The sequence below is a fragment of the Hibiscus syriacus genome, unplaced genomic scaffold (assembly GCF_006381635.1).
Source record: "Hibiscus syriacus cultivar Baekdansim isolate YM2019G1 unplaced genomic scaffold, ASM638163v2 tig00112888_pilon, whole genome shotgun sequence".
In the NCBI taxonomy this organism is placed as follows: Eukaryota; Viridiplantae; Streptophyta; class Magnoliopsida; order Malvales; family Malvaceae; genus Hibiscus; species Hibiscus syriacus.
Genome location: NW_024063415.1, coordinates 1,062,838 through 1,134,926, shown reverse-complemented (window position 1 = coordinate 1,134,926; position 72,089 = coordinate 1,062,838). Strand labels below are relative to the sequence as shown.

Genomic DNA, 72,089 nt, shown 5'->3' with positions numbered 1-72,089 from the left:
ATTGAAGTAGTAAAATTTTTTAATTCATTCGATATTCAAATAACTACAAGATTAAAACTTCATTTATTGCTCATAACCTTAGAAAATGACGTAAGTAAAATGATGTAAGTTCAATTAACAAAATATTTATTGAGAAAATAAAGAAAGAATAAAAACACGATAAAAAAGGACAAAACTACTGCCAAAAGGCTTCACGGTGCGTGAAAGAATTTTTTTATTCGCACCAGGATGTCTCATGACGCGTTAAAGTTCAATACCGCTGGTCAAACAAATTCTGAACCTTGCTCTTCATTTCCCCAAAAATCTCAATGATGTGCCTCGAACTTCATATGTCGCTAACATTACATCTTTAGCTCTCAATTCTTTTCTAAGTACATATGGGTCACTTTAATTTCTCAAAAGATTCCGTGAGTTACTCCTAGGATCTGTGAATAATTCATGTTGAGATGCAATGTATATCATGCAATGTACGATGTATAGATGCAAAGATGTACATGCAAATGCAAATATGCAAAAATGAGAATGTCAAATGCAAAATGTAAATGCAACAAAGGAATTGATCCCAAATTAACCATCATAAAACAACTTTCAAATAACACACAATGTCTCAATATACTGAGGCAGATGGAAACTACAAATCACATCACACTTCTCGACTTCTTCAATTGTGGTCGAATATGTAAGGAAAAATTATTCTTTTATCCTTGGCTTGATGAAAAATTCCAACGCTTCGACTTCTTTTCCCAAAATGCATTTGTTGAGCGACCATATGCAACTGACATCATCCACTGTCTCATGTTGGTTATCGTTGTTGCTTGATGACTTCAAACATATTATTTCTTTTCGGCTAGTTCTATCAACATCGTCGTAGCACCCTTGAAAAACTTGTTTTACTGCATCATTTGAGCTTCATGTATTCCAGCTTGATGTACCTCTTCAGCAGTTTCCTGGAGCAACCATTGATGCATTTTTGTATTTCTATTATACCTCTTCGAGTGACATTATCATATTGAAAGCCTTCTAATACGACTATTAACTCGGGAATCAATACCTTCTATAACATGATATGTATTAAACATGTGTTAATTCCAAGGTAATTATCCTAGAACAACTTTCAAAGAACTCACAACGTCCCAACATGTCAAAGCGGATAAAAATATCTACCCTTTCGTGTGACATTGTTGTTTTAAAAGTCTTCTAATTTTGGTAAACAACTCGGGTATTAATAGTATGTTTATGCACAAAATAAATCAACATTGCAAGGAAAAGATGTTAGCAAAATTAATAATCAAAGAGAGGAAATGTATGTTAGTGAAATATGAAAAGATTAAATTCACTTAGTAAATGAACCATAAAATACAGTGATAAAACACATAGAGGAAATTAAAACCCTAACCGTATAATTTCTAGTTCACATGTAATTACTCAAAAATAATCTATCGAAAAAATTTAAAAAAATGAATGTTAGAGTTCATTTCTCCTTTGTGTACACTTATTTGGGTACCTATGGATAAAGTTTCAGCATGGTCTTAGATCGGGTGGGTTTTTACAATTTACTATATGCAGAGTTTTGGTTTTAGGAGTAAAGGTACTCGAATTGTCCTTTTCGGTACCCCCTTGGGCGAGCCAGACCCTCAATCCTCACCCATTATAGGCTTAAGCGGATCGAGTTCAATTCAAGAGGACACATTTCCCTATGTCTGACACAGAGAATAAATCATCACGAAGACATAGGGTATATGAACCCCAAAAGCTACTTGCTAGGTCTGACACAGAGAATAAATTCTCACGAAGATGTCCCTTTCACTCTCACTTAAAGGGGAAAGATCCCGAGTATACAACTTATTTTATACAATGCAAGTGTCGTGTGTGAGGAGAAATTCTCAAACCTTTGACAAACAATCACATAACAAAATAAACGAACTAAAGCGAATCCAAGACTAATATCTAAAAATCAATCAAATACACATTAGTATACAAGGATACAAAATAAAATAACAATTAAAAGGAATTAAAGGAATCGTAAATTAAATAAAACCGTATTTTCAATTTTCAATTAAAAAGATAATATAGAATCGATTTAGGGCTTGATCCAGTAAGTCCCTAGCGGAGTCGCCAAGCTGTCGACACCGTTTTTTTTGCCCGGGGAGGAAAAAACTTAGTACGACTTGGGGGTTTTCTTTTGAAAAAGGTTTTGAAATGTGAGGAGTCACCATCGACCTTTTGAGTTAGGTAGGTCGAATACCTAAAAATTTTATTTTAAAAGAGTTTTTAAGAAAACATTATTTTAAAAGATAAAAAAGTCTACGTGTAACCAGAGATTCATTCTTTTTGAAATAAAAAAAGTTTGGGGATAGATTACGTGTGGGGAAGGATAAGCATCCCCACAACGCCCAAAATTGGTACCCCATCGATTTTAAATTGTCTCTAATAGTGGAAATATAAGAATTCAAATATAAATTTAAATTATGATCCCCTTATTCCAAATTCAACCATGCAATTTTTATTGAACGAAAAATTCTAAGGAGAAATAGAAAATAATCCAATATTTCCAATTGAAGAGAAAATAATCCCTAAAATACTTTAAGACGAATATTTCTCTTTCCAACTGAAATAAAAGGAATATAATAATTTTTCCTAAGAATTCAAGATTAAAATAATTTTATTCGACCTAAAAAAGAAATTTATCCAATTTATCCCAATTATATATGATTAGAAAAGATAAGGCATATTAAATTATTTAAAAATATTAAGACTTAATCCCTAATAAAAGCAGGCGAATTGTCTCGATAAGTTTAAATAAGCGAATATTTCCTTTTCCTTTCAAACTTAATTAATTTTAAATGTAATTAATTTTAAATGCAATAAATTTTTTAGGTTTTTCTAGTGGGGTATTTATTTATTTTAAAACATCGGAAAAGGACATCTAGTTAATTTAAGACATTTCTTTCTTAATATTTTAAAATAAATAAATACTACCCTTAATCCAATTATGCAATCGGTTAAGTTATTCTTATGAGGCTTGCAGGCGAAATTGATTAGGACTAAAATGAACAAATATGAAAATAACATGCAAAAATTAAAATAAAATAAAATAAAATAGGACTAAAGCACAAGCAATAAAACCATCATGCCAATATTGAAACAAAAATAAAATATACAAGTGACTAAAATAAACATTTTAAATATAATATGCTAAAATTACAAGAAATGAAAAATAAATAAAACATGGGGCTAAATTAAAATAAATTGAAACTATATAGCCGAATTAAAATAAATAAAAAACACATTTGTGTTCGAAATAGAAACATACAAAAATACAGGGGTTATTTCATAAATATTCTAATTTTTCTAAACTAAAATAATACATTCAAAAATAAATAAAAATTACAAAATTAGTCCCTAAGCATTTTAAAAAAAATTAAACAACCACTACACATGATCAAACTCTAAAAACAAGGTAAACATGCAAGGCCATTCGGAAAATAACCCTAAAAATACATAACAGGCATAAAAATGGTAAAAATAACAAAATCAGTCCCTAAGGGGACTAACATACAAAAACAAAACTAAACTAGGGGGACCAAATAAAAATTAAACCAAAAATTATAAAGCACAAACATAAATGGTGAAATTATGAAACGTGTCCCTACATGTGACTATTTTGCAAAAACACGCCTAAAGTTGTGGGACCTAAGAGTATTTCCCCTAAAACTTTTCCTATAAATACCAACATTTTCCTTTTTTTTATTTTTTTCATTTTAATTAGTTAAAAAAATTTAGAGAGAGAGGGTCTCCCCTCTCTCTAGAAACCTGTCGTTCTTCGGTGGCTTACCCAGTCGTTCACCGTGTCATCCGCAGTCGGTGGCCGATGGCCACCAAATTACTCGGGAGGTTCTGTAACATCCCAAACTACGGGTTAGTGACTAAATTGTAAAATTTTAGAATTTGTTGATTAAAGTGGAAAAGTTGAATAGTTCAATGATTTATTTGGAAATATTTCCTGAAAGTTTTAGTACTTATCAAATGAATTAAAGGGCAAAATGGTCATTTGATATGAAATATATTTTCCCCCTTTATATGAATGATTCACGTGGGGAGGGAAGAGAGTTATATTCTTCCTCTTACTTTCTTCTTCTCCAACGTGCCCAAGCTAGAGCAAAAGTGATTTTCTATTTTGTTAATTATTTGTTGATTTAAAGGTTGGGTTTTGATCATTAGATGATAACTAAGCTTAAGGAAAGCTTAAGTTATCTTAAAATCAAAAGATAAAGGAGTTAGAGAAGATTAAAGATTTGGTGAGTGAAATCTTGAAATAGAGTTGATAAGTTGAATTTGAAGTTAAATTTGACTTGTCATCAGCTTAATTAAGAAGTATTAAGTGTTAGAATTGGATTTGAAACATGTTGAAAATTGGGTATGATTCTTGAAGTTCATAAAGAGGAGAAGATTTTGAGGTTTAAGATGTGATAAATGAGTAGAAATTAGTTTAAGTATGTATATTTGAGTTAAGAATATGAAAGGGAATGAAGAATTGAAGTTGAAATAGTGAATTTTCGTGCATGAACAGTGATTTCTGGGCAAAATTTACAGATTATACAGAAGGTACAGATACCCTATGGGGGTATCGATACCCCCTAAAGGAAAAAGTGAATAAGGGTCTATTAAATTCGTTTAGGCTATTAGTATCAAATTACAAGGTGTAGATATTTGATAATTACCTTAAAATATATGGTTATGTAGACATTGAACGTGAACAAGTTCTGGAACAATCACAGAATTAGGATAGAATCAAAGCAAGGCTAAGGTGAGTGCATACTAGTTGTAAATGATGTGTATGGAAATAAGACTCGCGATGAGTCCAATTCCAATATTTGATTGCATAAATATTTGAATGTTAGTATGTGTTTGAGATGACTATTATGTATGCATGAATACATGAATAGATTCATAGATGTTATATGTTATTTGGTGTGATAAGAATATGAATAGTTATATAATAACAATGTATAAATTATATGAATTTAAATCTAAGTGGTTAAATGAAAAATGAGAATAGAATATAAGTTAAGAGATATTGACATAAATGAGTATACAAATGTGTCAAATAAGTTATATAGGAGAGTTGATATTTTTAAGTGGAAATGTGATATAAACTTGTTAGATTTCTATGTGATATGAGTTAGAAATAAAGACCCAGAAAATTATATGTGAATATTTTAGAAATTAAGTAATGATCATTTATGAGAATATATGTCTATGTGATAAGCTATGTAAAATTGAACTAATGGAAAATATGAAATTAGTGTATAAGAAATGTGATATAGTGATCATGTAAAAATAGGATAAAAACTATATGTCATTAATGCGTAGAATATATGAACTTATAATACAAGCTATTTGGTATTGACATAAGTGATTATAGGAATGTGTAAGATAAGACACGTGAATTAAATATAATTGATTATGTAAAACTGTGAGATAAGTATAGGGCATTGATATACGGACTAGATGAAAGTATATACATGAATATAGGTACAAGTTTATATGTTATTTTATGTGCTATATGAAGTATATATGAACATATGTGAATAAGATATGATATACATGTTTATATGAATCCATGAGAAATGATATATGTACATGATATAAACCTATCTGATACATGTTATATGAAATTATACAGATGTTTACACATACATGTGATATGTGACAAAAGAAAGGTATATGTGATCACAAGAGAAATGACATGAGTACATGAACATATGAAACATAAGAATAATGCCCATGGTATATAATACGAGAGCTATATATATAGTTGGCATGCCAAGAGTCGAGGGTCTACGCGGTCCTTCGGGATAAATTTCATATGCCACTCAGTGGGACTTATACGAGCTGTGGTGACAGTAATAGTGCACAACCTTAATGTACTCAAATACCTTGAGTTCTCAATAATGTATATGGGCTAATAAAAAGACGATGATAAATACAATATATGAGATGTATATGCTTGTGGTGATATGAAATGTATTATATGGATTACATGATGTTATGTGTATTATATGATATACAGAAATGATAAGTACAAAATCATATGCTAAATAGAGATTATGATAATGATGATATATGTACAGGTATGGATTTTGTTATGTGAAATGTTATATGATTTATATTATATGTTTTATATGCATCACTAAGTCAACGACTTAGCGTGTAACTGTTTCACACGTAGGTTCCGAGAAGAGGAAGATTGATAAAAGTTATGCAAGACAGGTCAATTTCTCATTTCCAAAGATCATATCAGAAAATAAATGTATCGTATGTATTTTGTAATAAGGATATTAGTTGTCATGTATATAAAGATTTGACTCCAATATGTTATAAATCAGTCTTGTAAAATCATATGATTGAGTTTTGTAATGTTTTAAATGTGTATATGTAAATGGTAATTTTATACGGATGAAAACTTAGGTTTTTATGAAATTATACGTATTTGCAAGGTATCGGTTCCCTGTCAGCAGTCTGGAAAATTTTTAACATTCGAAACTGTTCATGGCATTGTTCATGGTACTGTTCATAAATATGTTTTTGCCTCAAAAATTTATATCGAACATAATTTAATAGTATATTATCGTATTTTCTTAAAATAAGTTCAAACATTCTGTTATTTGGTAAGAATAATATTTTAAAAAGTCAATGTGACATCTCGAACTTGTATTTGGGTTGGGTACGGGTTGGGGTGTTACAGGTTTGTCTCGGTCTCCCCGTCTCCGATCTAATTGGCCCCAAACTCCACGAAGTCTAGCCAAAATCGTTCGGCTTTCCTCTCCCTGATCTGCCATCGTCCGTCGTAGGATCGTTGCCATTTTCAAATATGTTGATCACCGTCCTCTTCTCCACATCTTCACCGTTCGGATGGTCGAGATGAGACCCTGGTCACCGACGAAACTCCGGCCAAATGCACGGCGAGTCTTTCCTTTTTTTTGTCTGTTTTTATTGATGATTTTTATTGTGTTTTGTTGCGTAAGAAATAAAAGGAAAATAGATTTTCCAAACTGTTTTTTTCTGGTTTTTATTGCTGATAAAAAATCCCCCTTTTGTGTTACATTTCAATCGGGTTTTATAACCCATTATAGTAGGTATTAACAAAATAAAATACTTCTGACATTGCTTTGAATTTGGTTTTCGTGTTGTGGGGGATTGGCTGCCATAGCAGTTGACATGCGTGGCAGCAGCAGTCGGTGGTGCAGAGGTATGATGGGGGTTGCTGCTTCACGTGGGTTGGTAGTGCCGTATGGCAGGAAGGTTGGTGATATCAGGCACATTGCAGCAGCAGGGTATGGTGCTGCTAGTAATTTCACGTGGACATGGCAAGCAGTTGGTGGCCAATCGGGTCGGGTCAGATCTGGGTCTGATGCTGGGTCGGGTCTTGTATTTGTGTTGTGCTGCTGGGTCACTGATTGAGCTTGTAGTGGGCTACTGGGTTGACTTGTTTTAATGGGCTTCGGGTAGTTAGGCTTCGTTTTGTGACGTTTGGGCCTGCACAATGTAAAAAAATTATAAGTAAAAATAATAATAATAACTATTATAATAATATATTAAAAAAGGACAAAAAACGAGTGTCTATACTAAGTAAACATAACAAAAAGCATCTTATAATTAGATGGCTATTTACATAATTTACTCAAAAATATCATATGGAAATTTTGTACTTTAATATTTTTAAATAATAACGATTATTTATTGAATAAATAAAAGAAAGAATACAACAAAAATTTCTGATCTCAAGAGAAAATAATTTATAAAATCTAAAATAAACTAATTATACTGATCAATCATTTTATTCTAAAATTATTAAGGATTATAAATTAATTGTTTAAAATATTATATAAGAATATTATTGATTTAAGAACTATGCTTTTTTGGTAAATAATATTTTAAATAATTATTGATTTATGGTTCAACAAAAGAATTAAATGCCACGAATCTCAACAGAAAAATATTGTGAAATTATTTTTCATGATTATCGACCATATTAGAAGTTGTTTTAGGTTGTCTCAAGATCTAATTTTCATGGATAAGGAGCTATTATCTCATATATTAAATACTAATTAATAAACGATTTGAGAATTTGAACTAATCTAATGCTTAAAATGTTACTTAAAATATTTTTTGATTAAACTATGGTGATTATTTTAAATATTAACTATTAAGTTTAGTTTAACTAAGAACTCATTGAGTGATCTCGGTCGTTAGAGGAAGTGTTGTCTTCTTCAGAAATCTCAAATTCGAACAGTTAAGTCTACAAAGTATGTATATATTATTAATAACTAAAAAAGATTCTAAACAGATACTACAGTATAATTACTTAAACCTTTTAATAAAAAAAGTTTAATTTGAGTTAAAAGCGAATCATTATAAATCATACATTCTCATGTCTCAACTTACTTTCTACATTCCATTTCATTTTATTATTTTTTTTTGTATTAAAAACCAATATTGCTAATTTAATGAGTACGCCTAATAACTTCATAAATAAAAAATATATTAAAATAACAACATTTTAATAAAATTTGAAATTACTAATAACTAATATACCTATTAATAAGAAGTTATGAATTTCTTAATAAGATATTTAATCAATTGAATCTATAGAAACTAGAATTTAATACCCTCGTAGGTAAAAAATAATTGTTTTAAATAATGATTATAATTAAAAAAACAAAAATTATAAAAAGTAGTTTTCAAATTGAATGATTTTTAATATATAGCTATTATTTAAAATTAAAATTAAATAACTCTATCTATATTTTACGTTTTTATTTGTTTTTATATCACAGGCAAATTGTATGCAAAAAAATAAAAATAAAAAATACTCCATACACTAATTTTAAGAAAATGAACATTGTAGCACAAAATGTTTAGGCTAATAAATCAAGGAGTTGATTTAGTTTCCGAATGATTTTCTTAAAATTTGAGGAAAAAGAAAAAAAAATATTAAAAATAAATTGATTCAAAGATCAGTGGGAAAAGTCTTTAAATTAAAATATGAACCAAATTGTATGAAGGGTCAAACTTAAAAATTTTCAAAAGTAATTTAATCGTTGTTTCAAAGTTATATTTTCCCTAAAGCTTTGAACCAACCCACAACACCAACGCATTTTTCCTCCTAAAAACTAACACCAAAATCACACTCAATTTTCTAGAAAACAAATATAAAATCTCATCTTTCCCTTCTTTTTCAAGCTCTTTTTTGTCTTCCAAATGATTCTAACCATGTTGGAGCTTTCGGGGGTTGTAGGTTGTGACCACTTTTTTAAACCTCTTCAAACCCTTATTCCCTCCCTCAGGGTCCAGACCCTGAAAATTTTGAATCACAATAAATTTTAAATTTTTCTTTATATTTTCTATTGATAATTTATTTTTGCTCTTAAAATATTAAAAAATCTTGTATTTATCCATGTTCCCTGCAACTTGTGCTCCATTAGATACATCCTCAAAAAAGATAAAAGAATAAAAACTAAAAGAATAAAAACTCTCCACCTGTGAAAAGGTAGCACCAGTCACTCCATCATCTCTATATGTGAAAACACACAGCACATGAAACATTCAATCCTTGTACAGTTGCAAAATTAGGTTTCAAAAAGCATCTATATCCTGAGGATATTGGAGGAATATCACAGGCAATGCATGAGTAAACACAGCTACCAAATACCAAACAAATTCTCAGAAAAGCAAGAAAATGTACAAGGCTTGCTTCATGTATAAGCCCTAATTCATATCCGAACACAATCCCCAATATTGCAAAGGCACATAATTAACTCTCAAACCAGTGCTAAAAGGAACCAGAGGACCCCGAGTTCAAACTAGACTAAAACTCACTTCTTCCATAACTTGTAATGCATATCCCAAAAGAACTCATCACAATAAAATTGGTTGTTATCTAAAAGGGTTCAATAAATTGGTCAAAACTCAGAAGGGTAACTTAAATTTTAGCCAACATTCTTCAAAATTATTGTCCCATTCGGAAGATTAATAGCGAAACATTAAACGCATTGTTATTACATATGTGCATGAAATGGCGAATGAAACTATAATGACAAGACAATTAGATTCACCGTCGTTGATCTTGCTCTTGACAAGATAATTAGTCATAATTGCATGAAATGACAAGTTCTTTATCATTATATAGGGTAAGGGAATTTTGGATTTGGCTGTTTTTTTTTTTTTTAATAAAACGGGGATGAAGAAGTTGTGGATTTCCTTGATTTAGAAAAAAAATGGCTAATGCCCATATTATTTTTTAGCAATTTCCAGTTATGAAGGACAAAGAACAGCAAGCTCAAATGTATTCTAAGCTAGGACCGTAAATGAGACGAGACACGTCATAAGTCCTTCGAGTTTGTCTCATTCAAAGTTCGGTCAACACTCAATTCGAATAGACTCGACTCAAGCTCAAACTCGTCTCGAGTTCTTAACGAACCGAAACGAGTTACTTGATACTCAACTCGAAAAAATCGAAAGCAACTCAAAAAAATAATATATTCAATTTTAAAATTTTAAAATTAAATTATTAATAATATTATATTTATATGACATTTTTTATATAGAAAATGCAACGTAAGGTTTTTATGTAGTTCAGGTTCGAGCTCGAGTTCGAGCTTTAATTGAGTTAGGTCCGAGAATGTTTCAAGTTAAAATTTTTACGAGCTTGAGTTGAGCTTCAATTTTTTATTGAGATCGAGCTGAATTTGACAAGTATAAGATCATGAACTTTTGAATTGAACTCAACATTCGAGTCAAACTCAACAATACTCAAATTCGACTCGACTCGTTTACGACCCTATTATATTATAAGGGTCTAGAAATAGCCAATCCTAAACTAGCAAATGCAAGTAACATAATAGCAATGAACAATAAGCAGAAGAGGAAACAGAGAAATGACAACAAAATGCATCCCAAAATAATAATTCCAATTTGGTTTAAACGAAAATCTTCCATTTGACTGTTCAAATCTCAACTCAGAATCTACACAAAACCCAAGAAATGAAAACAATTTAGAAGGATGGTTACTCACCAGGAAGAATTTCAATCATTGAAAATGACGGAATCAGCAATATGAATCAAGGGTCTCAAACAATCAGGCGAGAATTTTCGAGCAAACAAGTAAGAACTTGAGTAATTCGATTTCCTTAACTCATAAATCAACTTGGGCGTTACTTCTTTCGGCTTATACATATATGGGTGCCCTTTTACAGTTCCCGTCCAATTAACCCGAGTCAATGAATAGCCAGTCACTCCTTTTGGATCTTGCATTGATAACAAAGTCGGGAAATAATGCTCGTCAGGGTAACACTCGTCGGCTCGAAAACATGGCAACATAAATTTACTCCAAAGAGTCCTGTCTTTTAACACAAACAACGTGTCTTTCCGAGTCAACACAAAAAACTGAGATCCAGCTCGGAACTCCTCAAAAGGCACTTCCGGCATCATCACGAAGCGCCCACGCGCTACGCACCGTTTACAAAGCCTCGGTTCCTTAGAAATGATCTCAATATAAGATTTGTGCTTGAGGACACCGTACTCAGTCAAACCGGACGAGTCGGGATCATATTTAGAGGTTAGATCGAAGTTTTTGGAGGTTAAAAGGGAGCGGCAGATGTAATTGAAGGAATGGAGAGGGATGCAATACAGTGAGACGACGGCGAAGTAATCATTGGCGGGATCGTCGAGTATTGCGTTTGCAAGGAGGCGTCGTGTGGCGGAGATAAGCGTCGCCGAAGCCCGGAAAGTGCGTTTGGCGTTTGGGATGAAGCGGTCGACGAAAACGATTCCCGGCGGGATCGAGTTACGTTGACGGTGGGGTCGGCGTGGACGTAGATGTTGTAAAGCGAATTATTAGCGTGTCGAAAGAAACGATCCCAAAGGGGGAGGAGATTGAGGTCGGTGTTGGTCAAGAAAAGGAAAGCGATTTTAGTGGAGGAGGAGAAGGAGAGGTGGGAGGAGGAGGAGGAAGGCGCGGTGGAAGAGACGGAGGTCGTCGAGTTCATCGGAGACGGAAGTGAGGGGCAGAGGCTGAGGATTTAAAGTTGGGCCGAAGAGGAAGAAGAGGATTGGGATGGACAACGGGAGAGAAAAGGAGAGAATTGAAGGCTTTGAAAACATTGAAGAAACTTGGATTTAAGCTTTAAAGAAGATATCGCTGAAGTTGCAATTTAGACATTAAAGGGATTTGAGAACTCTTTTTTTCGAATGATAAATTAACCAAAAATGTTACTTTTTCATATTTTTTTATTTATATTTTTTATCACATTTCCGGTTATAAGCTCTAAACCTTCGTAATATAATTTTTCAATTATAACTAAAAATATTATAAATTTATAACTTCTAAATAATATTTTAAGTTGAAAACTTTATTAATTTAACTTTAAATTAAGTTATCGCATTGCAGAACTATATTACATTTGTATTATTAATTTATTAAATTTAATTTATTAAATTTAATTAATGGATTGTTACATGTTGTAACCCCTCAGATCGATGCGGATAACCCGATATGATCTGGAGTGTCACATTAGGGTCACCGGAGCGACCCACCGTAGAAATAATGAAAAATTTAAAACTTTTCTTAAAACATGTAAAATCATAAAATGATTTATTATTTTTCAGAAATAAAACGGGTTTATCAGACTCTGATATAAAAACAAAATACAATCTACATGCCCCTAATCACATGTACCATACTCTGCAAACAACGTCGGAAGAGCTCCCTTATTGAATTCGATAGATGCACTGGTACAATTCTTTTATCTTGCAATGGTGAGTAATAGAGTGAGATTCGGAAAGCTCGATAATACAGAACTACCAGATGATGCTACATGACATGCAGATAAATGGGAAGCCATAATTTCCTTATTGAATCAAACGTATATCAATTGCGGAATAATCTGGGGTTCCATTAGTGGTTCATCGAGTAGAAGCCATAAATGTCAGTTCATAAGAAACCTTTCATACAGTCACGTTTTCATGAGGTCGAATAGGATGTCTAGTGTGTTCCATCAGTACGATAAAATCATAATAGGTACACTAATCAAATGATAGTTCAGTAAAATCCCATAAATCATACTGTAGTGGAGCTTTTTAAACTCGTATTTTAAAACCATCTTACAAAGAGTTAACCTAAGGGAACATCTTAGGGCCTGAGAGCCTACCCAAGAAAGTTCGGGGCCACGGGGCCTACCTAAGAATACATCTCAGGGCCGCAGAGCCTACCTAAGAGTCACATTAGGTCCATAAAATTTTCCAGCTTGATCAGAGCTGTACTTTTCAAATCTGTATCTCCAAGATATAATTTATACCGTGATACAAATCCATAAGCCATCACCATTAAGTCGGTGCATCCATAAAACAGTAACCATAAATTTCAATGTACCTCATGTTAAAACAATAAAATAATTTATTAAAATATAAGGAACACACTAGAGAAATCCCAATGTTTATCAGAGACATTTTGTAGTCATCAGTATTGATAACAGAAAACTTTTGAAATTTGATCATATTCCCGGAACGAGGTCCTATTGAAGAGAATCAATTACTAATCGATCTAAACACATATTTAAGGTTAATACTTTAGAATCCCACTATGTTTTCATGTGCATCCAGAATAACCGGAGTGATTTGAGTCAAAAAAAAAGAAACGAATATTCAGGGCAATTACCATCCATGACAATCGATCGTATTATCGAACAACTTGAGCTGAACAACTTTCAGAACTGATGTCTGTTGGTTGGTCAATTCATTGTCGTTCCTGGTATTCACTCTATAATACCAACAATTCTTTTCCATAAATCATCTTCATAATCATCGCTAAATATACCTTAATGAATCGAACAAGCATCCTTATAATCTTTATTTTCTTTCCACATTACAACAATATCAAGAATTGATGACGTATTTGATTCTTAGTTCATAACCATAGGGACCATACATCATACAAGTTTATTGTATTTCCAGACTCATCCAATTACTTACTAAATTCTCTGTCATTAAGGTTCCTTGGTTCATTTAGCAATTAATGCTATCCCGGTTACTTCAGAGTTTTCCAGAGTAATTCAGACACTTCTGAGTTTCGGATACATGTTGTACTTCCGTTCATTTCACTTTGGTCATATACTAAAATCATTTTAGTATTCGTGATTGATTTATCTCACGAATATCCACTTCTTAATATCGAATGCGCTCTAGCGTTGAGCTGAGCTGAGTACTTCCATAATTATTATCAATCCAAACTTGAGGAGATAAACTATCATTCAAGTGGTATCTATGCCATTCAAGTACTAATATAACACTAGCATTGTTTGACGTGCCTAAATTGTGTTTCATAACATTAAAGAGCAGTACAACATCCATGTTTATTTGAATTTCTTAATTAATCCAAGACATTTACTTAGTATAGACCATAAGGTCATTTTGGTGCTCAATGTTTTTCTATTCATTTCAAATCTTGAATATATCTATTCATTTCTGAACTTGGTGATATTCTTGAGTCATTCCATTACAAGGGTACTTTGGTCATTTTACAGATCTAGTGTATTTCAATCATTTCTTTCCATTTGATCTTATCATTTAATTCAAACGTATAATCTTTTCCAGTCCTTTCAAATAATTCTGACAAAATAGCACCATTGATAATTTATTCTTTAGGTATTTACTCATAACTCGGAGATTTCCAGGTTAAAAGTCTTTTCAGACATTACTAATGAATTACTCTGAATTTTCCATACAAAAGTAGGATCTCAACCATTAAATCAGTAATTTATCGGTTTAAGAACAAATTCTCATGTTACTTTCTCATTCAGAGTTAACTTGGACTATTTTTACATCTCAAGGGCATTTTTGTAATTTCTTAACCACATAATTTAAGTATTAACTCTTAACGAAAATAATTATACTTTAGATATCAATGGTTAATTGATTTCCCGAACATTATTTGATCTCGAAATGATTCTTTAACATACTTTTAGTATTTTGCATAAACCTTATTGGGGTAAAACCCGATTATCCAAATTTTCCAAGCAAACTAGCATTTCTTATGCACGTCTGTAGTTTTCTCAGATCAATATATCCTTTCAAAGGTATTAGTCAGTTTTCAGGGACAATTCTTGTCATCTTACAATATAAGGGTATTTTCGTAATTTTACCTTACCGGAATATTCTCATAATTTTCCATTCAAGTACCTTTGATGAAATAATTTATATGTTACAGATCCAAGCTGATTCCTTTATCACTAAACACATAACATGAAATTTTAATTATAACAATCCATCAATTTCTTATAAAAGTCATCTGAACCATAATCAGTTACCGAATTTTTATCTTATTCGGATTAAGTGTAGAAATTAATTAACTATACATATGAGACCATTATTATCTTATTCATGCATTTACCAATATTCACATGTTCCATAAAGCATAAAGAGGTAGTAAAGTATTACTTCGATTTCCGTACCATACTGATCGACCATATAAATTCCATTAGAACACCTTTGATCTTTAATTCAACTTCCAATATTTCCTAGAATCCATATCAACTGAAATTACATAAAAAAACGGAGCTTAATTCTGAAAAACAGATCGAATCAGGTGGTAAATCAGTCAAAAACAGCTTACTGAGTTCGAGTTTGGCGAAACAGGCCCCAAAAACGAATTCGGGACGTCAAAAACATAAAATATGACCTTTCAAAAATTTTGAATTTTTGGTCAAAATCTAAGTCAACGGGTTTGACTGGCAATTTCAAGGCCGTCAGGTCCGAATTTCGAAAAATGGAGTGCGGAATCGGACTCAAAACGTTGAAAAACATCAAGACATATATACTCGGTCAAAGTCAAAGGTCGTTTAATGCCCAATCAACGCTGGTCAAAGTTCTGGTCAACAGTGGTCAACGACGGTCAACGGTCAATGCAGGTAACCGGTCAACAGTCGATCGTTTTACACAAATATCACCCTAACATAAATTAATTACAAAATTAACCACCTTCTACAAATATTTACGAAACTAACACCCGAATTTTATACAAATAGCACCCAAATAGAAATTAATTACAAAATTGACACCTAGACGATGCCCACTCTCGGGGGGTGGCACGTGGCGCATGTGAACAATGATACGGTGTCGGAAAATTCTTGGAAAATTCCTTAAAATTATTTTAAGCGATTTTGAGGCACATACAAAGCTCAGTTCACAATTTTGAACGGTGGAGAGCTCGATTTCAACAAATTTGAAACTTTGACCGCTTCACCTCCTCACGCATCGCCGCTGAAAAAAATAAGGAGGACACCGGCAGACTCGGAATGGCACAAGGAACACGGTGGTGCGGGAGGTGTCGAAAACGGATGGTCGGATCGTCGTGAATCGTCGAAAAACCAACGGAAATCAAATTATAACCGACGATACTTCCAACTGAAATTAACAACGAACGACGACGATTTACGACAAAAGGCTTGAGGGAGTTTTGTTCATCGATCGACAACGAACACGATGGTGGTTTTGGTTCGTCAATCGGAGGTCAGACGGCGAGTAAATCGTAGTTCAAAGTGAGTTGACTAGAGGAGAGAAACTGATGTTTTTCTGTAGAAAAACATACGGGAATGGGGTTATAATTCATCCCAAAAAATGGTCAAATCATGAGTTTAGCCACTGAATTTCCTGCATTTCTTAAAACGGTCTGCCAACTTTGAAATTTTACAATTTAATCCACCGTTTCTTTCAAAATACCAATTAAATTCACCACTTTATAATTTTTAAAATTTAGCCCCTAAATTTGGGTGTTACACATGTAAATGCCAAGAAATTGTAATCTACAACTACAGTTTCTTCTAAGCTTAGTTTTTACATTTTTTTGTGTAGAGCAAGAAAATGTAGATAGGGAATGGAAGTGGAAAGTTAAGACTTCAACCTATATTATGCACCCCATGGCCATGGGAATTGATGTATGCTATCCTATAGAAGCCATTGCTTGCCCTCTTTGTATCAGAATTTCTTCACAAACAAATTTGCTCATGCAAATAACAAAACAATGGAGCTGTTGTAGAGATGGATCGAAGAGAGTGGATGAGGACAATCGTCTCCCTTAAAAATTTAAAATTACTATATATTTTAATTTTCGTCTCTAAAATTTTATGAGTTGTCTTTGTTCCCTTTAGTTATCCTGCAATCAAATACTTGAGATGTCTAAATTCAGAAAGGAAGTGTGAATAATGATGAGTGAGTGAGTGGCCCTTAATCAGTTTTGAAGTTTGAGATAACTTTCTAAAACCGGTAAATAAACTTTCAAAATCTGCTAACTGTTGTTTTATCAGTTTTAGTAGTAGTTTTCTAAATAATTATTATCGACACCCATTTTCATCCGAATATTTTAAAGTTAAATTTATTTTTTAAAAGAAAAAAAAATTATTTCGACAATTGTTAACACTTCATTTACATTGTCTTGCAAGCAAAAATGATTTCATTTTTTGCTCTCAAGTGTGAACAAATTCACCCAATATTTGGCAGTGTCATCTACACTTTGGGACTTGTTATAGATTTTAGTAGGGTTAAATAGTATTTCTACAGTAAAGAAGAAAATAAACAACGGCATCGGTATATCACATTGCTTGTCAACCACAGAAATCATCCAATTTTGCATTTTCTTTTATTTCTATAATTTAATCAGGTCATTATGAAGTAAGTAATTTTTCAAAAATCTTTTTAATAGTTTGGGTGTGCAAATCCTACCTCAAATCAGTTATTATGAAGCTTACAAGGTGTTTTTGATTTTTTTCCATCTCACTTGCTCCATATTTATACTGACAAGGAATAACTTTTCAGGACAAATTATAACAATCTTATCTACACAAAATTATTTTAGCCTTTTAACACATACATTTTGCAAATATAACTGCTCAAACATTGAATTTTAAAGAATAATAATATTCTATTTTATTATTGAGATCGCTCAATAGGTTTATGAAGATTGATTTTTCATTAACTTGTTCGTGTAACACCCTAAATTTCGGGTTAATAGTTTCGAGTTTACGTGAGAGACATATGGACCTCATGGAATTCGTAATTGAATTCATTGGGCCAAATATGAGCTTAATTGGGTTGGAATTGAGACCAAGAAGTTATAGAAAGGATTTTTGCATAGAAGGTAAAATATGAGGGACCTAAAGCATAATTAGACCGTTAAAGGAAAAGAGATTATATCTTAAGACTTTTATTTGTGGGTTGGACGTGGGTTCTCTAATCTTTTCTTCTCTTCATTCCTTCTAATTCCTTTCTTCATCTTTCATTCTCCATTCCCCCTTTTAAGTTCCATGGCTCAAAGGTAAGATATTTAAACATCTTTTATGCTCTTTTTAGACTTATAATCTGTCTTTAAGTCTTCTAGCAACTCTATTTGGCGATTCAATAACTTGTTTTCATGTTTTGGCTAGAGGAAGTGGGTGGTGAGCATCCTAGGTCAAATGAGAAGGTGAGAGAGAAGTGTGGTTGTTTCATATTATCTAGCTAAGGTAGTGTATTGCTAATCCTTTATGGTGTTAAGGCTTTTATAATCATAATGTTTTGTTGAGATTTGAGTATTTAAGCATTTGAGGGTTTATGCTTGATTTCATGATTAAAAGATATTTTTGGTGTATGGCATGTATTTTCATGATACTTTGTGACCCTAAGTGGCTTCATTAATGATACATGCACCACAAGACTCGCATCAAAGGAAGATGGACTAATGCTTCCAATTAATCCACACGACCAATCCTTGGAAAATAAGACCATAATAGTTGCAGACTTGCAACGACTTTTTGAATGGGATCTATGTGTTATTTGGTTGATATGTCTTTTGGAGATACAAATGGTTATCTCTTAGCTTCCCAACGGTACTTGAAACGAGTCAATCCAATGTCGAAAACTCAAGATACATTCATTTCAGTGAAGATAACGCATGTAGAAATTTATACACAAGATTAATACGAGATTTTGTAAATATTACGAATTATCAATATTTTTATTAATTATTTGTAATATAATTTAATATAGGATGATGCATTATCTTTTAGGATTAGATTTATTATTATTTTATTTAGGAATTAAGATAGAGTTAAAATATTATCTTTAGTTTATTATTATTTTATTAGGAATTAGGATAATATTTTTTTATTTTAATCATTACTCATGTTACAATGAGGACTCCTCACCTTACATAAAGGATGCTCCTCCCATTATAGTAATCACATCTTTTCTTGAATATAATACAACAAGAGTTCATTTTTGCAAGTGTTGATTATCTTGTGCCTTTGAAACACTCTTTATCATCAAGTTCTTAGTAACTAAGATCTTCACACTCTGGTTTTCATTTTCATTGCGATTAGGAGGGCTGGTTAGAGTTGATTATCAAATTTGCCTAGTCAATTATGATTAGGAGAGTTCGTAGGACACATATCCATCGACTATCATCATCACAATCATGATATTCATAATCTAAACAACACTCAAACCCATCACCATCCACAAACCAAGTTTTCGTTAGATTCATTTATCTTTTCACAATTCCTTTTACATATATTTAATCTATAGTTTATTACATTTCTAATGAGTATTTGTTTGCTTGATTTCGTATCAGGAATAATTTTATCAAAAACCCTAATTTCGCTAAGTTATTCATATCTTAATACACATCTTTAATCTATAGTTTTATTATCTTTATTTTATCCTTATTATCTTCACCTTTCTTCTCTTGTTCAATTTTCCAGAAAACCTAAACTCTCTTAAACCCTAATTATCACCAACATTATCCTCTCTTCTTTTCTCGTTTTTTGATCGAGTCTAGAGCACCCTTGGTTTGACTCTTCAACAACGAGTAATGTTCATCACTCTGCTTCCATCCCCTATCAATTTGTATCATATTTAGATCGATTCTTGGAGAGAATTAAACATTTCCGCTTGTTCTTGCACGCATCAACTGTCGAGGTATCCACCAGAGCTAGTTCGCAATCATTAATCATTTTCAGGTCCTTTTTACATTATTTTAATTTTGTTTTAATTCCTTCTTGTTAGTTTACTTTTTTATCAAAAAGAAAAGAAGAAAATAATGAAAAAGAAAGGGAAAAACAAAAAATCTAGAAAATGCAAACAATATAAATTTGGAGCTAAATTTTTACAGGTACATTCTTCATCCCAAGAGCAATCTCCAGTCTAAAATTCAGGTCAATCGAACATCAACAGACCCTTCAAACCCATTGTTCATATTTGTTCGGCTAAGGTTCCTTGCTGAAAAGATTTCTAGAAAATTCTATTGAAAGAATTTTGATCTAAAAATTTACAAGTTTCTTCCTCATACCAAGGGAGACTTCCAATAAAAAATCAGGTCATTTGGACACAACCAACCCCCTCAAACGAAGTAATCAAGAAAAACATATAGTTTTCAGACTCATCGTTTAACATGTTATATCAAATACTACTAAATGTATTTTGATCTAAAAAATTACAGACTGTAACTACATTAAAAGAAAAACATCCAAAAATTTTTTAGATTTTTTTTGACATCGACAACCCCCTAAAAAAGTTGCTCAAGTTAACCCTGTATTTTTTGGGTTTGATTTTCAACTTTTTTTTTATTCTTATTCCTTTAGGTTCTTTTGTTTTTCCCTTTTTTTCATTTACATCATCTAACACATTATTGTTATTCTGTTAGTAGGATTAAAAGAGTTTGCATACTTCTTATTCCTTTCATTCTTGTTCAATTGGAGTCGTAACCTTTGTTTGACTTCTTAGAGCCTTTTAAGTTATTTTTTTGTCTTTGTTAGAGATTGAACTCCGACACGAAAATTGTGAGACTCCTTGGTAAGAGAGTTTTAAAGAGTACAAGATCAACTAAATTGTCTCTCAATGTATTACTTCCTTGGAGTGAATTGTGAGGTTTCTTGTTTATTTGATTCTTTTTCCACTTTACATTGTTCTTTTTTAGTGATGTGACTTTTCAAGATGATAAAAGAATATGAATTTTCTGAGGCAATACAAGGCCTCAGGGCTGTTATTAATCGATAAATTGAAGTGCTTAATGCCATTCAACAACAACAAATGGTTGCACAAACAAATCAAATAGATGATCTGAATATCAAAATACGACAACAAGAAAATCACCATACTGACATTCAACCAAAAAAGCTCACAAAACATAATGCAGTCAAGACGTGGAAAACTTAGGCTTCTAAGGCTAAAACTCTTCGCTAAACCAAAGTCCACAATCCCGCAATTTAAAAAGAGAATATGATATAGACGGTTACGCTGATTGGGAAAGCAAAGTCGACCTTATGTTTTCATACCATGATTATCCTCTAGAAAAATAGGTACTGCTCATAACCATGGAATTTTTAGATTATGCATTCACATGGTGGATGCAAATGAGAAACGATATTCATGATAGAAGAATCCATGCAATCACCTCATGGGGAGAAATTTGAGTAGCCTTGAGAAATCATTTTCTTCCAAAAAAAAAATACACCCGTTAAGCTAAACAAATACTTTGAAGACTACGACAAGGAGATACAATCCTTACTAAATCGTGCAAACATCAATGAAGAAGAAGATAAAGTGGCCAAATTCATCACCGGTTTGAATAAAAACATCGTTGATCTTCTTGACTCACATGAGTATAAAGGCATTGAAAACACATTAACGAAAGTAATCATAATAAACGAACAACTTCAAAGTTTCAATTTAGAGACAATTACCAAGGTACTTCAAATCCTTCCACTTATTCGTCTACTCCACCTTTGGCCACGAATAATGAATCAGATATTGATAGTGACGAATAAGATGTTAAAGGTATTGTAATGAAAGATATCGATATTCAACAAAACATCTTTCAGTTCCTTACGTCAGTTAAAAAACAAATGCACTTGAAAGTCAAGTAATGACATTTTCTCAGGAAGGTGGGAAAACAAAAAAAAAATGATGAAAAAGAGGTCAAACCAAAAAAGGTCACTAGTCACAAAAGTAACAAAAAATTCACAGGTGGTAAGTGAACCTAATTTTGAGAAGAAAAAAGTGACTCAAAATCTATGTTTGAGCACAAAATAATTGCAAGAGAATTTTCTTCACAAAAAGTCTCGCATCCTTGTTCGCTTTAGGGAGTCAATTGTTTTGATTTCTAACATTAGTAGTGTTTGCCTAGTGTGTTTATTTCTTTTTTACAAGATTTTCGAGAACAGTTAAGTGATCTACCTAGCGGGTTACTCAGAAAGAGGGAAACAACACCAAACTAATTTAATTCAAGGTTATTTCATACCTCATCAAACAAACAATCACGAAAAAACCAAAGAGTTAAGTGTATTGCAAAAAGGATACACCCAAAAAATCCTTAGTCATTTTGTCATCTCAGTGTTGAATCACAATTTGAACAACTTCATAGGTAAGTATATTATTATTTATTTTGATGATATTCTTATCTACTCATTTTTTTTGACAAGGTTCAAACACTTGAAGTTTGACAACACAACAGGTCCCACTTTTTCAACAATCAAGATGGTGATTGGTATTGTTTCTTTATGTCACCAGAAAATTGGAAGTTCACTCCACTATACATTTTGGTTAATAGGATAGTGCTTTAAATTTTTTTATGTAGTTATTATCTTTCTTCACGTTGCTTCATTGAGTTTGATGTTGAATATACCAATCTAATTTCTCTTTTTTCTTGTTTATCTCACAATCAATCCTTGTTTTCTTCCATCCAATCAAGTTTGGAGTCACATTTACATATGGCAATTTGCTTGCACTTGGAAGGTTTGTACCTAAGTTTATATATTTATTTGTCAAGCTCCTAATTTGTTTGTAAAACTATAACATGTCATTATTCATTTTTGTGTTTCTGTAAGTGCATTTAATCACATGTTTAATTATTTGAGCATTTGTGTATGCGTGAGAGCCTTGTTCCAACATTATATTGATTTTAAGGTGATATTTTATTATTATTATTTGAGTGAAGGATATTAACACTTACTTTTTAGTAAATTTGAATTGGACTCATTCTGAGCTTCTTGATCATGGGTTATTGTATGTAATGAAGTTTTGCTAGTTCAGTGTTGAGCCAGACAATAACTCTCTAATGTTTAGTAACATTTTCTCATTTAATAATTAAATTTGATATATTAGAAACTTTATTCATGGTTTAAGTTATTATTTTTGTTTATGTAATATTTATGTAAAAAATGTTATTCTTATTCATAAACCTCTATTTTGAGATATTATGTTGTTTCTAAACTTCAAGTGGTTGATTTTTTTTGTTGCTTGGTTGTACCTAAGCTTTTATGCAATCTTTTGGTGTTTGTAGCCCCTTATCATAGTTGCTCTATTTCTTTTATAATTTTTCTTTGTGGATATTGTGTTTATTTCATATGCTAAGTTAGAGTCTTTTGTATGGCAACATAATGTTCCTCATTGACCCAAAAAGGTATATGTCAATGATGCTTGATTCTATTTGTATATATGTAACAACTATATATATTGCAAGTATGATTATTGCTTTGTTTTGTGCCTTCTATGTAAGTTACTATTAGCCTTTTATTTTCCACTTCTATAATTTTGCATATCTTTTTCTTTTACTTTCTTTTTAGCTTATTATGGAATGTAATAGGTTAAGTGATAACCTTGGCACTCCCTTCTTATTAAACAGGTTCGTAACAAGCTGTTGACACTTTTGGCCATCATATTAGAATGTGGCGCACTGATTTGGTATGTCAAACTCATTTCACTATATATTCTTTTTAAATGCTACCCTATTGCAAATGAATTATGGTTCTCCAGGGAATTAAATAATTGGTATCCATCATGAATATCATTTGAAACAAATGAGTAAGCAACATATACCGAAGTAATCATATTAGGCGTAATACGTCCAAACATTTTCAGTTAAACACATATCAAGTAACTAAGATTGAAGAATCATTGTAGAGGATGTACCAACAAGAAGTATAATGAACCAATCAGATTATGTAATAGATGAATCGTGTACTACGAGAACGTCAGTGAGCCGAAGACGTATAAGTTGTTTCTTTAGTTTAAGGGTCAACATAAGGGAATTGTGATAAGAATGACTAGTGTTGTTACCAAGTAGCAAACCCGAGTTGAACATCATGCTAGTAACAGAAAGTGAATAGTAGAAACAATAATTGTTGTAAATCATAAAACACATAGAGACCTTATCAGAGACATAAATGTCTAAAATGCCCTTCAGTGTTAAATTACCATAATAGAGTAGCTTAATAGATTAACAAATGTAATAGGCTAATAAACCTTTGCATGACGTTCTAGATGAAAAAACGAACGAGATAACAACTAGTGAAGGGACGACCTCAATTTAGTGAGTTAAGTTATGCTAGTATGTATCTAGGCTACCTTAGTTGCCTAGCTACACACTAGTGGGGCATTGTTAGTAGTGTTTGGCCTTTGGGCCCTCAATCATGCATGTTTAGTTGTATCAGTGCAGTACAATCGGTAACCTTAAAGTTCGACTCTATGTTGTGTGAGCATGAGCCAATGCTTCAGTGGAGCTGGAGTTTTACCGATGATATGTGATATCGGGTTCCCCCTCCATAATATACCTGATGCTACGTGAGACTAGGAGATCATTCAAAAGCTTAGTGGGAATTTTACTTATACTATGTGATATCGGGATTCCCTCAGTTATCTAGTATTTGATGCTATGTGAGACCAGATACTAGCAGTGTGTCATGTGTAGCATTTAGAGAATGCACAACAATTACAACCATTTTGGTTAAAGACTCAATAGAGGTGTACTCATGGTGAGGCCCTTAGCAAAGGATTAATGGAAGCACTTGGTTATGATCATGCATATACCTACTACTTGGTACCATGTTTTTAGCATGATTTTGTTTATAAGACTCATAATGTTGCTCTAGATTAGTGATTATACTGCTCGGCTTTGTAAGCTCAACATTCGAATGTTTTTTGTTTGCAGGTTGTTAGCTTGAGCCATTCATGAAGCAACATCGCAGTAGGACTTCCAACATCTTTTTCCAAAGTATTGTATTGTAGCTTTAGTGGGCATGTGCATTCATAGAACTTTACTTATGTTTTTGGATTATCAAACTTTGAGTCGTATTATTTGATTTAAACTACGTGTCACAGAGCTCCGAATTATAAAAGTGTTTTAATCATTGTCATGTATTCCTATTTTGGTTCCATTCAATATATTTTTAAATGGAAATGAAACAACATTTTGAAAAATTAAGGATTGCCATGACAGCCCAATGTGACACTTTATGCCCAATCGGACTTAGGGTGTTACATTTTTAATAGTAATTTAAATTCTAACAACTCCCTTAATGCTTAAGACTCCGGACAAACTTTTTATATTTTATTTAAATTATTCTTTATTTTGTTGAAAAAATTATATTAATAATATTATTTTCACGATTAATTCATGCTAAATATAACTAAAATAAAATGGTTTGAAGTTTTGATTAAATCTTTATTGTAAAGATTAGTGGTACAAAACAAAAAAAATATTAGTATTGACTAAAGCATAACAAAATAAAATAAATAAAATGATTTATTATACAATGTAATTTATTATCTTAAAAATATATTCATTTAGATTGGTTACAAATCAATTGAAATTCTGGATTTAAGTTTATATGAACACAAGTTAATATAATTATTTTAATATTGAATGAATTAGAGAAAAAAAGAGGATTTTTTTTTGTATAAAGGTTGAATGGTGGTGATGATGGGAATGAAAATGGGGTAATATGATTAAATTGATGGAATGTTAAAAAGTTATTTTTTACAAACAAAATATTAAAATAAAATAAAAGGTAAATTATATGTTTGTATCTCAATTATCACTCTATATTGTTTTGGTCATTCAATTATTTTTTATTTCAAATTATACCTAATGTTAAATTTGATTTAATTTCGGTCACCTACTGTTAAAAAATTAATGTTAATACTAACATGTCATCATAAATTAATGTTAAAAAATTAATGTTAATACTAACATGTCATCGAAATTTTTTAAAAAATATCACATCGATGAAAAGGTATTTTTATAATCGAAGGATTGTCTATGTAGTTTATACACATAATTTGGATTCACCAACACAAAAGAAGGGCAAATTCGTCTTCCCATTAAAAAAGGCAACTGAATGAACAGAAGTATCGAACTCAGCTCCACAAAATCCATGTATTTGCTATCCATGGCATCGCTCTGTTTTCCATCCCTCAATCCTCTATACCCTCCTCCTTCTTCAACTAAACATTTCCTTCCTCAGCTAACCCTATCAAAGCACGAAATTCCTAAACTCTCCCGTACCAACAATTCTAAACGTAGGACGCTTTTGTACCAACCCGCAAGGCTCTTTCTCCACCCTGTTTTGTTGTTCACCGGCTTCGATAGGCCTTTAGACACCCAAACTTTCCTTGCCACCATCAGTGTTTTGGCTGCCATTGCCCTTTCCCTTTTCCTTGGCCTCAAGGTATTTCCCTCTTTTCATATACCCTTCATCTTTTTTTAATGCATTAATCTGATGGTCTAAATTTTGGTTCCCCCCCCCCCAACCCCCGCCCCAATTTTGTGGCGAGTCTTTCAGGGTGATCCTGTTCCATGTGATCGCTGTGCTGGAAATGGTAATTCTTTTTCTCGTCCCTCTTGTTTTTTAAACAAATGTTTAGAAGAAGTTATATCTCGTTTCTTCATGGTTGTACCATTGTTATTAGGGATTTAAATAGCCGTTGGTTATCAGAACAGCTGCCGTTGTATAATAGTAATGGTGTTGTTCGCAATAGTTATTGCACTAACACGGTTGGGATTCAAATAGTGATCCGATAGCGGAATAACGGCTGTTGTATAGTGGTAGTGGCTACGTACGAAACTGTTGTTGCAGAAAATAGCGATGTGAAGCTGAATCACACTAATAATGGTGGAGCATGGTCGTAATTTAATGGATAGCAGCCAATTACAATAATAGTGTACCACTATTCCCATTATTGTTCCGCTATTCTAATTTATTTTAAAAAAAATCAGCTCAGTTTAAAAAACTGATTTAAGAATAATTCACGACCGCAATATTCATAAGAGCATCTGTTATGTCCACAACCACAATAAAGGTAACGCAATGTAAATGCGGCCGCAACCGCAATTTAAGTTCCTGCTTGTTATGTTGTTATTTTAAACAAAATTTTTGGCCGTGCTTGCCTGATTAAATCAAGTTCCAATCCCCCATAGAATCCTTTTTATGATTGTAAAAGAAGATGTGATTTGTTCAGGAAATGCAGCAAGTTGATAATAGTTTTCTTTTTTGGGTGATGGATGCAGGAGGTACAAAATGTGTCTTTTGTGAAGATGGTAAGATGAAGCAAGAAACTGGCTTGATCGATTGTAGGGTGTGTAAAGGTGCAGGTAAGATTTCTTAAAATGGCATAACTCAAGCTTTACACTATTGGTTCTTATAACACGGGTAGGATGCAAGATCTTATGTCGGGAACGCGAATTTAGGTGTGGGAAATTACAGAACTTTAGTGGTACAAAATGAAAGTATCAATAGAAAATACCATCATTAACATACGTGGCATCTTAGTAGGTCTGACACTCGAATTCCAGCATTGCATTGCAATATTTTTATCCTCTAGCTATGGTATCCTTTGTGCTCTTTCAATTCTGTGTTGGAGTAATGTTTGGATACTGATAACTTTTGAAACCTTAAGCTGCCTCAGCCTTAACGCAATTGCCGGTATCGTTACAGGATTGATACTTTGCAAGAAATGTGGAGGTTCTGGATATTCAAGACGTATATGAGCTTGTGGTTCTGCTTTCAGTGTTCAGCATATGATTTTTGCATCTGTAAGAGCTAATTTACCAATTACCACTGCCTTATAATTCATTCATCCAATCACTTTTTCTGTTCTGTTTTTGCCTCCTCCTTTGTATCAACTAAGCATGCACTTCTACATATCTGACTCTGTAATTTTACTAAAAAAAGTTGTAAATTCTTTTGTGATTTTGTTGTTTCTTCTTGAAGCTATGTCCTAAACACCTTATTGGTTTTCTTTTGTTCCAATTTAAGAAAGAAGACAGCAACATTCAGAACCCCAAAGCTACTGTTTTGAAAGCCAAAAAGACTTTGCCAAACTCGATACATCATACACTGCAATAAAGGGCATTAGAATACTCTTCTAGCCGAAGTTTTCCGTCTCTCTCATGGCTTCACTAATCGCTTTCACGACCTTTCCTTTCCTATAGTCTAGAACCCATAAAAGCTTTCCATCCTGGCCGTATCTGATTGCTTGTGTGGGCAGCTAACCCCTGACCTGAAGCAGGTAATGAACTTTTGCTGAGATAGAGAGCTTGAGAATGAACTTCCTTGCTTTTTATAATCCTAGTATATGAGAGTACATTGATCTCCGACAGTGAATTGCGACCCAAAAGTCAAGGTCTTTGTTTGTACAGACGTCGTCTGGAAATCCCGGTAATATGGCAAACACCTCCGAAGTCCCTGCTACCTCACCTTTAACCAGTATTCAAGTAATCTGCATGTAGCATATATCCAACTATTACATATCAAAGGGTTAGAACATAGGAAACTTCAGGGACACCCCATCCGCCTCTGTTACGAGTGATGTTGCTAATCTGCCTTCCGGAACAACCTTGAGCAACCGTAAATATGCACCAGCAATGTACAAATCACCAGTGTCGTAACCGGTTTTCGTCCGGGCACGAAATATTATAATTTGGCGGGGAAATTGATGTTAATAAATAATTTTGAAAATAATTTGTGAGTCGCCATCGACCTTTTGAATCAGGTAGGTCGAATACCTAAAAATTTTCTTTTAAAATAGTTTTTAAGAAAACCATATTTAAAAGATGAACTGATCTGCGTTTTATAACCAAAAATTCGTTCTTTTTAATAATAAAAAGGGATTCGTGGTCGGTTACGTTTAGGGAAGGATTAGCACCCCTACAACGCCCAAAATTGGTACTTTTTAATTATAAATTGTCTCTATTATTAAAATTTAAAATTCAGAAATATATTTAATTTATAATTCTATTATTTCAAAATTATATATAAAAAAATTTATTTATTTAAAAATATCCGAAAAGAACTTCTAGGTGCCTTAAGACAGCTCTTTTCTTTGATATTGATAAATATTAATTTAAATAATATTGTTTACTTTTTAATTTTAAAATATCAGAATAGGACATCCAGTTGTATTAAGACTGTCCTTTTCTTCGATATTAAAAATAAATATTTAAAAAATACTATTTATTATGTGTATATATAAAAATATTTAACAGTATAATAAAATAAAAATATCACTAAAATAATATATTTTAAGCAATAAAATGAAAACATGTAAAATAAATAACTAAATTATGAATAAAATAAAATTAAATCTAATTCCTAATTAATTGAAATTATAGGGATTAAATATTTTATTTTCTAATTTTAATAACTTAGTGACTAAAATGAATTTATTTAAAATTCAAATTTTATAATAAAATTAATTAAAAATATGAACTAGGGATGAAAACTTTATTTATTAAAATTAAGGGATTAAATCTGTCATTTATCCTAATATATTATTTTAATTAAAAAGACTAAAATGAATAAAATTAAATTCAAAGACCGAATTAAAATTCTTATAAATTCAGTTTAGTGACCAAAATGTAAAGTTTACAAATATGAAGGGCTGCGGAAGGGATTAACTATTTTATAATTACGCGCATAGTCCTTCCCGAAACGACGTCGTTCGGGAAGGACTATATAAGTCCCAAACCGGCTGGCCCTTCGGGCCAGCCATTTCATTTTCTTTTTTTTTCTTCTTTCTTAAACCGAGAGAGAGAGAGAGCCAGAATTCTCTCTGGCCTCTCTCTAGATTCCCTCACCGGAGGGAGTCCGGCGGCCGTCTGCCGCCGTGAGTTCTGCCGCCAGCCACCGCCGCCGGCCACCGTTTCCGGTGGCCGGAAAAAATATTTTTAATCCTAAATGTAAATCGGACCGTCCTAATGACGGTTCCGATGTTTTTTTCGTTTAAACGGCTCCCAATCGGAGCAAATCTACAATAATACCTTCGGCTTTTCGAAGTTTTGGTGAGATTCGGTGACGGTTGGGGTTCTCCGAGGACAGGGTAAGCTTTGTCTCTCTTCTCTCTTTTTCCTTGCTGTGGTTGATGCTGACTGAGATCGTTGGTAGTTTTATATCTCTCTGTTTTCTTCTTTTTTTTTTCTTTCTGGTTCTGTCTCTGTATTTTCCTCTCTCCGTGTTTTTTTTTTTCAGGTGTGTGGTGGCTTTTATAGCCACCACCGGTGCGGTCATCGGACCGGGTAATAAACTACCCTTCGGTGAGTCACCGGACTACCAGTGGTGACTCACTGCTAGAGTAGTAACGTGGGTGGCCATCTGGGTCTTCTGGAGGCTTCGATGGAGGCGTGGCACTGGCAGCAGAGGCGGCTGGAAGCTGTTGAGGCGGCTGGAAACCATTGAGGCGGCGGCATACGGGATTAGGGTTAGGAAACCCTAACTGAAACCCTAAATGTTTTTGGGTTTCAGTTTGATTTGGGCCAGAAATCTGGCTTGTAATTTTTTATCATTATTTATAATATTTAATGTATTTAATAATAATAATAATAATAATAATATTTATAATAATTATAATAATAATATTTATAATTATAATAATAATAAATAAATTAATATGGGTAAAAAATTAGTATCTTCAGCTGCCCCTCTTTGCTCATTCTTGTGTTAACAAGAATAGGGCAAAGATGGAAAGATAATAAATTTTTTATCCATTTGGCTTCACTTGATTATTGTGGAGATGTTGAATAAATTCTTCTCTTTCTCCAGATGAGTTCTTCTTATTATGAACTTTTTGCTGGGGATGATGATGACCTCCTTTTTTCTGTGATAGAGTCATTCAAAAGGTTGAATAAGCTCTTAATGAGTTCTTCTCATTATGAACTTTCTCTGGAAAGGCTAATGCTAATCTATCTCCTTCTGTGATAGTATCAAACAAAGGTTGAACAAGCTCTTCTCATTATGAACTTCTTCTTCCTTCTTCAGATGAGTTCTTCTCATTATGAACCTTCTCTGGTAATGTTGATCCATCAAATGATGAAATTAAGCAAAAGGTTGAACAAGTTCTTCTCATTATGAACTTCTTCTTCCTTCTTCAGATGAGTTCTTCTCATTATGAACCTTCTCTGGAAAAGAATGATCCATCAAGTGATGAATTTAAACAAAAGGTTGAACAAATTCTTCTCATTATGAACTTCTTCTTCCTTCTTCAGATGACGAGTTCTTCTCATTATGAACTCTTCCTCTGGAAATGAATGATCCATCAATTGGATGAAATTAAGCAAAAGGTTGAACAAGTTCTTCTCATTATGAACTTCTTCTTCCTTCTTCAGATGAGTTCTTCTCATTATGAACCTTCTCTGGAAAAGAATGATCCATCAAGTGATGAATTTAAACAAAAGGTTGAACAAATTCTTCTCATTATGAACTTCTTCTTCCTTCTTCAGATGAGTTCTTCTCATTATGAACCTTCTCTGGTAATGAATGATCCATCAAGTGGTAGATTTGAGCAAAAGGTTGAACAAATTCTTCTCATTATGAACTTCTTCTTCCTTCTTCAGATGAGTTCTTCTCATTATGAACTTTCTCTGGTAATGCTGATCCATCGAATGATGGATTTGAATCTTTGCTAAAATCTTTGAAATTCCTGTCAAATTTTAACATGGATAAAATGAATGAAAATGCTCCTATTTTGCAAATGTCTAAATATGATGCATGAATGTTGATGCAATCTTCGTTTAACTTCAAAATGGTGAACTCGGTTTTCCTCCACTTCATCATTTATTGCCAGGGTCACCTCTGGATATCAGTGTAGCAACTTATGCTATCAAGCTTGCATTTCTGAAGAACCATCTGATCAACTTGTATCTTTATGTATTCTTTGCTTCATGAAAGTCTCAAAAGAATTGTTTCATTTGTGGAACTCTTGTCGTAGTCAGAATTATGACCTTAATGCCCCATTTTGTCTTGGATAAAACCAACTTTATTTGTTTGGACTTGTGTAGAAATCCCATAAAGTTTTCATCTTTGAAAAGAGAATCTGTCATCTTTAAAAAGAGAATCTATCATCTTTGAAGAGTGTAGATGTAGATATGCCTGACTCAGCAAGAATTAATTAGGAGAGTAGAGCCTGTTCTAATTTGACTCTTGAAACATATCACAAGGAGGATTTATTCCAATTCCTTTCATGTCTCCACATCTAATTGGATCTCGAACAAAGCAACTTAGACCATATAATATGTCTCCATATTTAACTAGTTTCTTGTGGTTAAAATTTCAGCTCTCCATCTGCGGAATAAAATCTTCATCATATCTCATCTTATAATCTTGAAGTTGAAGAAGACAAACTTCATCTTGGATCAAAAATGGAAACCATATGATCACAACATTGGTTCAACATCAGAATAACTGGTTTGTAAAACATTTGATAACATATTCTTCATCTCATGTGGTTTCAGCTTAGATGTAAAACACTTGACAACACATTCATCCTTTTCTGTGGGACATAAAACATTTGACAACGCATTCATCCTTTGCTGTGGACTCTGCTCAGATTTCTCAATTATTGAAGCTCTTTGCCTAGTGTTCAAAGTTTTTGTATGATATCACAAGATCACTTGAGAACAAAACTCAGTGGGGATATAAGTGAGATGTTGGTATAACCAAAAAGTTGGTCAAATTCACGATATATGCTAGTGTCGAGTTGAATAAAAGATACCAACTGATCTTGATATCATCTCGAGCAAGGGCAAGTGTGATATTGATCACGTTTTCTTCTGTAATGAGCGTTGTAGGAATTAGAAACACACCCACTATAAGAGCTATGTATGGAAAGATATCCGTGGAATTCTTGCTGATGGGGATGAAACACACATGATAAAACCCAAAATAGATGGAAACTCAATTCATCTTGGCTAGTAATGATGATCCCAAATAACAACGGGAATAACAGTAATATAAGTGAGAGTCGAGTCTCCCTTTTCAATGTCATCAAGCAAGCAAAAACTGATGTGAAAAACAGCTTCATAATCTCAATAGTATGGTTGAAACTATTTGCTAGGAATCTCAAAGAAATATTTTCAATTATCACCGACACACAGAAGGCCAAATTCAATGCTGAGATCTTGAGGAACTGAACCCTGGATCGAGTAGTCTGCCTGGGGATCATCTTTATTCATGCAACCGTAATGTAGTTTATCAAAGAACACACTGTCATGTGACATACGGTTAAGAATATTAGGTTTTTGAAAATATACTTGCTGAGTAGATATTTTTTTCAACAACATGATCATAATGTAACTGCCTGATGAACGAAGCAATTATGTATAGTCAGCTTCATTGCCATTGTTTCACCATTTTCATTCTTCATATCTTTATATCTCATTGGAAATATTTGTTCAAGTCAATGATCTTGACAGATGATGATGTGGGCCTTCAGCATGCCCCAACAATTGCTGATACGATCGTTCAAAAATGCATCAACATTCCTAATTCTGATTGAAATGGGCTTTCAACATGCCCCGATATTTGCTTCTTGTTAATCTGAGCCTTCAAAATGCCCACATGGATCTGTCTGAAGGAACCTTTAAAATGCCCCAACATTTGCTGATACAGATGTTAAAAGTGTGCTCAACATTACTTCTTGTTGAGATGAGCCTCCAAAAATGCTCAAATATTCATATTACTGTGAGCCTTCAAAATGCCCCAATATTCTATTTCTGGTAGAAATTGGCCTTCAAAATGTCCCTCTTGATCTGTCTAAATTGGGCTTTCTAGATGCCTCAATTTTCTATTTCTGGTTTACTCTCGACGTCTGTTTGACTTGAATATCATGATCCCTACAAGGTTCAATTTTGACAATACACTGTTGTAGGTACTTGAGGCTTTATTTGTGCCTCAAATCTATTTATCTTGAATGCTCTCATTCTGGTGTCACTAAACAGTAGTATTGTCAAGTAACTAGAGGAAATTTCTTCATGTTGTCACAAACTTAAGAAGTATTCAATCATTCTGACAGAAACGTCTGAGATAGGTATCTTCTTAATGAGGTAGCCATTTTCTGTATCTGGAGGGATTTAGTCAGACAGAGCAGTGAAAATAGTTTGGTAATCCGTTCCAGGCTGACACAGTGGCTTATCATCTTTCAGTGAAAGCCATCTCTGAAATATACTTTTCTGTGGGGAGAGAAACCAATTTATGCGAACAGTAATCTGATGCAATAGCAAGACTACATATACAGTGGTACAGGCTCATAAAAAATCCATACCCATGCAACATGTTGATTCTGATAACAACTCATCTGATTATGAAGCGATCTTTCAGGATGGTTTCACATATATTGATAGTTCTTCTGATATCGAGGAAATCATGAATTCTGATTCTGATGAGGAGAGTAAACTGTTATACTTGACAAAAATGGGATTCTCAGAGGCTGAAACTTCAATAACCATGGAGAGATGTGGTTCAGATTCATCAATTGCAGAATTGACAGATTTTATATGTGCTGATCAAATGGCTAAGGTTACTGACGTACTTCTTATGGTAGAAGATAGGAAGCCATTATGCAATGATCCCAATTACAAGAAAGGCGAAACTTGGGCTATGATTTTTGGGAAAGGAATAAACAGAAGAAGCTTGAAAAGAAACTTCTTAATGAAGATGATCATGCAGTTCATCTTTCAATTCCAATGATTGGTTCTGTAGTTCCTACCAAACCAGATCAGATAACTCAAAGAACACTTCCAGAAGATGCTATTAGCACATTCATCTTCCAAATTCAATGATTGGTTTTGCCAAACCAGATCAGATAACTCAAAGAACACTTCCAGAAGATGCTATGAGCACATTCATTTGTTCCATTTAATGTTTGGACTGGGATATCACAGTACTTATTCGATGTAAAGCCAGAATTTGTAGATTCGAAGCATTTTCATGCTGTCACACTGAAAATAGGCTATATTCATAATCTGCCAATTAAGAACAGAGTTTCTCTTATTCTGCTTCCTCCATGTGCTGATGCTTTTCCATTGACAAAGAAATGATGGCCTTCTTGGAATCCAAAAACAAAGTTGAACTGTTTATAAACATGTACAGGAAGTGCCAAATTGACAGAAAGGATCTGTAAGGTTCTTGAAGCTTATGACAATGAGCCACCTTAGAGTGTCCAGAAGTATGTTCTTAATGAGTGCTGAAAATGGAATCTAGTATGGGTTGGAAGGAATAAAGTTGCTCCACTTGAACCTGATGAGGTGGAAATACTTCTAGGTTTCCTTAAAAACCATACATAAGGATCTGTTTAGAGACATGTTTCCCAGTGATATCAATGTCTTGTTTCTTTTTGCTGGAATCAGTGCTGCAAAGATCGCCTTCTACTGTCTTAGTATATCTTTGAAAACAGAGGTGCAAGAACTGAATGGTGATCGGTTGGAGCAATTGATGAATAGATTTGGCGGATTCGACCTTGTTGTCGGTAGCATCCCGTGTAACAATCTTACCGGAAGTATAAACATCATCATGATTAACTAGAAGATTTTGTTGGTGCATTTTCTTGTAATGACTGCTACGACAGCTGTCTCTTCTGCTGCTCCAAAATACACACTGCCATATCTCACTCTTCCTTAACTATGGAAAGGTTTAGTTGATGGTAAAACTGGTTATCTCAACTTTTGGAATCCTGTACAACATACAAGTGTAGAATCTGTTCCAATATCTTATTCTGTGCCCTAAGTCCTCAAATTCAAATTCAACAATCTTCTGAAGGACGTAATGGGTATCATCTTGACAAAGAAAGTGATCGGCATAGAAGAAGTAGCAATGATGTATCAAGACTTGAGCCAGCATCACGGTATAACCAGAGTGCAGGTAGTTACTTGCTCATGGTTCTATAATGTAATCTTCTAGAGAACATGAATTGATGGTTGGAGAAAATAATCTGTCTGGTGATCCTTATTGCCCTCAGTATAAGATAAACGATCTTTCTTGATGAGCTGCTAATAATGTCATAGGAGAGTGTCACAAGTTCAATTCTCCAGACTTTCTGGCTTCTTGGACCACTTGCCTTCAAAAATGTGAAGTGCTTCATTATTCTGGCTTCGTTCATTCTTTTTCTACAACAGAGGTAGAATAAGCAACAATTGCTTTAAGGACCTTCCTCATTTGAGACCGCCATGTTTGAAAATGTTTTTTCCTCCTTTGTTTATTGAAGAATGAAAGAATTTTGCAAAGTATTACCCCTTTCAGGTTCACAATATAATCGAATCATAAACAATGAATTTAATGAATATCAAATAAATCAACTACACTTTTAAATCATTCAAAAATCATAGTCCTATGGCAAGTGTCACAATTATTGACTGATTTGAGGTGTGGGTGGATTTTGGTAAAGTAGGTTCTTTCAAGTTGGTTCAGTATGTCGTTTTGGCTTACACTAACTTGAAGAAAATGGTTGTTATGCCCATCTTGTAGAGATGCTTCTTGTTTCCCTACTCTCAGGAACGTCTTTGAGATGTGCGGTGCTTTATTAAGAGCTTAAGATCGTCTCTTATGTCATTGTTGCACCATTCATTATTCGAGCCGCCTTTTGTAGGTTTTCAACTCGAATCCTCCTTTGGTTTCAAGATGTTATTTAAAAATTTACATCTTGAACCCCCCCTTTATCATTTTTCATAACATGCATTAAAGATTTAAAAAAAACAATTTTTGTAAATAAAAATCAATCTTGGAAGGCGGAATGAATTCTAAAGATATCATCTTTTACTTAGAAATCTATGTATGATTAGAATGGACTTTTCAGGTACGTAACATAGGCCATGGCATATGGTTACGAAAGAAAGGGATAAAAAGGCCCAAATAAGTGTTTAAGGGTAATCAAACCAAGGATCAATTCATTCTGATGCCATCAATCTTGCCTTGCTTAACTTGGATCTGCTTTGTTGGGGATTTTTCCATCATTTGGATCCCTCTAGACTGCCAAATTTTGGATTCATTTCCAATTTCTCATATCTTCAGCATTTCTTGCTCTCTTTGTTCGTACTTGATCAACCTTGTAACTTGAGGCTCAATAAGTCACCCATCTTGATTCAATTTTCCTTCTTCTTTTTCCTTTTTGTTTTGTTTTTTTTTTCTTTGCTTTGCTGGATGAGTATAATATTTCAACTGCTTTGAGCATCTCCTTTTCCTTTTGCATTTTGGAGATTTTCCATTATTCTTGATTGGATTGATCTTCAAGCACTCTGTATTTGACATACTTTGTAATTCAAAACTTTCTTGACTTCATGGAAACTTGTCTTCATAATAAAACTGTATTGACAATCTTCATTCTTGTGAGCAAATATCCTTTACCTTGCCCCCCAATGTAGAGGGTGATCCTTGGTTAGGGTTGAATCAGAAGAAAAATCATTCAGGCTCAAATGGGGACAACAAATGATATATATATATATATATATATATTAAAGGATAAATGAAACAATGCCGTTCGTCATCTCATACACAGAAACCTTTGTAAAAAGAGGTATCTCCAGGGGGATGAATATTCAAGATTAATTTTACTTACATGAAAAATGTAATTAATGCATAATATATTTATTTCAATCAATCACTTTCCCCTTCTTCTTTGATTATGCCCTAATCACTCGAAATTATCATCAATGAGTTGGTCCATGATGCCTCATCTAGTCTCTTCTTGCAGTAAAATTCACGGATAATTGAAAGTTTGGTTCTTTTGAGGTCTTTTGGTTTATGATGGTTTTGTGTTCGAAAAGACAAATGTGTGACTTTTGAAGTCATGTATATGGTGGAATGTAGTATCATCAATCAACTATACCCGAAAAGGTAAACATCTGGAGTAGGTGTAAAAACAGGTGGAGACATTTCTTCAGAATCTTTGTAGTGTCAGGATTTGGTTTGAGTAATTGGCATTGGATGTGATATTGAAGATATAATTTTACCACTTGCCAATAGATCTATAACTCTTGAAAAATTAAAAGAATATTTAATCTACTTGATACTCAATAATCTCAAGATTAAAATTTGACTCCTTGCTCATAACCATAAAAGAAACACATATTTATTTATTACACAAAAGGCGGAGAAAGGAACAAAAAACATATTCAAACAAGATGCTGAAAATAGAAAGTACTACAGTGGTAGATAACACTTCCACTTGTTTATGCATCATTACTCCTCTAATGTTGGGTGTGTACTTAGCCCAGGATTTTTATCCTTATTTGCCCCCCATTTCTTGATCATTTCTTGTGTCAAGACTCCCTTGTCAACGAGTGTCTCAATTTCTTTTAACAGTGACCAACAATTCCCTATTGAATGTCCAGATACTCCCAAGTGAAAATTACAGAAGCTATTTTGATCATAGCAATGAGCATAAGGCCTTGGTGACACCTTCACCAATCTTGGTGTAATGTATTGACCTTTAACAAAATGAGGGTACATGTCTGAGATAGATTCTTGAAACACCTTTAGAGTTTTTCTTGCTCGCGAGGCTATCACTTTCTTTGATCGTTCTGAACGAATGAATGCTCTCATTTTATCGAGGGGGTTCTGAATGCTCATTTCAGCTATAACTGGGGTAGTATTAACCAGACTCCTTAAGTTTCCCCTTGCCTTACTGGTTTTCAGAAAATCTGATATAGGTATCTGAGATGTCTTCTGGGTTATATCTGCCTCATTCTTTCTTAGACCTATAAGCCAATCTCGAATTACATCCATGGGAGCCTTTTGATTTCTTTTCCCATTTTCTTGTGCCCAATATTCTTCATAGGATTTGGTTATATTAGTTTCTGTTGAAGAAACAATTTCTGAACATTGAACTTCACCCCTTCTTTTACCTTATATTTTTGAATTGCTTGCTCTAAAAGGGTCTTGGAAATTTCTCTTAAGGTTACCAGGAACCTTAACTGAACAATTTGGAATTCCAGTCTGATTTATCCAAGGAACTTCCTTATAGGTCCAATTATCATTTGGAGGCCACTGTGATTGATCAAGTTGTGGAGTAATTGATCTGGCTGAGAGCATTTTTGGATGCAACTTTTCACTCGAACAGTGGAAGGGAGGAAATTGAAATCCCTGCACATTTTTTTTCTTGATCACTCTATAAGATTTGGCACCATGTTTAACTGAATAAGACTTCACTGTATTAACCCCAGCTTCTTTCTTGACTTTAGTATTGTCAGAGCCTCTTATCTTGCCATTCTTGATAGCCATTTTGATGATTTCTCCAATTATGATGATGTCAGAGAAATTATTAGGGACAACCCCTATCATGTGATTAACATAAGGAAATTTTAATGTGTTGATGAACAAAGTAGTGAACTCTTTTTCAGTCAATGGTGGATGTACTTGAGAAGCAACGTCTTTCCATCGTTGTGAATATTATCGAAATCTTTCATTACACTTCATATTCATGCTTTACAACATTGTTCGATCAGGGGCCATATCAGTCATGTGCTTGTATTGACCCAAAAAAGCTTGAGCTAAATCCCTCCAAGAACGTATTTGAGTACGTTTTAGCTGATTATACCATTTGGATGCAGACCCGGATAAACTGTCTTGGAAACAGTGGATCAATAATTTTTCATTCTCTATATAGCCAGTCATACGACGACAGTACATAGTGATATGATATTCAGGATATGTGGTCCCATTATACTTCTCAAAATCTGGAATTTTAAAATTTGGTGGGAGAATTAAGTCGGGGACCAAGTTCAGTTCTTTGGCGTCAAACTCATAAAATGACTCAACCGTCTCTCTAGAAGTAGTACAGAATTCATTTGGCTTTAACCCAGAAGCAGTAAGACAGTTAGTAGGGAATGAAACTCCAGCCTGATATTGTTGTTTCTTAACAGTGAAGTGAACTGGTGATTGGATTTCCTGACGTACAGAGGTGTGCTCAGGAATATGAGCAGGCGTAATACCCAGAGGATTTGTGGAGTTTTCAACAAGATTCTTTCTAGCAGTCAAATGCTTCTCAATCATTTCTTTCATATTGTTCAGTAGATCGATCTGAGAATTAGCTTCGATTTGTGCCTACTTGCTCCTCAATTCTTCCTGTATCTCTTTTTGCTCTATCTTTAATTTGGATAGAATATCCTCAGTTTCTTTAGACATTTTTCTTGTGTCGTGCTGAGCGTTCTTGCTTCAAGGAAAAACCAAGATCACTTCGTTTGAAATCCTTATTTTAATGAATGAATGTTTTAAACTATTATGACATAAAAATGCAAAGATGCCAAATGTAGATATGCAAATGTAAAAATGTAAATGTAAATTATTTAAAATACCAGAATAGGACATCCAGTTATATTAAGACTGCCCTTTTCTTTGATATTGAAAATAAATAAACATTATTATTTAATTAAATATGTTTTAATGCATGATGTAAATTTAAAAATGTAAATGTAAATACAAATGTAAAAATGTACAAATGCAAAATACAAATGCATGTATGAAAAGGTGTTACTCAAGAGTGATCATCTTAGAACAGATTTCATTGAACGCAAAAGTTTCGGTACATCAAACAAAACTTTACATGTAGGGATATATTTCATTCCTAACTTCTCCAAAGCCAAATTAGTCTATCAACTTAAGGGACATATTGCTTGTCTGGACTGCAACATCTTCCATGACATTCTCTTTCATTTTCTGTCACTTCTCGGAGTTGCTCATTTTCCCTTGTAAGAGATCTTTTCTGTCCAAGGAGTTCTTGAATAAGATCTTCATATATGTTGCAGTTCTTTTTCAGCTTGGTGACCCTGTTATCCATTCTTCTGGGGTACTTCCTAGGCCAGCATTTTGAAAGGTTTGACTGATCTTCTGAAAATCTTCATGCATGGTTTTCATTTCTGTGCTCAATTTCTCATTTTGGTCGTTCAAGTCCTTCAAATAACATGCTTGAGCTTCATAAAAATCTCCATTACTCTGAATGTCCCGACTGATACTCTTACCATAGACTGCTTTTGGTATCAATCTGGCAGAATCTTTATGGATTACTTTTGGTATTAATATAACCGATTCTCTGTGTGCAGAACTTCCCTCGATCCTCGTAGTTTCTTCAGGATGTCTTTCCTTGGCCGCATCATATTTTGTTTGATCATAAAACTTTTTGTCCATTTACGATTTCTTTCCAATATGATGAACAGTCTTTCAAGCCAACACCTTTTGGTTATGCCATGATCATGTAATGTAAACAAAAGAAATCAATATGAACATATTAGAGCAATGTAATATACATGAAAAAAAATAAAAAAAATAGAATAGTTAGTACCAACTAAAAAAACTATATATCAATGTATAAATCTTAACCTCATGCTTTCTAGTTCCATGCTTTGTTTGGAAAATTTAACCTAACTGCATGATTTCTAGTTCGCATGCATTTATTCAGGAAAAAGAAATAAATTAAAAGCTAGAGTTTATTTCTCCTTTGTGTATACCTACTGACAAAATTTCGGCATGGTTTCAGATCGGGAGAGTTTCTAGGGTTTATTATATGTAGGTTTTCAGTTCTAGGAGTATAGGTACTCGAACTGTCCTTGTTGATGCCCCCTTGGGCTATCAAACCCTCGATCATAGTCCATTACAGACTTAAACGGATCGAGTTCAATTCGAGGGGATACATTTCTCTATGACTAACACGGAGAATAAATTCTCACGAAGACATAGAGCATATGAACCCCAAAAGTTACTTGCTAGGTCTGACACGGAGAATAAATTCTCACGAAGACGTCGCTTTCACTCCCACTTAAAAGGGACAACTCAATTATAGAGCTTTATGTTATGCAATGCAAGTGTTGTGTGTGAGGAGAAATGCTCAAACCTCTAACAGATAAATAAAATAATTAATACCTGAATAAAAAAACAATATTAATATAAAAATAATAAATAATAAAAATTTGAAAAAAAAAATTAAAAATTAAATAAATGAATTTTTAATTTCTAATTAATAAAGACAATTTATAATTAATTTTGAAGTTTGACAGGTCCCCAGCAGAGTCGCCAAGCTGTCGTAACCGGTTTTCGTCCGGGCACGAAATATTATAATTTGGCGGGGAAATTGATGTTAATAAATAATTTTGAAAATAATTTGTGAGTCGCCATCGACCTTTTGAATCAGGTAGGTCGAATACCTAAAAATTTTCTTTTAAAATAGTTTTTAAGAAAACCATATTTAAAAGATGAACTGATCTGCGTTTTATAACCAAAAATTCGTTCTTTTTAATAATAAAAAGGGATTCGTGGTCGGTTACGTTTAGGGAAGGATTAGCACCCCTACAACGCCCAAAATTGGTACTTTTTAATTATAAATTGTCTCTATTATTAAAATTTAAAATTCAGAAATATATTTAATTTATAATTCTATTATTTCAAAATTATATATAAAAAAATTTATTTATTTAAAAATATCCGAAAAGAACTTCTAGGTGCCTTAAGACAGCTCTTTTCTTTGATATTGATAAATATTAATTTAAATAATATTGTTTACTTTTTAATTTTAAAATATCAGAATAGGACATCCAGTTGTATTAAGACTGTCCTTTTCTTCGATATTAAAAATAAATATTTAAAAAATACTATTTATTATGTGTATATATAAAAATATTTAACAGTATAATAAAATAAAAATATCACTAAAATAATATATTTTAAGCAATAAAATGAAAACATGTAAAATAAATAACTAAATTATGAATAAAATAAAATTAAATCTAATTCCTAATTAATTGAAATTATAGGGATTAAATATTTTATTTTCTAATTTTAATAACTTAGTGACTAAAATGAATTTATTTAAAATTCAAATTTTATAATAAAATTAATTAAAAATATGAACTAGGGATGAAAACTTTATTTATTAAAATTAAGGGATTAAATCTGTCATTTATCCTAAATATATTATTTTAATTAAAAAGACTAAAATGAATAAAATTAAAATTCAAAGACCGAATTAAAATTCTTATAAATTCAGTTTAGTGACCAAAATGTAAAGTTTACAAATATGAAGGGCTGCGGAAGGGATTTAACTATTTTATAATTACGCGCATAGTCCTTCCCGAAACGACGTCGTTCGGGAAGGACTATATAAGTCCCAAACCGGCTGGCCCTTCGGGCCAGCCATTTCATTTTCTTTTTTTTTTCTTCTTTCTTAAACCGAGAGAGAGAGAGAGCCAGAATTCTCTCTGGCCTCTCTCTAGATTCCCTCACCGGAGGGAGTCCGGCGGCCGTCTGCCGCCGTGAGTTCTGCCGCCAGCCACCGCCGCCGGCCACCGTTTCCGGTGGCCGGAAAAAATATTTTTAATCCTAAATGTAGATCGGACCGTCCTAATGACGGTTCCGATGTTTTTTTCGTTTAAACGGCTCCCAATCGGAGCAAATCTACAATAATACCTTCGGCTTTTCGAAGTTTTGGTGAGATCCGGTGACGGTTGGGGTTCTCCGAGGACAGGGTAAGCTTTTGTCTCTCTTCTCTCTTTTTCCTTGCTGTGGTTGATGCTGACTGAGATCGTTGGTAGTTTTATATCTCTCTCTGTTTTCTTCTTTTTTTTTTCTTTCTGGTTCTGTCTCTGTATTTTCCTCTCTCCGTGTTTTTTTTTTCAGGTGGGTGGTGGCTTTTATAGCCACCACCGGTGCGGTCATCGGACCGGGTAATAAACTACCCTTCGGTGAGTCACCGGACTACCAGTGGTGACTCACTGCTAGAGTAGTAACGTGGGTGGCCATCTGGGTCTTCTGGAGGCTTCGATGGAGGCGTGGCACTGGCAGCAGAGGCGGCTGGAAGCTGTTGAGGCGGCTGGAAACCATTGAGGCGGCGGCATACGGGATTAGGGTTAGGAAACCCTAACTGAAACCCTAAATGTTTTTGGGTTTCAGTTTGATTTGGGCCAGAAATCTGGCTTGTAATTTTTTATCATTATTTATAATATTTAATGTATTTAATAATAATAATAATAATACTATTATTTATAATAATTATAATAATAATATTTATAATTATAATAATAATAAATAAATTAATATGGGTAAAAAATTAGTATCTTCAACCAGTTTTCTTATCAAATGGGCCGGCAGCAGATGTGTTCATTTGGTAGGTAACTCAATGGTGAAGGCTTTGGATTAGAGAGTTCCGATCTGAACTCAAAGTTTCATGTGGAGAAAGATTATGACAGTAATACTTTGACCATAAATGCCGAAAAGAGCTATAAATGGAAAGATAAAAATTTCCCAGGCTGATGAAACTTCACATTGTTCATAGCATTTTCCACCAATATGCAACAATGTAACACAAGCTGATTCTGCAACAAAATTCCAGCAAAGAGAAACATAAACCCATTAGAAAGAAGTTGAAAGCTTTACCTATTGCTCCAAGTATGAGAAAAATCATTCCACTTCTCACCATCCGGGTCTTGGTAGAAGCTTTAATTAATGCGAAAATCGGGATTCTTGAATGATTGGCTTCAACTATAAATTTTCAAATGCATGGAGTACCGTAATGTCTATTTAATGGTAGAAAATGAAATATTAGTCATAAATAGCATCGCCAATCACAAATTGAATCAAAATACAAAGATGTAGAACATGGGGAGGCCCAAGTAAGAAGCACGTGAGCAGCCGCATTGGCGGACCGACGAGTGTAGCAGTAGCAAGGGACATTGGCAAATTCAACGGTGTGTAAAGGTTGGGTACGAGGGTGTTATGTTGTGGCTTGCTCTATTACCTTTTTTTATCCTCAGGTGTTCATTCGGTTAAAACCGAACCGATCCAAACAAAAATACCCTTAATTGAATTAATCAAAAAAAACATTTAACCGTTAACCGAACCGAACTTTTTTATGAAAATATTAATCGAACCGAATAAATTTCGGTTAATTTTTAAATTAACCCAAATTTTTAAAATTTTAGAATTTAAAATTTTTTAATTAAAAAAACAATTTACAGTATCTAATTAATTTGATTCAAATATTATATTAAAATAAAATATTTGTATCTATCAATTTAGTTCAAAAAAACCAACAATACTGCAGTTCAAACATTACAATACTGCATGTTTCGGGTCAAGCGAATCATGGTTATGGTTCCCGTTATGAATGCCATGATTCCTCCGAAAACCTGGTTGCTCATTCTTTTATTAACCTTCCCATTACCATTGGAAATGGCAAAGCTTTCTTCTGCCTTTGGTTTAGGCCATGAAGGATCCATGTTCTTGCCAAGCACTGGAATGACATTGACATGGGCAAGGGAATCCGAGCAGTTTTTATCAATGAGAGACTGCAATATACAAAGAAGACAGAGATCTACATAAGCGAACATGAAACGAGAAACCAAAATACGAAGTGTTCAATTAGTTCCCATTCTTGACTTCGCATTATAATGAGTGAAACTTACTTCAGCAACATGATATAAAGGAGCATTCTCTGCAAGCCGTTCAGTTGTCCCTGTAACTGATTTTTCGGCATTGAAGGAATCACTCGTCTTCGTTTTCACAACATGGAAGAGAAAAAAAATGGTTAGGCATTCAATTTGTAGTTGCATGATACAAGTTAGGTCTAGGATAATTTGTGAATGTTGAGAATGGAAAAGCCTTTTTTCTTCTAGTAGTGAATACCTGTAGGCATGCTTTGTCCTCAACGCCTGATGTATTTCTCCTTGTGCACATGGCCTTACCGTTTTGAACCCTCTGCTCATGTAAATGAAAGTACTCCATTTTATTATACCAATAATCATTCATGTTGAACAGTTTTATGCCCATGCTCCACTACAAGCCCATGCTCCACTACACTTTTGCCCATGCCTCAAGGCACAACAAAATTGATAACCGGAGCACATGGGGGCAGCATATTATGGCCATTAAAAAATATTTCAGGGTTAATTCGGTTAATTAATCGATTTCGATCCAAATTAACCGTTAACTGAATATCCAAAAAATTATTAACCATTAACCGACCGAACTAATTCGGCGGCCGACCGAATTAACCGAATTAATTCGATTCGGTCGGTTAACCGAATTAGTTTGAAAATTTGAACACCCCTATCCTCAGCTACATAACTAGTGTTGACATTTCCTTTGTTTCAGTTCTATTGTCTCATCATAGCGTCGAGAATCGTCCATTATATACGTATAGACTTTTAAACAACAAGGCTCGATATAAAAATTATATACTTAGATATATTTGTTTCCCCTATAATTGATTTTCTAAAAAATGTAATTTATTTTTCGAAATCTGTATTTTGTGAAACTGACGGACCCCTTAATTGCCGCAGAAATTGTAATAACAATAGATCGATACTTTTAACTTGGGTTAATTTACAAAAGAAAGTGGAGATCCTTCACTACATTTCTAGCATAAAGTTGCCTTCGAATTAGAACCTGGATCATCCAGCATTGCCTCAAAATTTGGAATCAGGTCATCCATCGTTACCTCCAGATTAAAGGCATGGTTTTCCCTCGAAGCGGCATCCACGTTAATTCTCAACTTCATTCAAAACGTACGAGCCTTCAGCGGCTTAAAATCAATTATCACGTTATTTCTCGAGAATCGACTCCTTTTACATGTCAACAAAACTTGATTCAACTAAAAAAACTAATATTTTTATTCAAATCGATTTAAAAAAACTCAACTCAAATTAAATTTGAGTTGTAATTTTATAAACTTGACTCGACTAAAAAAAAATTCAAGTTCAAATCGAGTTATAAAATATAACTCAAATAGTAACTTGAATAACTCAAATAGTAACTTGAATACCCTGAAATTTTTAGTGATTAGTGGATTAGTTTTCATGTTTGAGATGAGTCCCTCGACTCTGTATGATATATGTATATCACATATGAAAAAAATATGAAGAAGTTTATATGTATTGTATATGGTTATAAAAAATAATTTAAATTAGACTCCAATTAAATTTAAATATTAGAAATAATTACAATTATATTTAAATAGAAACTCAAAAATTTGACTAGACTAGACTCGACTCAACTAGACTCTAATTTTATAAACTCAACTCGATTCGAAAAATTTTAAATCAAGTTTGAGTTATAAAATAGAACTCGTCAACTCGAATAACTCGATTTTTTTAATCAACTCGACTCGATCGAACGCTCACTCCTAACTCCTTTGATACAGTAAATGTCTTTTTCTTATTGGATCTTGATTCAAGTCAATTTATGGCATTCTTTCAACCAATAAATGTTGTACCTCCTCCGCAAAATTGCACATTTGTTGTCAATCCTCCACTAATCGAGGTCTATTGAGTTCCATATCTTTTGGATAGCTAGAGTTACTTAACTTGACCGATGTAAGTCTCATCACCAGTCAAATTCATTATATGATAATCAAATCTACCAGCTATGTTGACTTAATAATAGTCACTATCACTCTAGGTCTTAACATTAACACTAAGGGCATGTACATAAGTCATCATATAAAATAGAATAAGATACTTTGTTTTTCTCTTTCTCTCGATCTCTTTCATCATTGTTTTTTTTTCTTTAGATCATCTACCCTCTGCATCTTTTCACAAAATCAGTTTTTACGATTTGGATGATTGATGAGCACCACTAATGATAAGCACCTATAAATTAATTTATAAAACGTTAAAATTATAAAGGACCCAATGTATAATTATAAATTAGTTGAAAATTTAAAGGAAAATTATTTAAAATAAAAGGTAAACTATATCAGTGACCACAATACAACATAAGTGGCCAATAGCGGCATTTAAAAGCGCCGTTAAAAATGTTGTCGGCACAAAAAAAATGCCGTAATTTTTAGCGGTGTTTTCTACTTATAAACGCAGCTAAAAGTCAGGTGATTTAGAGGCGTTTGAGTATACAAATACCGCTAAAGCTCATGTTATATTGCGGCGTTTTAGAGTACAAACGCTGCAATATGTTTGATATTTATAATTATTTTGTAGAAACATATTTGATATTTAGCGGCGTTTACGACCACAAACACTGCAATAGAATAAACATTTTGCGGCGTTTGTACTAAAAAACGCTGCAATATATTTGATATATAGTGGCGTTTGTAGTCACAAATGCCGCAATAGATTTGATATATAGCGGCGTATCTAGTAGAAACGCCGCAATAAGTTGGTCATTTAGCGGCGTTTAATCGTAAAAACGCCAGTATATATGCACTTCATTAGTGGTGTTTGCCCCTAAAACGCCGCTAATCGAAACTGATTTTAACATATTTTTTCGTATTTTGTATTACCCAAATTTAACCTGTAACAATATCCAACAACTTATAGTAAATTTAATTAAGTTTCGAATTAAGTAATAATACATAAAAACATAAATAAATCAAAGTTTACAAATATTTAAGTTAAATATAATGTAGTTCAACATTTTTCAATAACATAAAGTAAGCATTAAGCTAAGAAAACACCTAGGATGATGAATTCTTCGTTTGATTCTGCTGCATCATCTGCCTCATAGTTTCAAGTTGTTGTTGAAGTTCTCTCTCTACTTCTCTCGTTGCTCTCTCTGCTTCTCTTGCTTCACCTTCGGCTTTCATTTGAGCAATTTTTTCATCAAATTCTCTCAGCTGTTGTTTTAATCGAATAACTTCTTATTGAGAAGACTGTCTGTAGGATGACATGTACTGAGACGAGCTAGATCCAAAGAATTTGGTTGGAGTAACAAATGATCCCTGACAGTGAACTCGACTATATCTTTCAGGACTGAAAACTTCAGCAATAACTTGATTTTCAATCTCCTCCGCATTAATAGAAGCATGGAATGAAGTCATAGCTTCGTATTCTACCATTTTATTGCTCAATTTTTCATGATAATCAGTTTAGAACATAGAACAAATTCAACATTTATTTAAAATACACAATTTCATACTGTCGGAACCGTCTTTCGGTTGGGCCCCGAATTGGGCTTCGACTTGGATTAAATGAATTGGAGTCGCCACCGATTTAAAATGAATTTAGGTAGGTCAGACACCATCGTACCTGATTTGCATTGTACCAGAAACGTGTCAGGTTCGGGAGTCGGTTACGGTCAAGGAAGGATTAGCACCCTTGAACCGCCCTTTCGGTACCAATTAATTCATCGGTTGTCTTAATTGCAAAAATCAAAATTTAAATTGAAATTTAAAAATTCAATTCGAATTAATTATCTTTGATCGATTGAAAGGATCCCTAAAAAGTCAAAAGTGTTGGATTGTAAAAATGAAAATAAACATGAGAAAAGAATAATAATAAAATATTAATATAATAATATTAATAAAAAATGAAAAAATATATATATATAAAACAATGTAAAAAGAAATAAAAAAATATTAAAATTAAGAGAAAATGAAAAATATATATAAAGTAAATAAATAAAAAATAAAATAAAAAGAATAAGTCAAAAGTTGTTACATCTCTCATGTTTTGCGTGTAGAGAAACTGGATTTGCAATGAAAATGCTATGTCACTCCTCGTGCTTTTAGATACTGGCTTTGGATCCTCCACGCTTATTTTTTGTCCTTTTCTTCCCTCAGTTTTTCCAAATCGTTGCCCCTTCCTCTGATTTTGGTTCCCTGTTTTTCTCTGTGTCCTTTCCTCTTGATGCATGAGTCTATTTATAGTCTAAAGAAACCTATTTTTAGCTCAGATTTAGAGTTCTACTTGGACTCAAAATGCTTCGGTTTTAGTGTTTTAATAGGACTCAAATATGTTGGTTTATTTTCTGAATCTCACTAAATTGAGGTTGTTGAGTGCTGGGCCTATAAAAATAATAAAATAAAAATATATTAATAATAATAATAAATAAATAAATAAATATATAATATAATATAATATAATATTTTTGTAGACCCGGAAAAAAATGGGTGTCTACAGCTGCCCCTCTTTGCATATTTTTGTATTAACAAGAATAGGGCAAAGATGAAAAAGACAAACAGCTTTTGTTCGGTTCTCTTTGATTTGAGACTTGATAGTGTTTGTTGTGACACTAAGTCTATCCATTGGGCACGATATCCTTCTTCTTGAAGTTGAAATCGTGGGGAATCAGAAAGTGGCTCTTTGTTGCCAATCTTGGTCAACATTGGTCTTCTTCTCGATTTAGAGACCTGGGTGTAACAATTTGACCGGAAACTAGTTCCTTGCTAATGCAACGCGGTTGATACGCCCTCGAGCTGAATGGAATCGAACTCGAAGGTCTTTGGTAGATAGCCCTTATTGCCTTGAGCTATGCTGCAAATGATGGTGCCTTTGAGCTGAGTGGAGTCAAACTCGAAGGTCTTTGTTGACAGATAACCCTTCTAGCCTTGAGTTATGTTATAAATGATGTGCCCTCGAAGTTGAGTGTAATCGAACTTGAGGGTCTTTTGCAGATAGCCCTTCTCGACTTAAGCTATGCTGCAAATGATGTGCCTTAGAGCTGAGCATAGTCAAAGTTGAAGGTCTTTGGTTGGCAGATAACCCTTCTCGACTTAAGTTATGCTGCAAATGATATGCCTTGGAGCTAAGCGTAGTCGAACTCGAAGGTCTTTTGGTCATATATAACCCTTCTATCCTTGAGTTATGTTGTAAATGATGTGCCCTCGAAGCTTAGTGTAATCGAACTCAAGGGTCTTTGGCAGATATGAGCGTAATCAAACTCGAAGGTCTTTGGTTGGCAGATAACCCTTCTCGACTTAAGTTATACTACAAATGATATGTCTTGGAGCTGAGCGTAGTCCAACTCGAAGGTCTTTTGGTCACATATAACCCTTCTAACCTTGAGTTATGTTGTAAATGATGTGCCCTCGAAGCTGAGTGTAATCGAACTCGAGGGTCTTTGGCAGATAGCCCTTCTCGACTTAAGCTATGCTACAAATGATGTGCCTTGGAGCTGAGCGTAGTCAAACTCGAAGGCCTTTGGTGGGCACGATTCCCTTCGTCGTGAAGTTAAAACCATGGATGGCCCCTTCGTTGTGAAGTTGACCCTCGAATTGGATATCATTCATCGTGAAGTTGAAATCCAAATATTTATTCTGTTTCATGGCCAATATCCTTCGCCGTGAAGTTAAAATTGACTCAGAAATTGGAAAGTTATTTGTTGACAGCCAGCTGCCCCTTCGCTGTGAAGTTGAGCTTGTGTTGTCTCGAGTCCAATATCCTTCGCTATGAAGTTAAAATTGACTCTGAATGAAACTGAAAAGTTGTTTGTTGACAGTCAGTCGCCCCTTCGCTGTGAAGTTGAGCTTGTGTTGTCTCGAGTCTAATATCCTTCGTTATGAAGTTGAAATTGACTCTGAATGAAACTGAAAAGTTGTTTGTTGATAGTCAGCTGCCCCTTTGCTATGAAGTTGAGCTTGTGTTGTCTCATGTCCAATATCATTCGCTGTGAAGTTGAAATTGACTCTGAATGAAACTGAAAAGTTGTTTGTTGACAGTCAGCCGCCCCTTTGTTGTGAAGTTAAGCTACTACCATCAATTTCTGAATGCACTTTTAAATCGATTATCTTTCATCTTGAAGTTGAAATTTGACTATAAAAGCTATAAAAAAATGTGTGCTAAAAATGATAAATGTGATGCTCTTAAGTATGCCTAAGATGCATGCGACATGAATGAGTTATGTTCTATCTCTTGGATTAGAGTCTCGTACTTTTTCTGCCAATCTGGTCCATGGAATCGATCGTGCCCCATTTGCTTCTCGAGCTTTGGCTTTACAAACCTTTCATATTTGAGACTGTCATGTTTGAAAATATTTTCCTCATTTTTCTTGTTTTAGGAGGGAAAAAGATAAAAATTCTGTAAAATATTGTTCGCAATTGAATCAAATTATAAACGTGAGTTCAAAGAATATCAAAGGAATCAATAGCTCTTTTAACGCTTTTAGAGTTACAGCTTTTTGACAAATGTTCAAATGGATGAATTGGCTGTAGGTTAGCCTTATTTCTAAGGTTTCGGTCACCCAAAATGTCATTTTTTGAAATATTGCAACATGTTTTCTGGTTTGGCATTTTAATTGGGTGCGGACAAAATGACGCAACTAGCATGATCAATTACTAGACCTTTTATTTCAGTCCTCTGAAATCTTCCATTTGTTCAAGTTTTGTAAGTTCCTCTAACTAAGGTAGTGCAAAAATATCGGTCTAAAAATGAAATTCTTGAGTGCTCGTGTGAATTTGACTATAACAGGTGTTCCTTAACTCCCTTAGTCCATCATTACCAAAAATTTCTTGCTTAGATAAATTTGATTTAATTTTCCATTATCTGGCTAGCTGAATCCATAAAGTCAGTGCGTTTAACCAATTGGTTTAGAGGGACAGCTTAACATTATAATCACTTTTATCAGGTTTAACTGAAGGGTTCATCTTATCACAAAGTCTTTAGCATGACAAAAGTAGTGGAGCAAACACCGAATTGCCAAGTGTCTGAGCAATGTCATGGTTTGAATGCAATCTATTTATAAAGCCAGGGCTTTCGAGTTTCCTCTGTAACCAATTGCCTTAGTGGAATAGCTCAGCTATACGGATTTATTTCTTAAGATTGTCAAGAAGAATCTGTTATAGTCTAGGTGTTTGTTGAAAGTAAAAAATTTCATCTTTAGAGTTCAATTTTCAAGCAACTGACCTAAACTAGATTCACTTACTCGACTATTCCATCTGTGAAGATCATTATCATCACTGAACGTCTTAAATAAAAAGTATAATAATATCATATGCAAAAGGATGCCCCATGTTGTCTGCACCTTATGAAAGGAAAAGGTTATATTGGTTAATTGCAAGAGCAGGGTACGGTGTTTGAGTGTATATTCTGGGTAATTCCTTGTTTTAAATCATGTTACTTCGTCAAAGATATGTAACTTTGAACCATTAACAGAGTTTCTTAATTCAGATGATATTCAAAGAATTGCAAGTTTGCAAATGTGATTCATTGCTTAACATCTTTAAAGTAACATAAATTTATTTAAAAGTCCTTACAAAACTTGAGAAAAAATGAAAAAACAAATTCAAATAGAATGCCTCAAATGATGAAATGATTTTCCTTACTTGGATTCCCTCAAGTTGTTGAAGTCGATCCAGTTCTGGTTAAGCATCTTCTGCACGACTCTCTTGAATGCGTAAGAGTTCTCAATTGTGTGCCCTGGGACACCGCCGTGATATTCACAATGAGCATTCTCGTCATACTACCTGGGGTATGTGGGCTTCATGGGTTTCACCGGGTATGGTGACACTAAGTGGGTGTCACAAGTTGTTTATAAAGATCTTTGTAAGTCTTGGGAATAGAATCGAAATGTTCCCATTTTTGATGAGACATGTGAATGTAATAAAAAAGAGAAAAATAATGTGAAATATGCAGGAATGCATGATGCATGCAATGTTCAAGGCATTGACCCAAAAATGTATCTGTTATTATAAATAATCCTCATTGGGGACAAAAGTGTTTTATCTTTTAAGAGACAAAAATATCCTGACAGCTTCTGACATGTTGACTAGTCTTCTGCCTTCGTCTGTCACCGGTTGAATAACCTGTCGAACCGCTCCAGCTTCTCTGGATGAACCGTGCAAATGTTGAGTTGCTTTTTGTACTGGCCCAAGAAGTCTCGAATGACTGCATCTTTGGAACTTATCTTCTGTTAAACCCTTTCCCAATGAATACGTCGCTGAAACCCTCAATTGATAGGAACTATGTGAAGTTCATTCATCTGTTTCTTGAATTCATCAGCAATGGTCTCCAATTTCAGCTATCATTTTGCCATTGTTGTCTTTGAAGGGACTCCCAAGATCAGTAACCTTAATTTTCCCCTGCAACTTCTGCCAGTCAATTCTTCAAAGATAGACTTTCATTGTGATTGATGTAGACTCGGTTCATTCTGAGTCCTTTATAATGCAGCAGAGTGATATACACCTCAATTGTGGGCACCACGTCTTCTGGATTGAATGTGACACATAGTCGACTTGTAGATTGTCCTCTGTATTTTCATCTCTTGTATTACAACCCCTTTGTCCATTAATACAGATTATTCATGTTTAACAAACACATTTTTGGTGGATCAACACCTCTTTTAAATGATGCAAATGATGAAAACAAAATAAAAGAGAACAAAAAAATAAAAATAAAAGAGTTAGTGAGGTAAATCAAAATAATAATAAAAATGAAAAATCCTACCCCACTTGATATCTACCCCACATGATTTAATTCCTATCGGACATGATCTCTATCCTGCATGCTAATTTTAAACAAATTCTAACTGCATATTTGTCTAGTTCGCATGCTTTGAACAGAAAATAAAGCTGAAAACAAAGCAGCCCATGGTTTGCAATGAGGTTTTGGGGTGGGCTCTAATTCCTTGTACTCTCCCAGTTTAGTTTCTGAAAGGGTACCTGAGTTCTCCTTGCTGGTTCCCCCTTGGGCTTGCTAGACCCTTAGTCCTAAGCCCATTACAAGCTTGTGTGGACTAAGTTAAACTCGAGAGGAAACATTCCCTTATGCCCATACGGAGAATAAATTCACACGAAGGTATAAGGTATATGAATCCAGAAGGTTACTTGCTAGGCCCATACGGTGAATAAATTCACACGAAGGAGTCGCTTTCACCCCCCACTTAAAAGGGTTTGGAGCTCGGGTATAGAGCTAGAGTTGAAAATTTTAAAAATATGAAATCATTGAAAAAACATTAGTACTACTTATTTGAAAAATAATCAAAGATAAATAATAAGAATCGAATAAATAAATTAAAATTTGAACTTGTAATTTTCGTTAAAAAAGATAATCAGAAATTAATTTCGGTCTGACTCACTTACATGTCCCCAGCAGAGTCGCCAAGCTGTCAGAACTGTCTTTCCGTTAGGCTCGGAATTGGGCTTCAACTTGAAATAAATTGGGTTGGAGTCGCCATCGACCATTGAAAATGAATTTAGGTAGGTCGGACATCATCTTACCTGATCTGCGTTGTACCAGAAACGTGTCGGGTTCGGGAGTCGGTTACGGTCAAGGAAGGATTAGCACCCTTGAACTGCCCTTTCGGTACCAATTAATTCATCGGTTGTCTTAATCGCAAAAATAAAATTTTAAATTTAAATTTAAAAATTCAATTCAAATTAATTATCTTTGATCGATTGAAAGTATCCCTAAAAAGTCAAAAGTGACGGATTATAAAAATGAAAATAAACATGAGAAAAGAATAATAATAAAATATTAATATAATAATATTAATAAAAAATGAATATATATATATATAAAACAATGTAAAAAGAAATAAAAAATATTAAAATTAAGAGAAAATGAAAAATATATATAAAGTAAATAAATAAAAAATGAAATAAAAAGAATAAGTCAAAAGTTGTTACATCTCCCATGTTTTGCGTGTAGAGAAACTGGATTTGCAATGAAAATGCTCTATCACTCCTCGTGCTTTTAGATACTGGCTTTGGATCCTCCACGCTTATTTTTTGTCCTTTTCTTCCCTCAGTTTTTCCAAATCGTTGCCCCTTCCTCTGATTTTGGTTCCCCGTTTTTCTCTGTGTCCTTTCCTCTTGATGCATGAGTCTATTTATAGTATAAAGAAACTTATTTTTAGCTCAGATTTAGAGTTCTACTTGGACTCAAAATGCTTCGGTTTTAGTGTTTCAATAAGACTTAAATACGTTGGTTTTAGTGTTTCAATAAGACTCAAATACATTGGTTTATTTTCTGAATCTAATTAAATCGAGGTTGTTGAGTACGGGGCCTACAAAAATAATAAAATAATAATAATAATAATAAATATATAATATAATATAATGAAATATTTTTGTAGACCCAGACAAAAACGGGTGTCTACACATACTATCAATATAACAAAATGCAAATTTTATATCTAGTAAATATACCATAATATATGTAGCTTCAGGACCCATAGGAGAGCCATCTTTTTTTGTATGTGTGATTTCAAAGAGTTGTATTCGACCAACTCTACTGTCGGACGTTATTTCTTATAATGGTGAATATAAATTAATACTTACAAAAAAGTAAGAAAGAATAGAAAAATCGTTAAAAAACTATATGCTAACAACTTAAAATGACTATATGAATAATCATAATTAAAACGCGAATACATGTTCCTGAGATACACGAGCAAAGCTCTTTGATCCAGCAGTGTGAGTAAACTTTTGTTGTTGTCTACTAGCAATATCAACGTGCTCTCAATCCTACAATTTGAACTCCACGTGAATTATAAAGTCAATAATTTAGTGAGATAATATTATTTTCTAAGTTCGTCATACCTCTCATTTCTTTGAACTCCAAAACCTGACTGTATCTTCCCATTGATATCTGAGCATTCCAAGTGGGACATTTTGCATCTTTCCTTCAAGATTGAGGTTGTTCTTAAAATATTTTTTTAAGAAACTCTTGTGGCCTCTCCATTTCTTTCCTAATGCTTGCTTCAAATATTCATCTGAGACCTCTAACGAAAATTTCTCCTATAATTTATACAAGTGTTGAAAGTAAATATATATTACTATTGAAGTACAATGTATAATTTTTTACAATGAAATTATTACCTTAATGCAATCCATAGCTTGGTTTTTGCTACTATTGGGCATCGCACGCCATGACTCATAATTGATCGGTAGAATACTTGTATTTCGTGAAATTACGCCTAGGTAACCTGATAGAACACGTGCTTCTGTCCCAATAGGTTGATCGACATCGTTACTTGAAACTCTAACGCAGTCCCCAAGAGGAAGTTGGTACAACTCTTTCATTATCGTACGACCTCTACTCTTGCACCTTTGACCATTTTCAGCTACATAGAAATAATTTAGTGTAGTTTTTCAAAACCAAGTCAATAAGAAAATCAATCACCATTTAAATAAGGAGTCGAATATTAACTTCAATTTCTACAGTTTCTTCAACGGTGTTCGGCTCCTCTGTGGATCCAACACCAATCGACTCTTCATTATTTGTTTCTTCCTCCTCTGTAGGATCTCAAACAATTCGTAGATCATTTAATTTTCTCCAAGGCATATTATCTGCAATAAACAAATAACCATATTAGTAAATACCGACAACAATACTAGTAATATATATATATTCGACGAAATCAACTTATATAAATGATAACATTATAAATTACTCAATTAAGATATAACATCTAACTACATTGTTATGTCATTCCAACATTCATAAATATCTTCATCCATGTAATCTCGGACCCATTGAAATTCTGAACTAGTACCAATAATAGGTTCATCTAAATTTTGTTCTACAAAAGGCAAAGTTTTTTATCTTGTTTCTATGTCATTACTTGGATTAAAGCATATGTCCCATATACTTGGAAACTCATGTACATTAGCTACTGTGAGCGCAATCATAAATGGCACTGGCTCAGTTGGGGCAGCTCTCGGGCCCCTTTTAGTTGGGTATATATCTACTAGGGGTTGGAATAGTGTATTTTTATGCTAACTTTTTCTATATTCTTAGCTAGTTTATTCTTGATTCGTATTGCAAAAACTGAGATTGGAAGTATGGTAAATGAGGGGAAATGGCTTCTGAGTAGTGTGACTGCAAGTAGATACAGTTTCTCAAGGCCTCGGAGGCTCGGACTGTTTAGAGTAACATCTTATTAGGATACATCGTTTGCTGTTAAAAGTTTTATTTTCCTTACACCTAAAGCTCTATTGTATTTCATTCTTTTATACACACAATCTTCAATTCACATATACAAGAGAATTTTTGTATCAGAATGAACTTTGCTCATTTTACCCATACCAGATCGAAGTTTGTACTCTCAATAATCTTTTTATATAAATAAATTACATTTCTAGTTATATTTTTTGTGTGTAGTATGTATCTATAACTACCAAGTCCTATCTTTTGCATCTTGCATCCCAGATATTCCCTACAAGTTACGGGAAGATCTCTTTGGGAGCCATCTTTAGCTCACAGGTAAGATTATCAGCTTCTGTAACCTTGAGAATCAGAGGATAGCCAAAAAGATGGCAATTAAACTGTCAAAAGCTCAATATCAGCAGAATCAAGAGGATAAAATGTGTGCAAGAATATATCTTTCTTTAAAAATTGTACAGTAACAGACTTATTTTTTTACAATCAATTGTGTTCCTCAAATTATCCTACACTTCATTAGAAGGTGATAAGAATGGCCAGGAAAGAGAATGTATATACAACAAGATCTTACTAGAACAGCAAAGTATTAATCAGTAGCTTCCGACCTATGTGTACCATGCGTTGAATGTAAACAAATGTAGCATAGTTCTATCCTTCTAAGAAGCTTTTGAGACTCTGAAGCTCCTCTTTTGAAATTCACAGCAAAATTAGTTCCAAAAATTTCAAATATATTTCATTTACACCCTTAAGTAGCACAAGATACCCAAAGCAAGAATGAGGTAAATCTTGAAATTCTTATAATATTTAACAAGATTTTATTAAAAATTTGAAATACTAAAGGATGATTTCAAGAACCAAAACAAAATATGCAAGAAAACTGATTTCAATGATGCAAGAAATTTGAAAAATGGATGATGCTCTTACATTTGTTACTGTCGCCGATGGAAGAAAATTGATGTTGGTGTCGGCTAGGAAGAAGGAACAATCATGCAAAATGAAATTTGATTTTAGAGGTCGGTGGTGCAAGGAAAAGCAGAGACTCACGATGTGAGTTGAAGAGAGAATGGTGTTCAACCTTGACGGCGGTAGTCTCGCGACGGTGTTCAACGACGTGATAGTGGAGGTGACGACGGCTTCGAACGGCAACGGGAAACACTTGTTTTGTGCTTGTAATTTGTCTGGGATAATTGAAAATAGGTAAAGAAACATATGGAAAGGGGGAAATGGTTTCGCAGGATTAAAGATATCACCTTAGCGGCGTTCGTAAATTCAAAAGCCATAACATACCACAAATTGATGAGACTAATGCGGCGTTTATTAAAAAAAGCCACAAATTACGTACCTATTGTTACGTTTGTAAATACAAACGCCAGTATATGTTCAGTCTATTGCGGTGTTTTTTTATAAACGCCACTAAAGGGTATGGGACGAAAACAATTGTGGCATTTGTAAAAATAAACGCCATGATATGTTTAACATATTGCGGCATTTTATTCGTAAAAACACCACTAAAGTATGAGTTTGTAGCGGCGTTTATCTAAAAACGCAGCAAATGTTACTATTTTGTGGCGTTTTGGCTATAAACGCTACTATATGTGTAAAGTTAGCAGTGTTTTCTATAAAAACACCGCTAACAATGCGTTTATAGACCTATTTTGTTGTAGTCCCTATTACGGCGTTTGTGTAAAAACGCCGCTAAAGTACTACTATTTTGCGGCGTTTCTATAAAAACGTCGCTGGAGTACTACTCTGTCACGACGTTTGTTTAGAAACGCCACTATGGATGAACCAATTGCGGCATTTGTATAAAAACGCCGCTAAAGTACTACTCTATTACGGCGTTTTTTGAAAAAAAATGCCACTATAGATGAACCTTATTGGCATTTTTATACAAATGCCGCTAAAGTACTACTCTGTTGCAGCGTTTTGTATAAAAACACCGCTAAAGTTACCATTTTGTGGCGTTTGGAGTGTAAACACTGCTATATGTTTAAAGTTAATGGCATTTACTCTCAAAACGCCGCTAAAAAAGCCGCTATAGAACATTTTTGCTGTAGTGCCACCTAACTATTGTCCCTTTTTGTTTTAACCATCATTTTTGAAAATTTGTCAATCATGTCACTCAAGTACTATTTACATGCATTAAATAAAACCACTTATCATTAATATTTAACGAATGTGGCAGTTAAAATATTTGGTATAATTACACTTTTAATTAATATTACTTATATATTCTATCAATTTGTCTTTATTTTAATAAATTAAAATAAATTTAACCCTCAAATATGCCAAAGTAGTTAATTAGAGAGGAATCCAATTTAATTCTAGTCAGTACAATTTTTCTTTTCTCTTTATCGGCTTTTATTATTTATAATAATAAAGAAAAATAAACATGACAATATTTTGTGATGAGACGTGCTAACATTTCTCCATGTTCTTCTTTTTTTTTAACTTAAAATATTATATTTTACATTGATACAAGCAAGACAATTAATGTGACAAATTCATGTGTATGAATTGTATCTTTCAATGATTTTAGGAATATAAATTAGATGTTTTATTTTGTAACTACTTTTAGAACATTTGTTTAAAAATATTTATTTTTTATTACTAAGCTATCCAAGTATTATAACTTTACTTCTACCCAATTTGTCGCATTGTAAGTAAAATCAAATTGTTTTGGATTAATTTTTAAGAGTGTAAATTTTGATTTGACTTAATATAGATGTATTTTTGAAATCAAAGCGTTTGATATTTAATTTTTTTTAATTTCTCAAAAGTGAAATCAATTTTTTAAGTTTTATTTTATTTTCTTTCTTGTTTGTTTTCCTACGAATTGAAAGAATAAGATGAATAAAGAATACTTTGGCACCATTTGATTTGAGGGTTAAGTTTATTTTAATTTATTTAAATTAGGGCCAAATTGATAAAATATATAAGTAACATGGACCAAATGTATAATAATATCAAATATTTTAACTGTTACATCAGCTTTTCCGCTAAATATTAATGGCAAGTGGCTTAATTGAATGCATTTAAATAGTTGAGTGACTTGATTGACAAAATTTCAAAAAATGGTGGTCAAAATAAAAAGGGGTAATAGTTAGGTGGTCATTAGTATTGTTTACATTTTAATTTAAATAATTTACCTTTAAATTTTCAAGTAATTTATAATTATACCTTGAGCCCTTTAGAATCTTAAATTTTTATAAATTAAATTAATAGTGTTCATCTTTAGTGGTGGTCATCGATACTCGTCGAGCGTTGTAGAATTTTTCTTACGATTTTATGTAAAATTACAAAGAAATAACCATCGAACACCATCACAATTTCATTTCTCTCACAACAAGATCAAAATGTAATAAATTAAAAATATTATTTTTTAAAAAATATATATAAAGTAATATGATGAAATTCATAACTAAAACCTTAAAAATACATATAAACCATGTTTTCTATAATAAAGGTATATCAAGATCATATGGGTTAAAATTATTTATTTATTTAAAAACTTTTAGTTTTTTTCCTTGCCATCTTTAATCTTTCTTCTTTTCATCTTTATGAACGGAGATTACATTGATTTTGACTGTGATTGCTTCTCGTCGGTATTCATTATTTTTATTTTATTCTATCGTATCTTTTTTCAATAATTTTATTTTTACGGTATATTTTGACACGTTTTTTTTTGTTTTTGGTACATTTTCGATCATCTGATTGTTTTTTTCGTTATCCTTATTCTTATGATGAGATTTAGATACATGATTTGATATCATATTGATTTTTTCTGATTTAGACTCTTATATTGGATTTAGATATATGATTTGTGTTTGTGCATAATTTTTTTACGTCATTTGACTCTGATTTGTGATTTGTTAGTGCTCTTTCAATAATGTGATCCTTTTTTATGGTCCATTTGTTGATACAATCAGATTTATTCGTATCTATCATTGTCTGATTTTAAGTAACTAGTTTCTTGTGTTAATGATTATAGAAAAAATATTATTATTATGTATTTAAGTTGACAATAAACGCTAAATTACATTTACATTCATTGATGATCCAACTCGTAATCTTTAAGAATAACAACTATTCTTTAGAGACTAAATAATTTGATTCGTCGTCAGCCCCTCGTCCGCAAGACAAAGTTGAGATGGAGATGGAGATCGGTTAAGAGACGGATGACTACCACCACTCATTCCCTCAATCATAAAACCCTTATTTTCCTTTTCTGTGCCTTTCCTTCCATTTGCTTTCTTTCTTCGCCTTCCCTTCCTACCCATATTTACTTTGCTATTTTCCTTTTCTCTACCTATTAGACTAGACTTGTCATATCATATTTATTTTTTGTACATTTCTCAAAATCTCTATAACTAATTCATATAAAAGACGATCAAAACCCAATAATTTTATTGTTCTTTGTCGTCCTAGCTATCTTCCCTTTGTTATCACTATTCCCCTTTCTCCTCTTCATCAATTCTTCAACCTTGATCCATTTTATTCTTCTTTTCCTTTCTTTGTTCTTGGGGTATATTATTTAGTTAGTAGAAAAAGAGTACTTGAGAAAGAAAAAGAAAAGAAAATGTCAATGGACTTGACATCTGAACGTGTTTGGTACGTTCACTGCAACTTCTGCAACACCATTTTAGCGGTAAAGCACTGATTTCCATTACTGTATATATATATATATATATATATATATATTTCTTTATCTGTTTATACTTTTTCCCCTTCATGTCTTTCTTTTTTGTTAAAAAGGAGTTGAATTTTCCATGTCTGGATTGTTTCAGTAGTGTTTACCCTTTTGCCAGCTGAAATTATTTTTGGTTGTTTTTATGAAGAACAAAGTGGGAGATTTTTTCTTCGATTTAACTCGGAAAATGCCTTTTTTCTGTAAAAAGAGAAGAATCCACTTAACTATCATTTTTCATGGTTCATGGATCTGGCATGAACAAGAAAATGAAAGCTTGGACAGATGATTTTAATTCAACTTTTGAAAGTGAAACAAAAACACCCAAAGACTTGTTATGGCCATAAAATTGCTTTTCCTAGAGAGCTAAACAGGCAGGCTTGGCTTAGGGTTCTAACTTCTTAGGGAGAAATCATGGGGTAGCCAACCAGCCATAAAGTTTTTTCCCAGGACTGTTAAGCAAAACCCTTTTGAAAACCAACAAGAAAACGAATTTAAAATACAAGATCCTAAACACCGAACAAATTAAGTAGTCCGTAAATCAATAACCATTTATGTATTCTATCTTTTTCTCTTTATTCAATGACATTCTTTCATAGCTTTGGCCTGCCCTTTATTGTTTCCGTTCCGGTCACGTTCTTTTCATCTCTCTCTCTCTCTCTGATATATATATATATATATATTGGTTTTTTCTTTTATGATCGTGGTTGCGGTGTCAGGCTGAAAAAAGTCAGGCGCACTGAAACGAAAGCAGATATATTGGAGAGAGGTCCTTTTGACTGCATGTTTTCTCTTCTGTTTCACCTTTTGATTTGTGTGTATATAGCAGATCTAGGACCTGGTATTTAAATTGCATTTACCATCGCGTTTTCGGTTACGATTGTGGCGAGTGCTATTGCATTCATTGTGGGTATTTCGGTAGTGCAATAATAATCTCGGACGGCACCGACCGCTATTCCGATAGCATAATGTCATTTAAATCCCCGCTAGGAGCTTTGTAAGGAAAATGTCTGGGATCTAAACAGATACGAGGGTTGTGACTTTGACTTTTCAATTAGGGTTTGTTTATGTTTCAGCAGTTTCAACTCTTTGTATGATCAAGAGAGAAAGATAGGGTTGGCCTGATTTGCTGACAAAGTTCAAAAGCTTCAGACATTGTTGCATTTTACCAGTTCTGTGTAGTAACCATTAACATTTTTCAGAAATGGTAACCTTTTATGCAGGTTAGTGTTCCAAGCAACAGCATGTTCAATCTGGTGACTGTTAGATGTGGGCATTGTGCCAATCTGCTGTCTGTAAATATGGGAAACTCTCTTCAAACAGTTCCCATTCAAGCTACTCTGGTAACCTTTTACATATACACATTTTCATTTTTTTAGTGATCAAATAGCATATTATTTAGGCATAATGTAAGAAAAAAATTAATATAATGTTTTATTTATTAAATAGTTATTTTGACGCTAATTAATTTTAGTAGTATTTTGACATACTGTTTATTTTAAGACAAAAAACAGTAACATTTGTTTAAATAGTTAATTTTAATCCTTATTCTTTTATTTTTTTGAGTATTTTAATCCGACCTTTTTATTTAAGGGAAAAGGGGCATCTACTTTTTGGAGTGTTGATCGTTTCTTGACTAATGTTTTCTATTCACAGAGAAAAAAAATTCATCAAAAATGAAACTTTAAGACCGAAATACTCTAAAAAAATAATATATATTAAAATAACAATTTAATTAAATGTTAGGGTTTTTTTTATCATTGTGCCATTATTTTATAGGTTACTAAACTTTTTAGCCTATAAGATACAATCATTGTTTTTTTCCTAGGATAATTAACTTGTTTGTTTTGTATGGAGAGGAGCTGCAGATAGCCACTCAGGAAGATAATTCAAATAAGGAATGTGGGTCGTCTTCCAAATGCAACAAGTTTTCTGCAGAGCATGAACCTACTAGAATGCCCCCTATTCACCGTTAGTCTCTTTCTCAATTATATATATATATATATATATCATTCAATTTCACTGGACAAAACAAAGTGGATTGCCCTATAACGTTTGATTAAACTATATGACATAAAATGCAGCACCTGAGAAGAGACAACGTGTTCCTTCTGCGTATAACAGGTTCATTAAGTAAGTTTAACCCAAATTTGATGGTTGATCATAATTATCCTGATCTATCTCTCATTTACTTTACTTTTTTCTGGGTTCTTACTGTTTATAGAGAGGAAATCCAAAGGGTCAAGGCTACTAATCCAGACATCAGCCACAAGGAAGCTTTCAGCACAGCAGCAAAAAATGTAAGCATTTTTTTTAACATTTTAAGATATAAAAGATATATGCGTTGTTAATATATTAAGAAAAATTCTAAATCTATACTATTAAAATTCTCGATCTATATGAAAGATAAAAAGTTAATAATTACGAGTGAATTTGCACATCATATACTAATGATGATACTTTTCTATTTTTGGGATGCATTAATTAGTATGGCGTTGTCTTCTTTGTGCTTTCTATGGGAAATATCCGTTGAAATCATAGTATAAAATAACGGTTGCGGCATCTGTCACGGTTGCGGTTGCGGTGTCACGGTTGTAGATGCTGCGGACGTTACATAACGTGTTGCGGCTGTCATGGGCGTGATTTTTAACGTGTTGCGGCTGTCGCGAGCGGTTACGTTGCGTTAATATTACGTCGCGGTGACCTTCAAAATAATTACGATGCGACCGTTACACTGAGTTGCAGCCGTAATTTAATACCATGGTTGAAATATCAGAGATTAGGATTCTGAACCTCAATTTTTATTAAGTTTGTTTAAATTTTAAATATTAAGCCCTAAAAAAATATGTTCAACTTCACTCCTTTTAATATCTAGAAGAAACTATGTTTGGATGAGAGATCTATCGGTTAATCAATTCAAATAAGATATTACAGAGGTTTATGGGTTGATCCTCTCGTTCTAATATTTTCAATTAACAATGTCAAGATTTGAACCTTAATGTTTCTTTAAACTTTTCCAACGAGCTTTTCAGAAGCAAAACCATTGTTTTTTCTAACTTCTTAGTTTGAGTAGATAATCACTTTGTAAAAGTGAAATTTGGCTGAAAATGAGATGTTTGAGATTATTTTTGCATTTTAAATGATTTTTGGGCCAAAAACAGTTCTGTAAATATTCCCAAACGGCCCCTTAGTCTTATTTAAGGGATCTAGTTCTTCATCCTACTAGACTATTGATTGAGTTTTAAAGAAAATTTAATAAAGCATATAGTTGCAGTAATTAACAGCACAAGTACTTTTTTTTTTGGCAGTGGGCACATTTTCCTCACATTCACTTTGGGTTAAAGCCAGATGGAAATAAGCAAGCAAAACCTGACCAGGGATTTGCAGATCAGGCTCCTCAAAATTCTAATGGGTACCACTGAAACACAATGCCATCCCTCTGAGTAGAAGCCACTCATTATCATCATCATCATCATCATCATATCATACGTTTTACTACTAAATGTGTGTTGCTTTTCCACATTTTATCCATTAGACGTAGTTTCTTCCTACTCTTAGTGATTGCATTTATATGTGTTTATTTCGGATCATATTTTCAAGTAAACATTTCCCATGGAATTATTATATTAATTTTGTAGTTTCATTAGTAACAATAATGGCTCTCAACCTTTTATCCCTTTTCTCTTTTCTCTCTTTCTCTTCAGTTTGGACAGCCATCTTCTGCTGTATATAGCTAGCACAATCTAGGACCACTTTACCAATATATGACATTTCATTGATTTGTACAAAGGACAATGAGCTTCCCTCCCACTTACATTTGAGTTCGGATTCATTTATTTTGTATCTCCTCTAGATCTTCTATGTAAGTTACACATCTATTGTCGTTCTTCCGTCTATAGGATTTCGAAGTTTCATATCATCCGGCCGGTTATAATCTCTTGATATGATTAGTGGAAGATCTACATAATCTACCAACTAACTCTATTATCTGATTGTCAGATATATTTACCTGTCAACCGACAAACAATCATCATCATCCTAGGTCTGACACCAATACAAAGAGTTAGTATATAAATCATCACCCAAAGCTGAAGAAATTAAGACACTCTCACGCTCTCTATCATCTTCTTCATATAGTCTCTTTCCTTACCAATCACCGTCTATGACTCTTAGTCCAAACCAAAAGGAATAAACTACCAAAAATCATCACAATCTCGTTTCTCTGATCAACCATTTTAAATACATACTTTTGACTCATCAGCATTTGCAAGAGCGAAAGAGATGAGGATCCAGCAGAAAATAATATGTTAGAACAAACCATGCATTTCAGGTGAATTAGTAAGGAGTTTCATATAGTTACATAATATTTCAATATCATCTATTATGGATTACGAATAGCTTTTAATAATTATGAAGTTTTTTTGGAAAAAAGATAATTAGCAAATATACCCATGGCGTGGACGGATCACATAATGATGCACAATTATTTCGCATGTATTAACTTGTCGTCAGGGATGGAGCCAAAACTAAATATTGACAGGGGTAGAAATATTAGACTATTTAAGAAAAATATAAAGATTTATTAGGTATTTAAACTCAAAATTCAACATGAACAAGCGACCTTAGTGATTAAAGGGATTGTTGTTATCCTTGAGGTCCCGAGTTCAAGCACTACGTATGTAGGGTATGAGCGTTCATTGTCAAATAGTTGAAAGTCTTTGTACATATACTACCTTGTATTCACCTTAAATTTATAATAAAAAACTCAAAATTCACGAGACAACTTCTAATTTATTTAATATTTAAACTTACAATACCTAAATTGTAATTAGACTAAAAATTTGAGAACACGTATTTATCATTCTTTAGTTCGACTACTACTTGATTAAATATTTAATAAAATTTTAATTTTTTTAAATTTAAATATTTATTTTTACCTAAATTAAAATATTATTAAATCAAAATTATATCGAATATATAAATTTTAAACAGAGAGCGAGACCCTTGGACCCTAAGGGAGCACCGTCCCTGCCTGTCATGTTGAGAGCTTAAATCAAATCGTTAAAAAAAAAACATTTGGTCAGACGAACAAAAATGATTTTTTTTCAACGAATTTGATGGCACAGAAATCATGCAGCAGTGTTTATTACAATACATACATTGACGACATTAAAAGCACCACCTTGGGATGCTCAAAAACAAGTGTTTTGCAGTGCTTTGGGGTTTGGCCAACAAAACCCTACAAATATTCCTCAAGGGCCTAATAACCCTATGCTCTTCCTTCACCGTCTCTTACTTGGGGATTTAAATATATAGTTGTGCGATATTGGAATAGCAGTCAATGTAAAGATACTGTCTGAATCTGTTATTACATGATCGTGTTATATGTAACAACACCGGCTATATTCAAAATCACAATAAACAAAACGCAATCACAATTTACCTCCTTTCCCTAAAAGACCCCAACAGCCTTTGAATGAAATCCCTTTCTCCCTTTACTTCATTTTTGTCACCCTTTCTCTCCTTATCGAAAGCTTCAAATCGGATATATTTCATAATCAAATTGAAGACTAAGGAAGCCAAGCAAGAAAAATGGTAATAAAAACCCTAGATGTGTTGTCAACAATGCTAATAGGGCCAGTATAGGATTGGTAAACGTCAATCACTATCTCATAATTAGGTTAAAATGAATCAAACTTAATCAATGCTTAAGTTAGTCATTAATGATTTCGTGTCTTCTCGCTTTCATGTATAACCCTAACTTTTATATATATGTTCATTTAAAAAAAATGAGGATTAAGCCAGAGCAAATGTAGTAAAAAGCAAAACCCTTAGATATGCTTCTGTCAGGCTGAGGTCATGAAAACTATGGCATCAACCAATGAAAGAAACCAAGGTGAAGGAAGCACGAGCATCGTCCATTGTTGATTCCCTCGAAAGAAAGCAAGAAAATGGGGGGTCCCTTTTGCATGGTGCAATCCCCAGTGGAGCAAGAGGAAAAGCAAAAGAGAATGATAATGGTAATGGTAATAGGGGCTGTAAATGAAGGTGGGGTTCATCTGTTGGGAAAGAAGCTAACAGTACAGAATCTGTAATGTCAAATCATGTATTTTGGATGATATAAACGGTTAAAAAAATTATTATTTATCGAAATAACATCTATTCGTCATTATTTATCAAAATATCACCCATTTGGATGTGTTTTACAAAACACGCTTTATGCACATGGCAAAGACGTTTTCTATACGTTTTATGTTGATTTGACAGCACACGTACAAAGCACATTTAATAAAATTCACTTTAAAAGTTTTTGAAGAAAAATAAAATTATAGGGATCAAAGATATAATTTGATACATATTAGCTCCATGAATTAAAAAGACTAATAATGTTAGTTTATATAGGAATAAGTGAAGTGTAAAACTTTATTTGTTAACGATATGAGATAAAAGTTAAAAAGTAGTTCTATATTTTTTCTCATAGAATCTTTAGTTTTTTTATTTTTACTTAATCAATTAAATTTTATTATTAAAATATATATGAAGTAAAATTAAATACTTTAATACTCTAAAATATTAAACAATTAATCTTATAAATTATAAAATAATTTTTTTTTTAAATTATGAAACAATTAAGTGATTTAATAAATTTCAGTTTAAATAAATTTACTTTTGTTAGTATACATCACTTCCTTTAGAAAAAAACCTAATTTTCTCTCATTGTTTTGCCGCTCATCTATTTTCTTTTTCGTCTTTGTTGATCGGCGGCACCAACTTTAATGTTAGTTGTCGACCGTCGACATTCTTTATTATATTTTTCTTCTTTATATCATATCTTTATTTTCTTTTGTTTTTTTATTTTCAAAAAGTCTGCCTGTACTGGACGTTTTATCTGCTTTTATGGAACGTTTTCTTATGCTTTTTGACATGTTTTTCGGTTCTTTGATCATTTTTTTCATTTATTTTTTTCTAAGGGTTGATTTAACATCTCCACGACTGATCAAGATGACACTTATATGATATCTTGTTGATATTCCCTGCTTTGGACCCTCAAATTGGATTTGGATACCCGGTTTACATTCCTGGATAGCTTTTCATGTCGTTCGAGTCTGATTTGCAATTTATCGGTGGTCTTTCAATAGTTTGATCCCTTTTATGGTTCGTTTTTCAATGCGATCATATCTGTTTGTATATATTTTTATTTGAGTTTCTTGGTTAGATTTTGTAACACCCCGAATATTAGTCTAGTAGTTTCGTGTCGGCCCAATAATTTATTAATACATATTTATTATAGCTTGAATGTTTGTTGGTTCGAATTTGAGTTTAATCGGGTAAGAAATTAGCCTTGTAGAAAATAAAAAAGGAGATTTTTAAGCTTAGAAATAATATGGAATGACCTTGAGTGTAATTTTACCATTAAAGAAAAACATGGCTGATTTGGGGTGATTCTTTTCTATTTTAGTCGTGGGTTTTGTGGTGAGCCAAAAAGGGCTCATTTCTTTCTCCCTTTTTCTCTTTTCCCTTTACTTTCTTTCTTCTCTTTCTCTCTACTCAAACAAGAACAAAAGAAAAAGGCTTCACCTTTCTTCATCTCCTTCTTTAATCCAAAAAACTAGAGGTAAGATTCTTAATCTAGTTTTTTAAGCTTCATGAAAAACACCATATTCTCCAATGGTGGTTTTGAGCTTCATAAAGGTTCTAAGGAGGATTTAAGCTCCAAGTGCTTCCTCTAATGTTTCTATTCGATTTACTTATGTTATAGTTGTTATTTAACAACTAGTATCCTTCCTTTTCATGTTGGAATCAAATTATGGCTTTTGGTTGGTGGAAGAATAGTGTAAAAACCCCCTAAAGGCGAGGAGTTGTCAAGGTTGATTTTTGGAGGATCTAGAAATGTATTTGGGTAGCTAGGAATTGAGGTAACACACTATAAATCTTCCTTGCTTCTTGTATGTCATTTAAATGAGTGTACTTGCTTGTATGGGGTAGAAAAAACGTGTAGGGTTTGGGTTATTAATTTGTTATTATAGACGTTTGAAGGTCATTCTAGTGTAAAAATGATGTATAATGACACCTTATAACTTCCATAAGCTTTAATAGACAACTAATACCTTAGAATAAGTGTTTGAAGTGACTTTGAGAGTGTTTTTCAAGCAAAACAATATGGTTATAAGCGATAGTATAGATATTGTTCATGTTCCAGGTGAAAACAAGTTTCAGTATCAATACTGGAGTGCTGATATCGATATCGTCCCCTTGGCATCGATACTGAGGGTTGTAGTATTGATACTGGATGCTCGATATCGAGATTGAGTTTGGTCTAGATACCACTAGTCTCTATATCGAAGATTGAGTATGCGTACCAAAGGCTTGTTTTCAATACCTAAAGTAGTTGAGTGACTTCATGATGTCAAATCGACTCAAGAATGAGGAATTTAATATAGATTAAGATCAATCATCTAGCTCGAGTGTGAGATGTCACTAAAATACCTTTTTGAAATTACCAAATTACCCTTATGGGCCTCTGTAACATCCCAAAATTTGAGCTAGTGACTAAAATGTAAATTTTGGAAACTTTGTGCTTAAATTTGAATAAGTTAAAAGTTTAGGGACTAAGTGAAATATTCTGGTATTAGATAAAATGGTAATTATGGAATGATTAAAAGGGTATTATGGTAAATTGAGCTTAAAGGATATTTTATCTCCTTATTTAGGGAGATAGCACGTGGGAAGAGAGGGATCTGGAAGCTTTCTTCTTCTTGTTTTCTTCTTCTTCCCGTTGCTCCAGCTCCCAAAGGTGAATTTCATTGTTAACAATTATTCATTAAAATTTAAGATTGGTTTTGATCATTAAGTGATACTTAAGCTTAAGGAAAGCTTAAGTTAGCTTTAAAACAAAGAATGGAAGAGTTATGAGAGATTGAAGTTAAAGAGTTTTTAAATGAAATATTGAAGAAGAGTTGATAAGTTAAATTAGAGGCTAAATTGAACATGTTAAAATTTGAGTATGATTCTTGAATTCTATGTAGGGAAGTGGATTTTGAAGTTAAAGATGTAGTGAATGAGTATAAAGTGAGTTAAGCATATATAGGTAAATTAGTTATATGTGAGGGGATTAAATATACAGTTTTGAGCTAAGTTAAGTAAATTGTGTGCTCAAAATATGAATTTTGGGCTATGGTGTATCGATACACATTCAATATGTATCGATACATCAAGAGTAAAGTGCAGAAAATATACAGAGTGTACCGATACATAGGAAGTGCATCGATACACCCATTGTAACGAAAAACATCGAATGCAATTTTTGTATCAATACATAGGTAGTGTATCGATTCACACATTAAAGAATGTACCGATACACTACATAGTGTACCGATACCTACTTTAATCAAGAATAAAAGTAGCCTTTTCTTTAGCTAAGAAATGAAGGATTCGAATCATAGTATTTAGAATGCTGATATGCATATATGATTATGTAGATATCGATCGATAGCAAGTCCAGACCAGTCGACAAGTAATAAGCATCAAGGAAAAGAAATAAGAGATCAGTATTGATTAGTGAGGCCAAGTGAGTGCATATGCATTGGTATATGATGTGTATGGAAAAGACTCGTGATGAGTCTATTTCCAATAATTGATTGCTTGATTTTATGAATGTTAATATGGGTGATATAATTATTATGTATGCATGAATACATGAATATAATCATATATGTTATATATGATTTCATGTGTAAT

General features: G+C 33.1%; 3 protein-coding genes and 1 pseudogene across 4 annotated transcripts; 2 read left to right on the top strand and 2 right to left on the bottom strand.

The window, feature by feature from the left end:
* Nucleotides 1–11,084: 11,084 nt before the first annotated feature.
* LOC120184403 lies at nt 11,085–12,165 on the bottom strand (annotated as a pseudogene).
* Nucleotides 12,166–26,185: 14,020 nt separating this feature from the next.
* LOC120184362 lies at nt 26,186–27,988 on the top strand. The gene is made up of 4 exons (XM_039188854.1): nt 26,186–26,534; nt 26,649–26,685; nt 27,374–27,457; nt 27,801–27,988. Exons 1-4 carry the CDS (start codon nt 26,205–26,207, stop codon nt 27,851–27,853), a joined length of 504 nt encoding a protein of 167 aa, XP_039044785.1. The 5' UTR covers nt 26,186–26,204; the 3' UTR covers nt 27,854–27,988.
* Nucleotides 27,989–45,154: 17,166 nt separating this feature from the next.
* Nucleotides 45,155–46,542, bottom strand: LOC120184390 (phosphatidylinositol/phosphatidylcholine transfer protein SFH3-like). Its single transcript, XM_039188873.1, has 4 exons — nt 46,483–46,542; nt 45,735–45,806; nt 45,515–45,601; nt 45,155–45,397 (listed from the first exon to the last, which is right to left on the bottom strand). Exons 1-4 carry the CDS (start codon nt 46,540–46,542, stop codon nt 45,155–45,157), a joined length of 462 nt encoding a protein of 153 aa, XP_039044804.1.
* A 15,486-nt stretch (nt 46,543–62,028) lies between these two features.
* LOC120184369 (putative axial regulator YABBY 2) lies at nt 62,029–65,981 on the top strand. Of its 2 annotated transcripts, none has more exons than XM_039188857.1 (6): nt 62,029–62,312; nt 63,575–63,694; nt 64,220–64,322; nt 64,436–64,484; nt 64,576–64,651; nt 65,660–65,981. In XM_039188857.1, the coding sequence occupies exons 1-6, from the start codon at nt 62,244–62,246 to the stop codon at nt 65,771–65,773; spliced, it is 531 nt and encodes a 176-aa protein (XP_039044788.1). In that variant the 5' UTR covers nt 62,029–62,243; the 3' UTR covers nt 65,774–65,981. The 2 variants fall into 2 exon arrangements, with proteins under 2 accessions (XP_039044788.1, XP_039044789.1); XM_039188858.1 differs by having other exon boundaries at nt 62,032–62,275.
* Nucleotides 65,982–72,089: the final 6,108 nt, after the last annotated feature.

Bases quoted from the DNA above. Each gene is read 5' to 3' on its own strand.
- LOC120184362 (XM_039188854.1), top strand. From the start codon at position 26,205: ATGAACAGAAGTATCGAACTCAGCTCCACAAAATCCATGTATTTGCTA. The intron at 26,535-26,648 runs GTATTTCCCTCT...CGAGTCTTTCAG, and splicing joins CCCTTTTCCTTGGCCTCAAG to GGTGATCCTGTTCCATGTGA. The intron at 27,458-27,800 runs GTAAGATTTCTT...GTATCGTTACAG, and splicing joins TAGGGTGTGTAAAGGTGCAG to GATTGATACTTTGCAAGAAA.
- LOC120184369 (XM_039188857.1), top strand. From the start codon at position 62,244: ATGTCAATGGACTTGACATCTGAACGTGTTTGGTACGTTCACTGCAAC. The intron at 63,695-64,219 runs GTAACCTTTTAC...GAGGAGCTGCAG, and splicing joins TTCCCATTCAAGCTACTCTG to ATAGCCACTCAGGAAGATAA. The intron at 64,485-64,575 runs GTAAGTTTAACC...TACTGTTTATAG, and splicing joins GCGTATAACAGGTTCATTAA to AGAGGAAATCCAAAGGGTCA.
- LOC120184390 (XM_039188873.1), bottom strand. From the start codon at position 46,542: ATGGATGACCTGATTCCAAATTTTGAGGCAATGCTGGATGATCCAGGT. The intron at 45,602-45,734 runs GTATTCACTACT...GTGAAAACGAAG, and splicing joins AGGACAAAGCATGCCTACAG to ACGAGTGATTCCTTCAATGC. The intron at 45,398-45,514 runs GTAAGTTTCACT...TGTATATTGCAG, and splicing joins CTTTATATCATGTTGCTGAA to TCTCTCATTGATAAAAACTG.